This window comes from Hevea brasiliensis, chromosome 7, assembly GCF_030052815.1.
Source record: "Hevea brasiliensis isolate MT/VB/25A 57/8 chromosome 7, ASM3005281v1, whole genome shotgun sequence".
Classification (NCBI taxonomy): Eukaryota; Viridiplantae; Streptophyta; class Magnoliopsida; order Malpighiales; family Euphorbiaceae; genus Hevea; species Hevea brasiliensis.
In genome coordinates this window covers 96,246,289-96,318,377 of record NC_079499.1, presented here as the reverse complement: position 1 = coordinate 96,318,377, position 72,089 = coordinate 96,246,289, and the positions used below count along the sequence as shown (strand labels likewise).

Here is a 72,089-nt window from a genome sequence, read left to right as displayed (position 1 = left end):
ATGTATGGTTCAGTTGATGTGGTGTCACTAAGATTGGTGCCTGATGTGGTGGTGCCGCCTAAGTTCAAGGTCTCGGACTTCGACAAATACACTGGAAATTCAGACCCTCTCATTCACTTGGCCACTTATATCACTAAAATGTCTGCCCTGACAGAAGACGATAGACGAGAGTCTCTCCGGGGCAGCCTTGAGGTGGTGTATTCAGTTAGACAGGAGCAAATTATGCTCCTAGAAAGATTTGGCTGATGCTTTCCTGAAACAATACAAGTTCAACTGCGACGTTGCCCCCACAAGGAGAGACCTCCAAAACCTGGTGCAGAGAGACAGGGAAAGTTTCAAAGAATATGCCCAGAGGTGGAGAGAGAAAGCGGCAGAAGTATATCCTCCGGTTACTGATAATGAGCTTTGCTCCCTGTTCATCGAGACATGGAAGACTCCATACTTCAATTTGATGATTGGAAACACTTCCAATAGCTTCTCGGACATCATCCAAGCTAGTGAGAGGATAGAAGCCAACTTAATGATGGGACGACTGTAGGAGTTGACTGAGAATCCTGTAAAGAAAACTGCCAGTTTTGGCAAGAAGAAAGAGGGTGATGTGCATTCCATCACCTGACAGAACACCCAATCTTCATTACCTCCAAATAACTACCGGCCATATCCTCCCCCTCATGGTCAAACCATTGCAAACATTCCACCCCCTTTCCCAAATTATCCTCACCCACGCCCACGGTATCCACCCTCGACAACTTACCAGCCCAAACCACCTCCTCAACCTATTCAACCCAGACCACCTCAAAATAACCTGAGACCACAAAGAAATCCTGATCCACCTCTTCCCCTGCCACTTAGCGAAATATACCGATACCTCGTCGGTATAAATCAAATAGTGCCAATTCCCCTTAACCCAATTCAGCCGCCATACCCCAGGTGGTATGATGCCAGTGCCCGGTGCGAGTATCATGGAGGGGCACAGGGGCACTCTACTGATAATTATGGAGCACTCAGGGGAAGGGTACACGCTCTAATTAGAAACGGGTGGTTGAAAATCGAAGGGAATGGCTCCCTCCCCAATGTCACCTCAAACCCATTGCCCAATCATGGTACGGGCAATAGTGCGAATATGATAGATTCGGAAGAATAAGGGTCAACCTTGGAGGTAGATCAACTGATTCCTCACTTTGAGGAAATTTTTACAACAGTAGTAAGGGAAGGATACCTCTACCCTCAAACACCAGAACCTGAAGACAATACGGGATGCACCTACCACGGAAGAGCAGTTAACCATGAGCTGCAAAATTGTGAGGAATTCAAACAAGAGGTTCAGAACTTGCTGTCCCTCAAAGTCTTAAGATGCCAAGCAAGGTCAAAAATGGAGGGCAGAGTAAATACAGTCCAGAATGCCTCCACCTCTAACCACAGAATGACCTTCTCTATCCCAACATCATCACCACCAGTAACAATCATCCAAACCCCGTCCCAGCTCCCAGTTACAAACACTTGTGCTGTACCCTGGAACTATGATTTCCAAGTCTTCACCCAAGGAGCATCGAGCAGTACACTGGCTCCTAGCCTTGCCTCACCTTCAGTACCTCCTAAACCGTGCTTCGCTCCTCACGAGCACTTCAAGATGACTTACGCTGGACTTTCTAGTAATGCTACTCCCTAATCAAACCCCCAGCCCGTCGCTACCACAAAATCCTCCCCGCTTGAGCAAGAAGTTGAATTTATAACCCGAAGTGGGAAATGTTACGGGGGTGAAGAGAATGAAAAGAAGAGAGGGAAAGTAAAAATGGGAGAGCCCCAAGAGAATACAGAAGAGGAGGTTGAGAAAGTGGAGAGAGGAGAACTTGTTGGATCAAACGAAGAGGAGGAGCTGTTGCTTCAAATAATGAAGCAAAGTGAGTACGACGTTGTTGAACAGTTAAGAAAAACACCTGCTCGAATTTCACTATTGTCGCTGATTTTTGAGCTCAGAGGCGCACCGTCAAGCCTTGCAGAAAATTCTGGATCAGGCCTTCATAAACCCCGACATCACACCGGGGCAATTTGAGAAAATAGTGGGATAAATTCAGGCATCCAGCTTTGTCACTTTTTCAGAAGAAGAGATAGACCTGGCAGGCTTAAAGCACACTAAGGCTCTGCATGTGACAGTAAAGTGTAAAGGTTGCATAGTTGCCAAGGTCCTCATTGACAATGGATCTGCACTCAACGTCTTGCCTAATGCCACTTTGGCTAGGCTACCAGTTGACCGGTCAAACATACGTCAAAGTGCTATGGTGGTAAGAGCTTTTGATGGCACAAGGAGGGAGGTACTGGGAGACATTGACTTGCCACTCCAAATCGGCGCATGCACCTTCAACGTCACGTTCCAAGTGATGAACATTGAACCTGCATACACTATATTGCTAGGGAGGCCTTGGATCCATTAAGCAAATGCTGTTCCTTCGACTTTACACCATAAGATCAAATACATTATGGATGGCAAAATCATCACTGTGAAAGGGGAGGAAGCCATGCTGGTCACCAAGCCGCAATCACTTCCTTATGTGGAAGCAGTTGAGGAATAATTGGAAAGCTCTTTTCAAGCTCTAGAGTTGCAAGAAACTATCCTGAGGGATGAAGGGGCTATGGCTATGGTAGCAAAGGTGATGCTGAAGAATGGGTATGAGATGGGCAAAGGGTTAAGCGCTACATTACAGGGGATTGTCGAACCTATACCAGCTATCCAAAAGGTTGGTCATTGTGGTTTGGGTTATGAGGAAGACGCCCTCATGGATGGACGATTATGGATGAGAAGTATGCTTTGGGATCAGAGATTGATAAGAAGATCGGGAAAATGAAGGTAGTCCCGAAAATCGCAGAGGTCTTCACCAAGCTGGTTATTGAAAATCAGGCGAAAACTGAAGAATCATCCTATGAACCATCCATTAATGTCATCCATCTCGATTCCTTGTATGAAGCTCTAGTCTCGCCAATAGCTGAAGGGCAAGAACTGGACAACTGGAGGGCAGAGGACATTCCTGTACTCAATTTCGAGTAAAGTACTTTTGGTTATCAACACTTGATCATTTTGTCCATGGTGACAAGTGTAATACTGTAAATGGACCCTTTTCTTATGATGCAAATATTAATAGATTAATAGCGCATTTTTACATCCAATTCTCTTTTCCTTGTTTTGCCATTTTCGTAATATATTCCACTTTCATTTCTTCAGGACCATTCATTAATTAACACCTAATAATCCAATAGACTCAGAAATTCCTCTGGTTAATTTTGAAATCCCCATAACTGCCATTACTTCAAGTGATTCTGAGGAGGAACTCATAGAAGAAAGGGATGAAAGAGATGAACCTTCCCTGGTACATTACAGGGACGAAACGCACATCGTGAATTTTGGCATAGAAGAAATAAACAGAGAACTTAAAGTTGTGGAGAGTGCAGAATTAGAAGATATGGTCAGTCAGCTCAAAGAATTCCTGGACGTATTTTCATGGAGCTATGACGATATGACCGGCTTAGACCCCCAGATTGTGACACACAAGATTTCCCTAATTCCCGGAACGATCCTGCAAAGCGTGCGAGAAGAATGAACCCTGACACGCTGCTCAAAGTCAGGGATGAAGTCAAAAAGCAGTATGATGCTGGGTTTCTAGAAGTAGTCAAATATCCTCAATGGATAGCTAACATTGTCCCGATAATGAAAAAAGACGGAAGAGTCAGGGTGTGCGTTGATTACAGGGATCTTAATAAAGCAAGCCTGAAGGATGATTTCCCTCTCCCGCACATAGACGTGCTAGTAGACAATGCCGCAGGATTGGGCAGATGTTCATGTATCGATGGAGCGTCCGGGTACAATCAAATCCTCATGGATGAACAGGATAAGGAGAAAACCGCTTTTGTCACTTAGTGGGGGGTATTCTGTTATCGGGTCATGCCATTTGGCTTAAAGAATGTAGGCGCTACCTACCAATGTGCTATGGTCACATTATTCCACGATATGATGCACAAAGAAGTGGAGGTGTACGTGGATGATATGATCATCAAATCCAGGGAAGGAGAAAGCCATGTGCAGTGCTAAGAAAAGTATTCGAGAGACTCAGGAAGTATCAGCTAAAATTGAACCCTGCCAAATGTGTGTTCGGAGCTAAATCTGGGAAGTTATTGGGATTCATAGTGAGTGAGAAGGGAATAGAAGTAGATCCAGATAAAGTTCGAGCTATTCAAGAGATGCCATCCCCAAAGACAGAAAGGGAGGTGCGCAGTTTTCTGGGAAAGCTGAACTACATTTCAAGATTTATTTCCAAGCTCACTGCTAAGGCTGAGCCTATCTTTAGATTACTCCGAAAGAACAACACCGCTCAATGGAATTCAGTTTGCTAATAGGCTTTCGAGAGAATTAAGCAGTACCTGTCAAAGCCACCAGTATTGGTTCCTCCGGTGGCAGGAAGACCGTTGATTCTATACATGGCTGTCCAACAGAATTCAATGGAATGTGTTTTGGGGCAGCATGATGACACTGGTCGAAAGGAAAGAGCCATCTACTATTTGAGTAAGAAGTTCAATGATTGTGAGTCAAGGTACTCTTTCCTAGAGAAAACTTATTGTGCATTAGCCTGGGCGCCAAATCGACTTAAACACTACATGTTGAATCATAAGACATGGCTCATCTCTAGGATGGATCCTATTAAGTATGTGTTCGAAAGCCCATTTGTGCCGGAAAGGATAGCCAAGTGGCAAGTCATACTCTCTCAATATGACATTGTCTATATGAACTGGAAAGCTGTGAAAGGCAGCGTAATCGCTGATCTCCTAGCAGAAAACCCAATCCAAGATTATGAAGCCTTGGATTTTGAGTTCCCTGATGAGCATGTTAATGAAGTCAACAGTGAAGAAAAAGAGCCAGCTGATGTGTGGGAAATGTATTTTAACAGAGCTGTTAATTTGTCTGGTAATGGAATCGGAGCAGTACTGGTATCACCCGATGGGAAACACTTCCCAATAGCTATCAAGTTAAGGTTTGAATGTACCAATAATGTCACAGAATACGAAGCTTGTGTGATGGGTTTACAGGCCACCATCGAAATGAAAGTCAGGAAGTTAGAGGTATATGGAGATTTAGCCTTGATCATTTATCAAGTCAAGGGAGAATGGCAAACCAAGGATCCGAAGTTAATCCCATATCAGAAGTACCTACTGGAATTGATCAAGAAATTCGAAGAAATTTCTTTCACTCACCTCAGTCGGGATAAAAATCAATTCGCGGATGCCTTAGCCACCCTGGCTGTTATGGCTCAAATAGAAGAAGGGCAGACGACTCAGGAATTGCAGATCAAAGCAAAGAGTGAGCCGGCGTACTGCTTCATGATCAAGGAGGAAACAGATGGTAAACCTTGGTATCATGACATCCAGGTCTACATCAAAACCAGAAAATTCCCTCCAGGGGCAAGTACAAATGAAAAAAGAATGATCCGAAGATTAGCTTTGGGGTACTTCCCCAGTGGAGAAATTCTATACAAAAGGAACTCCAATGGCGAATTGTTGAGATGCGTGGATGCAAAAGAGGCAAAGAGGATCCTTTTCGAAACTCCTGAGGGGAACTGTGCTACCCATGCTAATGGACATATGATGGCTAAGCAAATCTTGCGACGAGGATACTTCTGGACTACTATGGAGAAGGATTGCATCGAATACTTTCGAAAGTGTCACAAATGTCAAATCTACGCAGATCTGATAAATGTTTCGCCTCACCAATTGTTCAACCTCGTCTCACCATGGCCTTTCACAATGTGGGGAATCGACGTGATTGGTCCCATCAACCCCAAGGCATCCAATGGGCATAGATTTATCTTGGTAGCTATTGACTAATTTTCTAAATGGGTCGAAGCGACATCATATGCCCACATCACACAGAACACATTTCTCAAGTTCCTCCGAAATAATATTATCTGCCGACACGGCCTACCTAGTGAGATCGTCACTGACAATGCCAAGAATTTGAATGGTCCGAAAATCCAAAGATTATGTGAGCAATACAAGATACAACATCTCAATTCCTCACCATACCGTCCCCAGATGAATGGAGCAGTGGAAGCTACAAACAAAAATCTCGAGAGAATAATTCGGAAAATGACAGTCACCTATAGAGGTTGGCATGATATGCTTCCCTACGCCCTTCACGCATACCGGACTTCCGTAAGGACGTCAACTGGGGCAACCCCATACTCATTAGTTTACGGGATGGAAGCTATATTACCTATTGAAGTGGAAATTCCTTCCTTAAGAATTCTGAAGGAATCAGGGATTGATGAGTCGGAGTGGATCCAGTCAAGGTTCGACCAATTAAATTTGCTAGACGAGAAAAGGCTAGCGGCACCATGTCATGAGCAGTTATACCAGAGAAGAATGGCTCGGGAATTTAAAAAAGGTGTTCGCTCAAGTGAATTTCAACCCAGGGATCTAGTCCTGAAAAAGGTACTTCCGAATCAATGCCCGGGGTAAATGGACACCAACATATGAAGGACCCTATGTGGTCAAAAGGGCATTTTTTGGTGGGGCCCTAATCTTGTCCCGTGTGGATGGTGAAGAATTCCCAAGACCCGTGAATGCCGACACTGTCCGGAGATATTATGCCTAGAAAAAAAAAAAAAAAAAACAAAAAGGGGTAGGGGTGAAAACCCGAAAGGGCGCCCCTAGCAAAATGCGTGAAGAGGCGAAAACCCGAAAGGGTGCTTTCTGTAAAATGAGTGAAGGGTGAAAACTCGAAGGGGCACCCTGAAAGAGCGAGTAAAAAAAAAAATCTAAGGGTAAAAACCCGAAAGGGCGCCCTTAGAACCAGAAAATGGAGAAATAAGGAAATTTGAAATAATGGCAGTTAAGAGACTTCAAAGTTAACTACAAGAAATTTGTGAGATCTGTCATTGTATCCTATTTTTCTTTGAAACTGTGCCTTTTATTCCTTAGCCATAATAAAGCCATAATAAAGTCATCCTTTCACTTTGATCTACTTTCCTCGCACGTTTGCATTTATCTTTCTGCTCATACTCTAATGCTATTTTCCGTGTGCTATTAATTTGTTAAAATTTTATTATAAGATTAGGATTTGGATGTTGATAACCTAGCGTACTTTGCTAAGAAACTTGCAGGGAATGGGTGAAAGAGCAAAAAAAATAAAATAAAATAAAATAAAAAACTAGGGGTGAAAACCCGGAAGGGCGCTTCTAGCTGGATGGACGGAAGGGAAAGTGAAAACCCGCAAGGGCACTTTCCGCAAAACAAGAAGAAAGTCGAGAACAGAAAAAGGGCATCTGGGGAAGTTTTAGGTCAAGTCTTGTAACTCGTCCTCCATTAATCGTTGACCTTCGGGATCCTGTTAAGTACACTTTGTCGCGGAAGAACTTCTTGTGTCAGGTTAGACTTGCTTTGTAAGAATTTTAATTTTCTAGCATTTAAATTTCTATTATCAACCTCTGGTTCCTTGATCTAAGTTGATTTTAATCTTCCAGCATTTAAATTTCTGTTATCAACCTCTGGTTTCTTGATCTAAGTTGATTTTAATCTTCCAGCATTTAAATTTCTGTTATCAACCTCTGGTTCCTTAATGTAAGTTGATTTTAATTTTTCAACATTTAAATTTCTGTTATCAACCTCTGGGTCCTTGATCTAAGTTGATTTTAATTTTTCAGCATTTAAATTTCTGTTATCAACCTCTGGTTCCTTGATCTAAGTTGATTTTAATTTTTCAGCATTTAAATTTCTATTATCAACCTCTGGTTCCTTGATATAAGTTGATTTTAATTTTCCAGCATTTAAATTTTTGTTATCAACCTCTGGTTCCTTGATCTAAGTTGATTTTAATGTTTCAACATTTAAATTTCTGTTATCAACCTCTGGATCCTTGATCTAAGTTGATTTTAATTTTTCAGCATTTAAATTTCTGTCATCAACCTCTGGTTCCTTAATCTAAGTTGATTTTAATTTTTCAAAATTTAAATTTCTGTTATCAACCTCTGGTTCCTTGATCTAAGTTGATTTTAATTTTTCCAGCATTTAAATTTCTGTTATCAACTTCTGGTTCCTTGATCTAAGTTGATTTTAATTTTTCAAGCATTTAAATTTCTATTATCAACCTCTGGTTCCTTAATCTAAGTTGATTTTAATTTTCCAGCATTTAAATTTCTGTCATCTACCTCTGGTTCCTTGATCTAAGTTGATTTTAATTTTTCAACATTTAAATTTCTATTATCAACCTCTGGGTCCTTGATCTAAGTTGATTTTAATTTTTCAGCATTTAAATTTCTGTCATCAACTTCTAGTTCCTTGATCTAAGTTGATTTTAATTTTTTCAGCATTTAAATTTCTGTTATCAACCTCTGGTTCCTTGATCTAAGTTTATTTTAATTTTTCCAGCATTTAAATTTCTGTTATCAACCTCTGGTTCCTTGATCTAAGTTGATTTTAATTTTTCAACATTTAAATTTCTGTTATCAACCTTTGGATCCTTGATCTAAGTTGACTTTAATTTTTCCAGCATTTAAATTTCTGTTATCAACCTCTGGTTCCTTGATCTAAGTTGACTTTAATTTTTCCAGCATTTAAATTTCTGTTATCAACCTCTGGTTCCTTGATCTAAGTTGATTTTAATCTTCCAGCATTTAAATTTCTGTTATCAACCTCTGGTTCCTTGATCTAAGTTGATTTTAATTTTTCAGCATTTAAATTCCTGTTATTAACCTCTGGGTCGCCCACTTGAGTGGCTTTTAGTTTCTTAACTTTAAATTTGAGTTTCAAAATTTTAAATCGTCCAAAATATGGGTATGAATCTTTACATAATTCCTACACGGGAATTTTTCTTCCTTCAATAGAAATTATGTAAAGAGGGGCAGCTGTCGACACCATATTTTGGTCGATCCCTGAAATCAATAAACTTGGAAATCGATCCCCGTCACCAAGTCTCCATTTGTTTCCAATCTCTCTTCATAGGGATCTAAACCGACACCGAGTCTCCTTAACAGACGATCACATTCCCGATCTCTCTCCAAAAAAAACCAAACCAATACCAAGTTTTCGTATCACTCAAATCCTTACCGATCTCTTGAACCAATTATTAAGCCTCTTGGCCAATTAGTCACATTTCCGATCTCCCTTTTAAAATTTTATGGATAATCAAGTTAAGGCTTTAATCCAGTTTAATGATGCTTACGATCCAAAGTGTTCAAATCAGATTTCCAATTTTAATAATCTTAAGTCCCGTGCGGTGTTTGTTCAAAGCCGATCTTATCTCATAATGTTTTCCGACCTCTTATTCTTAGATTAATAATCACTTTTAAGTTTGATGTTCTAATTGGTTCAGACAGTCAGGCGCTTATACAAGTTAGATATTTTCCTATCTCATCCAGTCATTGAACAAAAGAAAGAACTTCATTTCATTTCAAAATAAAAAAAAAAAATACAAGTCATTTGGCTGTAGGATCACCCCCAGCCTATTCTACATCTCGTTCCCCCTCTTTATTACCCTCAACCTCCTCCTCGCTATCCTCTTCTTCTTGGGGAGCCAGGTCCACCATCAAGGAAAAGTCCTCCTCGGGATAACGCTTCTTGAGTTCGGCCAAAAGGTCCTTGTGGGCGTTCACATAAGCACCGGCCTCCCTCGTCACTGCCTCTTCTTCTTTTGCCTTAAGTTCTATAGTGAGGCATGCGACATCAGCAGCTCGGAGCGCCCGAGCTTCTTCAAGAGCATGGGCCTATTCGGCCAATTTATCCTCATAGAATTTCATCCGCCCCTCAATTTCAACTATATACTCCCGGGCAGATGAAAGTTGGGCTCGGGCGGAAGCCGCTTCCTGACCCACATTCTGGATCTCCTGCTTTAAATGATGAGCCTTTTCTCGGACGATATGTTGGTTCACCAAACTCTCCACACTCAGCCTCATAGTCTGGGTCAGGATATCATCGAGACTGATCGGGGTTAGCCTATCCCGATCCTCCCGAAGGCAGATGGAGACCCCCAAAACCTTAGCCAAACCAGGATTCTCCCGAACAGTTTGGTTCTTCTCCAGGGAGTAGATCAGTACTTGAGCACCGCGGGAGAGGGTCCTCGAGGTAGGTTGGGAAGGACCCCCTTCCGTAGTCAAAGAAACTGGTGGAGGTGGTGGCGGCTCTTCATGTCGAGGAGGAGACCAGATCACTTCTACTTCAGGGATCGGCGGTCCCGAGGGTCGGGACGAGCCTCCCTGCATCTCCTCTGGGTCGTGCCTTGGCGTCTGAGAGGCCTCAGCACGCTTCATCTCTCGCACTTTTCTGGAGACCTCTCTCTTCCACTTTCGGCTCTCCTTGGAAGCCTTGCCGCTCGCCATGCCTGCACAAAGGAAAAGTCAGTGAGTTTGTTAAGGCCTAAAGATCAAAGATATAGAAAGTACCGAGGCCGAGGTCAGAGAGCTGAAGCCCGCGTTCTTCACCGGTAATCAGCTGCATTGTCCAATGATGCAGTTCGGCCATCACCGCATCTAAACAGGAGAATTTCTGAGTGGCCGCCTGATCTTTCAACTCCATCACCATTATGCCCTCTTCCCTATTCAAGGTGATGCGCTTCGGAAGTAATGGGCCCTGATGTAGCCAGCTACGCGGGAAACCCTCAAAACCGCTCGGAACCTTGCTCCTCAGAATAAAAAAGCGATTCTTCCAATTCTTCAGGGAGGAGGGCAGGTCGGGAAAAGCCCACAATGTGGTTTCGCCTAAAAGAACCAGTATTCATCGTCCTTTCGACGAGTTAGCATGCGTAGCTCGGCGAACACCTTCGCTATAGGACTGAGTCCCTTAGCTCGGCAGAGACCTCTAAAGGCTACCAGGATCCGCCATGAGTTTGAGTGAACTTGAGCTATGCAGACTTGGTAGAATTTCAGAACTTCCTTGAAGAAGTCATCAAGAGGAAACCGCAGCCCGGTTTTTAATTGCTCTTCATATACCATGATCATATCATTTTCTTCGAAGAAGTGATAAACTCGGAGATCGCCATGGCATTTGATAAGTTCGTATGAATCGGGCCGAAGGTTATATTCTTGGGTAAACGTTTGCAGATCGGTTTCTTGAAGGATTGACGGTAGCTCATCCACGAGAAGGTTTTCTCTCCCTGAGGGATGCGTCCGTCTTGAGGGTCCCGCTTGACCACGGGCTGGAACGGAGGATGTAGGAGGATCAGATCGCCCACTTGGTCCGACCACCTCAACTTCATCAGACGACCATGAAATATGAACGGAAGGGGGGCTCGTCGCTCTCTGACCCTCAGCACCGCTCATTTTCAAAGAAAAGAGAGAAATTTAACTAAAGAAAACGTCAAAACCCTTACCGGAGTGTGATCGATGTCGGAACAACTTGAAAAAATGAGAGAATTTTGGAATCGCTCGTGAGGTGCTGAAAATGACACAAGGAAGCAACTGGCTGTCCCTTCCCCTATTTATACCCGTCTAAGCATTCAATGCTCACGGTATCCCAAGTGACGCATCGGTCAGTGAAATTCGCCAGCTTTTCTGACACGTCGCAAGAACATTCCAGAAACTCATTAAATAAATAAGGGGAGATTGGCTAGTTAAAGATCAGCGAATTAAAGTAGATGTTCAGAATTATAGATCAGTTAAGGGATATTCAGTTAGGAATCGGATCGGATATGCACATTAGAGATCGGAAAGTAATTAATGCAATAATAATAAAATGATAATTGTCAAAATAAGATTTCATTTCCAAAAGATCTGATTTTATCATTTGGGCAATCTCAAGAGATCGGATTACATTAAAGGTCAGATCACATCATTTGGGCGATCTCGAGAGATCGAATTACATTAAAGGTTAGATTACATCATTTGGGCGATCTCTAGAGATCAGCGGTATATCCTACCTAGTAAAGACCTATGTCAAAGCTAGTCTCGTGGCTAAATCAAAAGATGTGTTTGATCAGGAAACCAGCCATCGACATCAGATAAATGTACAGCTCAGATGGGGTGACTATGACTCTCATGAAGATAAGGGAGGTCATCGTCAATGTCGTCGCTGGGAATCGAGTCGCGGTCGGGACACCCGATGTGGTGAGGAGCCAAATGAACTTTGAAGGGCAGTCACCAATGATAAGAGGGAAATTAGCGGTCTTCTCGCTCGAAATCGATTCGCCGATTAGATCAGTTGCTCGACTCAAGATCAACGCGAACGAAATTCTCAATCTGGATCGGTAAATTAGTCCAGTTCTCCCATTGTCATCAAAGGTGGTTCGTAAATCTTCAGTTGGAAAGCAGAGAAAATAGCCGAAAAAAGATCAAAAGCAGTCGCTGTGGTCATAATGTTATCGAAAAATTAGAACAACAGGAGAGAGGGATGGAAATAGGAAGAAATGGAATGTGGGAGAAATTTTTGATTGAAGGCATATATATAGGAAGGGTTTGAGCATTTATTATCGCGTAAATCAAGCGGTGCCTCGTGTCAAGTAATAAATGCTTTGACTGGATCAGCCCGGATGGAGGAGAAGGAGCTAAAATGGGAGAGATCGGGAGAGGGGCCCGACATGAGAGATCGGAAAAAGGCCATAATGGAAAGATCAGAAGGGATGAGAGATCGAAAAGCAATAAGAGGATGAGACAACTTTCAATAACTGCCGTCATAATCAGAGCCGAGATAGTTAAAGCATTGCAGACGAGATCAAATCTCCACTGCACGCCTCATCTGCAGAATCGCCCGTATTACTGACAGGTGCCAGGACATGTCATAACAGTCCTGTACATCTCGATCTCCACCGTTGATCTTACTTGTAAGGACGAGTTCGGAGCCCTTGGATCAAAGAGAAGGCGACAAGACTGGCGCCTTTTATTCCCAGCCCTCGGATCTCCCTTGACAAGAAAGTTTTAGAACCGTTGGATTAGAAAGGAGAAAGGACAAATATTCTGAAAAGGATCTCAGCCGTTCATCTTGATTCTCCTTAATTCCCAAGCATCAGATCATGTCCTTTAAAATCTTAACCTTCCATCTCCCTCAAAGAAAATCCTGACCCTTCATTGGGAGCACCCGTTCCCTATAAATAACTACATGAAAACTGTTGAAGGGGACGAAAAAAAAAGGGGTGGTGATTATAGTGGAAAAGCTCTGAAAATTGATTCAGTTTTGCTACTCTGCTATTTTTTTTTTAAGCTACAAACAACTTCAGAAACCAGTTTTCTAAAGTATTTTTTCTTTGAAAGAGTGTTGGACACTGGAACTCTTGATTTTCAGTTTGTTCATTGCTCTGTGATACCCTTTCTTAGTTCCAGCTCTGTTTTCATCACTTTTATATCCACTTTTATTTTCCGAGCTCAATCTCATTAATTGTCATTCCGGTTCAATTACATTCTAACTTGGTATTCTTCATTTCAAGGCAAGCCTTAGTCCCCAGACTATTAGCACGCAACTCTGCAACATTCGTGACTCCATAGTTAGTTCAATAGGTTCAACTTCCTACAAGTGAGTGTCTAAACCGTTGCCCTATACAGTGTTTGTCTTTATTTTCTTTTTTTTTATATTCGTAATTTTCGTTAAAGTTTGTCTTATGTTAGAAGGTCCCACGTAGGTGGTTATTCTCTTGAGTTTATCTTTTGATACATCAGTTCATGTTATTTATTTGTTCTTGGTCTTTTATTATCTCTTAATGTAGGTGTTCTAGTTACGGGTAGCGTATAGGTAGTTTGATAAAATGTTGGTAACTGTATCTTAACACAAGAGTTTCTTTAAATAAAAGTTCGGATAATAAATCAGAGGAAATTATAAAGACGAGCCACTAGACTAGCTCAAGAAGGTGACTGGGTAAGGTGGGGAGTCGGAGTAAAATCGAATTTCAGACTAGCAAATGAAATAGAGCAAATATGGCTTGCCGAAAGGTACTGGTAAGGCGACCACATAGGAGATCGGTAAAAATTAAGTCTGGTTTCCCCTATCTAGTCACAAGGTACCGATTAGTTAAAAGACACTTAATCCGGGTTCCCAGTGTCTTCGGATGCCAGAACCCTTAACCTAAGGTCCTTGCGCGATACGAACATAATTAAAGTTTAAGAGGTCGGGGGAGAGTTCTTACCTGATCCTCATCCAAACCAAATAGGAGATCGGAGGAGAGTTCTTATCCGAGATCCTTTATCAAAACTCTAAAATTGCATATTAAAAGAGATCGGAGCAGAGTTCTTATCCGATTCTCAACCAAAATTTTAATAAATATTAAAGAGATCGGAGGAGAGTTCTTATCCGATTCTCAATTAAAAGTTTTAATAAATATTAAAGAGATCGGAGGAGAGTTCTTATCCGATTCTCAATTAAAAGTTTTAATAAATATCTAAAAAAGATCGGAGGAGAGTTCTTATCCGATCTTTAATCAAAATTTTTAATAATCATTTAAAGAGATCGGAGGAGAGTTCTTATCCGATTCTCTATTAAAAGTTTTAATAAATATTTAAAAAAAGATAGGAAGAGAGTTCTTATCCTATCTTCAATCAAAACTTTTAATAATCATTTAAAGAGATCGGAGGAGAGTTCTTATCCGATTCTCAACCAAAATTTTAATAAATATGTGGAGATCGGAGGAGAGTTCTTATCCGAGATCCATCATTCAAACTTTAAATAGAGTATCCCCAGAGATCGGAAAAGCTTTTACCCGGATATTCTCAAATTCAAACTAAGACAGCACAATACGCAAAGTAACCCCTAAATAAAACTAATACGCAACACCAACTCCCTAAGGGCCATCTCATTTATTTATGTATCTGGGTAACCCGAATTAGTGAAAAATCAAATATTTCCTTTTATCAAAGGGATTAACATCTTCATCCTAACCCCCCCTAACTATCGATTTTAATAAAGAGCGTAAGGTTAAATCTGCTCACCCTCATTGAGGGACGAGGTGGGGTGCCTAACACTTTCCCACCCATTTACGGACCCCGAACTTAGAATCTCTGTTTTTGAAATGGTTTCATTTTAATTTATTTTCACAAATGGTTTTCTTTAATTTCCCTCAAAATTAAAGTGGCGACTCCTCACTCTTTTCCACTTCGGTGAGTGTTCGTCCAGGCGACCGCAAAATACCTTGCGACAGTTAACCTAGAATTGAACTTAAATCAAAAGAAAACTATCATTGGGGGACTGAATGGGATTTTCGGCCAGCCTATGAGGGTATTGAAATTTCATGATTTTGATGGAATTGAAGTATTAGTTAAGTTGAATTGAGTGTATAGAGGTTGATTATAAACTTTAATTGCATTAGATTGCATAATTGTGTACTTAGGGTTTTTAACCTCTTGAAATTGGGAGAAAAATTGTAGAAAATTGTCAATTGATGCAAATGACCTTAATTGAAGTGAGAAATGGTCAATTGGGACCATTTGTGGTGTGTTTGAATTGGTAGAATGAAATTGCAATTCGGATTGGTTAGGGACACTATTTTGGCAGCTTGACCTAGGTCTTTTTCAGGGACTAAAATTGAAAATTTAGCAACCCAATTGGTGTGAAGCCAATTGGGAATGAAAATAGACATACAATGACACATTTTTCATTCGGGAACTATGCCCAGAAAATGACATTAACATAGTGAACAATTAGGTCAAACCCGGGTGTAGTGCACTGCCACTGTAACAAAATGACCAAATGAATAGTGTTTGTTCATTTGGCCATAACTTGGGCTATACAGGTCCAAATGACCTGATTTTTGTGGCATTAGAAAGGTATGACATAGCACTATAACTTTCATGAAGAACACCAACTCAAATTCTACCCATAACTAAGTCATTTTGCCACCCAAATTTAGAGATCCAAAACTGCCAGAACCAATTAGGTGCCTAGAAAATCTGGGTTAAACTAATTCGGCCAGCCATATTCAAATAGCCATATCTTGGGCTACAAAACTCCGAATGGATTGATTCAAAAAGGGGAATAAAGCTAAGACAATAAGAAACAACTTTTATGAATAACACGTAGCCAAATTCCTACAACAACATGACTAATGGAATAGTGCAAAATAGGACATCAAAACTAAAAATTTAAAATTGTGCCTAGGAGACCTAAATATTGAAGGCACAACCAAAATCAACAAATTAAACAACCAAAATTAACAAATTAAACAACCAAAATGTGGTATGTGGGTGAAATTGAAATTTCCATACCTATTAAGCATAAGAAAGTCAACAATTTGACTTGAATAGTATTATGAATAGTAACCTCAAAATGCAAAATTCAAAGAACGTTAAATTAAGCATATTAGAGTTAGACATAAATAATTGTGAATTTATTATACATTATGATACTGAAACACTGTAAAATTATGTGTTTTAGTTGAAAAGAGTACCGAAAAAGAATCCGAGACATCGAGTCAAGGCCTAAAGGCGACTCGCACAAGGTTTGTGAACAACATAAAAATTTTTCTATAAATTCTCTTTGATAATTTGTTTTGATAAATAAATTGTGATTTATTTTTACTATAAATTTGTGACTGAAATGAATAATATGCGTTTGACCTAAATTATTAGAAATTTAATTGTATGTATTTGAATTGTCAATAAATGTTTGGGAAATTGTTAAGATAGTTTTGAAACCACAGTGTCATGACCACATATCTGAATGCCTCACTAGCTTGTCTAGTGGGAGGAATTAATTTTGAATTTTGAATTCCCTCTCTAGCTAAAGTGTTGAGGTGTGTGCCAGTAGAGGAAGAAATTGAATGGGTACCCATAGTTTGAGCTAGCTAGCCTTGAGATTCCTCATAAGCCTCCGGCTATTGAGATGAACATTGTACTGATGGCATGATATAACTGTGTATTTTTATGAAATCTATTTTGGGACTTACGAAATGAGACAGTTTTGACTAAAATTATAAATTATGTTTTGTATTTGTTTTCAGTTTCAATACCATATTGGAATAAATGTGATTTGATTTATGCATAAGATTTTTTTTTCGTATGTTGTGCACCACTGAGTCATAGTACTCAGCGATGACTATTTATTGCTGTCGCAGATAGAGAGACTAGTAGAGTAGCAGAGTGAGTTATTGAGGATTTCAGAGCTACTTCTGGACCTTTTATCGGGTATAATTTTATACCCTGATTGTACATGTTTATTTTGATGTAATTGATTGTATGTACATTTGTAAATCGGTCATAACAGTTGTACAGATTTTGTAATAATGTTATTTTAGATTTTCTGATGTAATTTAGATTGATGAATGTAAATTAATGTTTCTTAAATGGAATGTGAATGAAAACTATTTAGTATTATTTATGAAATATTTGAGTTGAAAATTGATTTAAATTGTGGAGATTGGGGAAAATTATATTGACTTGTTTAATGGTGGTTGTGATTGGATGAAATGTTATATTGGAAGTGTTTTCTACAGGTAAAATTTTCGGTTTTCTCAAATACAGCCGGCACTCTGCCAAAATTTTTTCAAAATTTGCAGAAAAATAAAAATGAACAAAAATTTTAATTAGTTTTTAAACTTCAATTAAATGTTTTTAATGCCTGCTAGAAATGCTCACCACTTTCAAAAAGTAAGAAAATTGTTTTAAAATCCCTTGTAGTGTATTTAATGGGTTATCGATAGACGGAGTCGATAATTCATTAGGTATACTACGGGATCATGTTATGCCTTACAGAGGGGTAAGGTGTGACATGTTTTAGTGGTATCAGAGCAAATTTTTAAAGTATGTTTTGACTTGTGAATTGTCCATTTCTTTGATAAGTACAACTACTCAATGTCCTTATTTGTTACATACAGTGCATTACATTATAAATATGAACTAGCGGAGGGAATTCTCCTTGTGTTATTTGTTCAGGAGGTATAATACCCTCGAATTGAAATGGAAGAAGGAGACTGCTCAGTTGAGCAATCTGTAGAGGTTGAGGCACAAGAGGAAGCTCCAGCTCTTCAAAATGTCAATGGTTCAGTGGCACCAACCCCATAAATGCTGCAGTTTCCTGCACAATTTTCCCAACAAATGGCTGCGATGTTCCAATAGATGGCTGAAAGTATGCCTGCTCAAGCTCCACTTCAGACACCGGTGGTGTAACCTCAAGCTCCAGCCAGATAGTATGATAAACTACTGAAGTACGGGGCTACAGAGTTTAAGGGCACAGTGGAGTTCTGCTACTAGAGGTTCACAACTAGTTAGTAGAGGTAGAGGCTGAGGTCGAGGCAGCACTTTAGGCAGTCAGGGTACAGTAAACTAGTCAGAATAAGGTAGTGGCCCAGCTAGAGTCTACACTATGAGAAAGCAGGAAGAAGCTAAAACTTCTAACATTGTAGCCGGTACTTTCTCTATCTCTAATCAAAATGTATTTGTATTGTTTGATCTGGGTTCTACCCATTCGTATGTTAGTGCTAGCATCATCAGTTCCCTTACGGTTTCGTGTGCCAAAATGGATTTTGAGGTGCTAGTAACAAGTCCGTTAGGATAAGAGGTCAGGGTCAACCAAATATATGGATATTGTCCTTTGGTGATCCAAGGACATGTTTTTCTGTCCGATTTGATCGAAATGCCCTTCAGAGATTATGATATCATCTTGGGCATGGATTGGTTAGCCAGGCATCATGCAATGATTGACTGTAGACTGAAGACAGTCACTTTTGGTCTTCCTATGTACGGTGATGTGGTAATACACGGGGAGAGGCAGTTATTGCCATCAAACATCATTTCGGCTGCACTAGCTAGGAAGATGATCAGAAAAGGGTGTGAAGCATACTTGGCACATGTGATAGACACCTAAGTGGGGAGTTCAGCATTGAGGGACATCCCTACAGTATGCGACTTTCCAGACTTATTCCCTGATGAGTTGCCAGGATTACCTCCGGAAAGAGAGGTGCAGTTTGAGATTGATGTCATGCCTGGTGTGGACCCAATCTCCATAACACCATACAGAATGATACTAGCAGAATTGAAAGAATTGAAAGTGCAGTTGCAAGAGCTACTTGATAGCTTTATTTGCCCTAGTGTGTCACCTTAGGGAGCGCCATTGCTATTTGTTAAGAAGAAAGATGACACTCTCCATTTATGTATTGACTATTGGTAGTTGAATAAGGTGACAATAAAGAACAGATATCCATTGCCCCGCATTGATGACTTGTTTTATCAGTTGAGGGGTGCAGCTGTGTTCTCCAAGATTGACCTGAGATCAGGTTATTATCAGCTGAAGGTGCAAGAGTAGAGTATCCCTAAAACTGCCTTTAGAACTCGATATGACCATTTTGAGTTCTTGGTCATGCCATTCGGGTTAACCAATGCTCCAGCTGCTTTTATGGATCTGATGAACACTATCTTCAGACCATACCTCGATCAATTTATGGTGGTATTCATTAATGACATTTTGGTGTATTTGAGGAGTGTAGAGGAGCATGATAGACATCTGCGGATTGTACTATAGACTTTGAGGGAGAAACAGCTATACGCCAAATTGTCGAAGTGTGAATTTTGGCTGAATGAAATATCTTTCTTAGGGCACATAGTATCGGCAGAAGGCATCAAGGTAGATCCAAGTAAGATAGAAGCTGTCCTTAATTGGAAGCCACCCAGGAATGTCACAGAAATTCGCAATTTTCTGGGTTTAGCTAGATACTAACGCCATTTTGTGAAAGGGTTATCCATGTTGGCATCTCCATTGACTAAGCTACTTTGAAAAGATGTGAAATTTCAGTGGACGGATAAATGCTAGCAGAGTTTTGATGAGTTAAAAAAATATTTGACTGAAGCTCCAGTCCTTACTTTACCTACACTGGATAAAGAATACATAGTTTACAGTGATACTTCTCACAATGGGTTAGGCTATGTATTGATACAAGAGCAGAATGTTATTGCATATGCATCAAGTTAGCTGAAACTGCATGAGAGGAACTATCCGACACACAACTTGGAACTAGCAGCTATTGTGTTTGCTCTTAAGATCTAGAGACACTACTTATATGGGGAAAAGTGCTACATCTACACAGATAATAAGAGTTTGAAGTATTTGAGTACTCAGAAGGAGTTGAATTTGAGACAGAGGAGATGGTTAGAATTAATTAAAGAATATGATTGTCTGATAGACTATCAGCCAGGAAAAGCTAATATGGTGGCTGACGCCTTAAGTCGCAAGACTATGGCAAGTCTAAAAGTTTCTCCTTTGTCCATGGCACATGAGTTGAGAGCATTGCATGCCAGCTTAGAGATTAATGATGAGGGGCAGACAGCAGTTGCATGGCATGGACAGCCAGTGTTGATTGATCAGATCAGAATGGCTGCTCAGAATGATCAAAAATATCAGAAGCTATTAGGAGAAGTCCGGCAAGGCAAGAAACCTGAATTTTCAGTGCAAAAAGATGGCCTACTGCTACACCAGGGCAGAATGTGCATTCCTAATGACGTTGACTTGTGACAGATCATTATGAAGGAAGCACATGAGTCTTTGCTATGCATCCTGGTGACACTAAAATGTACAGAGGGTTAAAGGACCATTACTGGTGGATAGGTATGAAAAGGGATATAGCTGATTTTGTCTCTAAATGCCTAACATGTCAGCAAGTGAAGGCAGAACATCAAGTATCAGCTGGTTTGTTACATCCATTACTAGTGCCTGAATGGAAATGAGAACGAATAGCTATGGATTTTATGATGGGACTTCTAAGGACACAGAAGAGTCATGATGTAGTATGGGTTATAGTGGACAGATTGACCAAGTCTGCTCACTTTCTACTAGTTCGGATGGATTATAGTCTAGAGAGATTGGCCAACTTGTACATAGATGAGATTGTGAGATTGCATGGTGTGCCACTATCGATTGTATCAGACAGAGACCCTAGGTTCACTTCTAGATTCTGGGGTAGTCTTTAAAGAGCCCTAGGAACTAGATTGAACTTTAGCACGGCATTCCACCCACAGACAGATGGCCAGTCTGAGAGGGTAATTCAGATCTTAGAGGACATGCTGCGGGCTTGTGTGATTGAGTTTAAGGGCAGTTGGGACACACACTTGCCTCTGATTGAGTTTGCTTATAACAACAGCTACCAATCAAGCATTGGGATGCCTCCATATGAAGCTTTGTATGGCAGAAAGTGCAGAACTCCTTTGTGTTGGGATGAAGTAGGTGAAAAAAAGTTGATTGAGCCAGAAATTATTCAGCAAACAGAGGAGAAAATCAAATTGATTAAAGATTGAATCAAGGCTGCATCAGACCGTCATAAGTCCTATATTGATATGAAGAGAAGGAATATTGAGTATATAGTGGGTGAGAAAGTATTCCTCAAAGTTTTCCCCTAGAAGAAAATTATGAGATTTGGTAGAAAGGGAAAACTAAGTTCTCGTTTTATTGGACCATATGAGGTTCTGGAGAGAGTGGGTCCTTTGGCATACCGTTTGGCACTACCTCCAAAGTTGGAGAAGATACATAACGTCTTCCATGTGTCTATGTTGAGGAGGTACAGATCTGACCCATCTCATGTGTTACTAGTGGAAGAAATTTAAGTAAAACCAGACCTTACATATGAAGAAGAACCCATAGAGATTCTGGGATATGAGGTGAAGCAGCTACGGAACAAGCAGATACTGTTGGTTAAAGTGCTATAAAACCATCATTAGGGCCAAGAAGCTACTTGGGAACGAGAGAAGGACATGAGGAGACAGCACCCACAGCTGTTCAGAGACTAATACCAGATAAAATTTTGAGACAAAATTTATTTTTAGGGAGGGAGAATTGTAACACCCCTATTTGCATAGCCTGGTATATTTCACTGTTTCGGTGACCGGTGTCGGTCCGGACAATTAAGGGAATTAGAACCATATCTAAGACAACTAGATAAGCCCTGAATGCAAATAATTAGTGATTGCTAGATAGTTAAGTATAAATAAGAAAAACAGAACATAAAAAGTTAAATGAGCCGGGAGTCACAGCGATGGGTAACCTTCTATGGAAGTGATTGCGAGGTCAGTCTTAACCTGAATTTTGAACAGGAAAATGTGATGCCGCAGTCCTTAGGACTATTGCAAATCTAGTGGAAAAGAGAACACCATAGAAAAGAACTGATAAGTGGGTCAAATAATTAGGTCAGGGATCTAGATGAAATATCAAATAACTTGCAAACCGAATTAGACCAGCGAAGGGCAATTTGGTCAATTCATCCCTAGAGGTGACTCCTGACCTAACTGTCCAATAAAATCAGAGAAATGAAAATTTCGGAATCAATAATTAAATTTAAAAACTATGAAAAAAATTAAAGAAAAAGAAAAAGGGAAAAGAAATGGATTATTACATCATTAGGTGACATCATGAATGATGTCAAAATTAAAATTATTTTATCCAAATTTTTGACTAAGTCAATTATGGCATAAATGGAGATAAAAACAAATTTAAAAAGATAAATTTTTTTCCTTCTTCTTCTCCAAATTTCCGTAGCTCTCTCTCTCCCATTTGTTCTCTCACCAAAAACCTCCATTAAAGCATGAAATCAAGCTCTTAAACCCCTAAATTACCCATAAATTCCCCAAATTTCTTTGATTAAAGTTTGTTATCTTCACTTGAGAAGAAGATTGAAAAAGGAAAGAAAGGAAGAAAAAGGAAGAAATTGAAGAAGTAGAGATCAAACAAAGGTTAGTACTTAAACTTGACATCTTTTGTTAAATTTTCATGTTCTTTGTTAAGTTAACCTAGAATTGAACTTAAATCAAAAGAGAACTATCATTGTGGGACTGAATGGGATTTTCGACTAGCCTATAAGGGTATTGAAATTTTGTGATTTTGATGGAATTGAAGTATTAGTTAAGTTGAATTGAGTGTATAGAGGTTGATTATAAACTTTAATTGCATTAGATTGCATAATTGTGTAACTAGGGTTCTTAACCTCTTGAAATTGGGAGAAAAATTATAGGAAATGGTCAATTAATGCAAATGACCTTAATTGAGGTGAAAATGGTCAATTGGAACCATTTGTGGTGTGTTTGAATTGGTAGAATGAAATTGTAATTCTTTCAGGGACTAAAACTGAAAATTTACCAACCCAATTGGTGTGAGGCCAATTGGGAATGAAAATAGACACACAATGGCACGTTTTTCATTCAGGAACCATGCCCAGAAAATGACATTAACATAGTGAACAATTAGGTCAAACTCGGGTGTAGTGCATTGCCACTGTACCAAAATGACTAAATAAACAGTGTTTATTCATTTGGCCATCACTTGGGCCATACAGGTCCAAATGACCTAATTTTTTATGGCATTAGAAATGTATGACATAGCACTACAACTTTTATGAAGAACACCAACTTAAATTCTGCCCATAACTAAGTCATTTTGCCACCCAAAATTAGAGATCCAAAACTGCCAGAACCAATTAGGTGCCCAGAAAATTTGTGTTAAACCAATCCAGCTAGTCATATTCAAATGGTCATATCTTAGGCTACAAAACTCCGAATGGAGTGATTCAAAAAGGGGAATAAAGCTAAGACAATAAGGAACAACTTCTATGAAGAACACTTAGCCAAATTCTCACAGCAACATGACCAATGGAATAGTGTAATACAGGACAACAAAATTAAAATTTTGAAATTGTGTCTAGGAGACCTACAAATTGAAGGGACAACCAAAATCAACAAATTAAACAACCAAAATGTGGTATGTGGGTGAAATTGAAATTCCCATACCTATTAAACACAAGAAAGTCAACAATTTGACTTGAATAGTGTCGTGAATAGTAACCTCGAAACGCAAAATTCAAAGAATGTTAAATTAAGCATATTAGAGTTAGACATAAGTAATTGTGAATTTATTATTGAATTTATTATACGTTATGATACTAAAACACTATAAAATTGTGTGTTTCAGTTGAAAAGAATACCAGAAAAGAACCCGAGACATTGAGTCAAGGCTTAGAGGCAATTCGCACAAGGTTTGTGCACAACATAAAAATTTTTCTGTAAATTCTCTTTGATAATTTGTTTTGATGAATAAATTATGATTTATTTTTTCTGCAAATTTGTGACTGAAATGAATAATATGCGTTTGACCTAAATTATTGGAAATTTAATTGTATGTATTTGAATTGTAAATAAATGTTTGGCAAATTGTTAAGATAGTTTTGAAACCACAGTGTTATGACCACATATCTGAATGCCTCACTAGCTTGTCTAGTGGGGGAAATTAGTTTTGAATTTTAAATTCTCTCTCTAACTGAAGTATTGAGGTGTGTGCCGGTTGAGGAAGAAATTGAATGGGTACCCATAGTTTGAGCTAGCTAGCCTTGAGATTCCTCATAAGCCTCTGGCTATTGAGATGAACATTGTATTGATAGCATGATATAACTGTGTGTTTATATGAAATCTGTTTTGGGACTTCCGAAATGAAACTGTTTTGAATAAAATTATAAATTATGTTTTGTATTTGTTTTCAGTTTCAGTACCATATTGGAATAAAGGTGATTTGATTTATGCATAAGATTTTATTTTCATATGTTGTGCAACACTGAGTCATAGTACTCAGCGATGATTGTTTATTGCTGTCGTAGATAGAGAGACTAGTAGAGCAGTAGAGTGAGCTATTGAAAATTTTAGAGCTACTTCTGAACCTTTTGTTGAGTATAATTTTATACCCTGATTGTAATTTTGATGTAATTGACTGTATGTATATTTGTAAATCGGTTATGAGCAGTTGTACAGATTTTGTAATAATGTTATTTTGGATTTTCTGATGTAATTTAGATTGATGAATGTAAATTAATGTTTCTTGAATGGAATGTGAATAAAAACTATTTAGTATTATTTCTGAAATATTTGAGTTAGAAATTGATTTAAATTGTGGAGATTAGAGAAAATTATATTGACTTGAGTTTTAATTGTGGTTTGTGATTGGATGAAATGTTATATTGAAAGTGTTTTCTACAGGTAAAATTTTCGGTTTTCTCAAATACAGCCGGCACTCTGCCGAATTTTTTTCAAAATTTACGGAAAAATAAAAATGAAAAAAAATTTTAACTAGTTTTTAAACTTCAATTAAATGTTTTTAATACCTGCTATAAATGCTCACCACTTTCAAAAAGTAAGAAAATTGTTTTAAAATCCATTGTAATGTATTTAATGGGTTATCGGTAGATAGAGTCAGTAATTCATTAGATATACTACGGGATCATGTTATACCTTATAGAGGGATAAGGTATGGCATATAATATTAGATTTATATATTTTATTTTTATCAATTTGTTTAATTCTTTTGTTAGTCAATGCCAATCTAACTACTATTTAATTCTTTCATTTTAATAAAACTAGTTAGTTAATCCCTATATTTTAAAAAATACATGAGTTAGTCTTGTAATTCAGTTTCATTAACTATTTAGTCTTATAATTATTTTTATACTTAAACTATCATAATCTTCTCACTTATTTCTCTTATTCTCCCTTATTTTTCTTTTTACTATGTTTTTTCTTATTTGCACTCACACTCTTCTTCTTTATTTATTTATTTATTTTATAAAAATGATCTAAACTGTTTACGCAAAAAAATTAATTCGTTTTCTTAAATTTCTAAGTAATCATAGAAAATTACTTCCTAATAAAGAAAACATAAAAACAATATCTAAAAAGTTAATGAAAATACTTGAATAATTTTTAAAAAATATATAAATTCAGGTCTAGTTTTTATATAGTAAAATTTCCATTTTATCCAAAAATAGTTTTTATTTATATTGTGTTTTTTAAAATAAGAATCAATTAATTAATTTCATTAAAATAAAGAACTAAAAAGTAATATTTTTCAAAATACATAGATTAACTAATTAATTTCTTTAAAATAAATGATCAAAACAATAATTTGACTAATATTACTACTGAAAATTTTGACAAAAGAAAGCAAAATATATGAATTAAATAATATATTTTTTTAAATATAAAAATTAAATAATATATATTTTTAAAAACATAATGAATAAATAATTAATTTTATTAAAACATAAAAAATAAAAAGTAATTTTCTCATTTTTATTCGATTCTCTCTATACAAATTTTATACCTATTTGGCATTATATTTAAAGGGTTAAAATTACTTTTCTAAATAAAAATACTATTTTAGATATTATTAAAAAAATAATTTAAAAAAACTAATTTATTATTTTAATATTTTTATAATTAAAATTTATTAAATTTAATTTTAAATTATTTTTTAATATTTTATAATTAATATATTTAAAAAAAATAATTTTTTAACAATAATTTTAACATAAATACTATGTATCTCCACCTTCCCCTTTCCTTTCTCCCAACATCATAAAAAAATAAATAAATAAATAAAACTTACATTCAACAAACGCCAAACCAAATGCCCACAATCATTCAACAGTTACAAATAAATTAACGATTAAACCCAATTACAAACAAGATTAGCCTTAATGAAAATTAAAAAAAAAAAAACTACATTGCAAAAATAATAAGACTAATCAACAGACTCACCAAAAGACACATTACAACTCAATTCAATTAGACCAACGTTTATCCTTCCCTATATGGATTCTATATGGATTCGCTTTGGATTCGCTTTTTCTTACGTGAAATATTGTTTCTAGGCTAAATAAACCTGACTTTGTATCACAGTTTCACCGATTTTAAAGCAGGAGCCATCGTTAAATCCAAGAAGAGATGGGTTACATTCTCCATGTACACAGAAATTTTGGAATTTTTGCATGCATAAGATGGAGATACTTGGCCCTTATGAATCTTGCAAGTGATGAAGATGGATTTTGGGTCAAGTAGTGTCTTGGGTACACTGAGTTTAGCTTCTTGAACTTATTGAACTATTTTGACGGTGATGGTGTGATCCATGGGGGGTGGAGATTCGTTTGGGAGATTGGTGGGTGAGGAACAAAATGAGGACAGGCAACAGCAACAGAACAAATCGAGGAAATGAGGAACAAAATGAGGAATAGGGAGAAACAGAACCGAGGGAAGGCCAAGACGAAGGGAGGGGAAGGCAAGAAGAAGAAGATGGTGATGGAGAAGAAGGGAAGGGAATGAAGAAGTCGATGGGCAGTCAAAACAGGGAAGAAGATACATTCTTTGGGCTTAAGGTTATGGGTTGAAAGCAAGGGATGCTCTGTTATAGAGTTATTGGGCTGCGTATAAAATAGGCGTTCATAAAAAGAACAGGCTTGAGCCCATTTAATTGGTTGGTTTGATTTTTACTCAATTTTTAATTAAAATAATTAAAAATTAAAAATTTAATTTATAAACACTTAATATAAATTTATAAATTTTTAAAATTTTAAATAATTATATATTTAATTAAAATAAAATAAATTTAAAAAATAAATTAAAAATAATTAAAAATAAAAAATTATCAAATTAAAACTATTTTATTATTATATATATAAACTCTTAAATAATATTATAGAGAATTTAAATTTTTATCTTAATTATTTATATTTTATAAAAATTATAAAATATTAAAAATTAATTTATTTCTATAAATTTAATATTTTATACTAAAAATATTTAATACAAAATTTATAAATTAATAAAATAATAAATATTTATATTTATATATTTATAAAATAATTATAAGTATAAAATTGTGTTATAATGATAAAATTTTCATAATAAATTTTATATTTATAATTTTTTATTTTTATTAATATATTATTTTTTTATTACTTAATTTAAAAATAGTGTATATATAATATATACGTCATAAAAAATAAAAAATATTATATTATTATAATAATATTTTATATAAAAAATTATATATAAACATATTAAACTTCGAATACATATAATAAATAAAAAAAACATACAATATACATCAGATAAAAAAAAGTAAATAATTAATATATTTAATAAAAATTAAGAATATAATAAAATTATTTTATAAAAATAAAATTTATGGGTATGAAAATAAAAAATTAATCTCAATTTATTTTTTTTTAACTTAATTTCAAAATTTATAAACCGGTGAAACTCCTTATAAGATAAGAATTCTCTTAGATCAAACCAATGGCCCACTAACGCGTGGTGGTAGGTCCTTTACACGTCAGGCCCATCGCACCCAAAAGCCCATTTGGCAGGACCCACAAAAAAAAATCATTAATTCTTATTTTTCGTGCTACACACTTTTTGCCAAAAAAGAAAATCTCCGCGTTCGCGTACAGACCGCGTTGCGATGCTGACTCCTGACACTGACCCAAATCCCGCGTACCGATTAATATAATTTAAAATTAAAATCACTTATTAAAATATTTTTATTAATTTGTAAAAAAATATGATTATAATAATAATAATAATGTATTATAAATATATAACATTAAAATTATAAAAAATCTAAATTATATTAATTAATAATTTGAAAATTTTGAAAAAAAAAATATAACATTAAAATTATATAATTAAAAAATTGTACAATCACAACCATCATTTTTTATAACAACCGGCTCTTATTGGTGAATAAAGAACAGTGCTCCATTAATACCATAAATAAAATTTCAGATGCATCAGAGCTTTGACTCTGCCAATGCAGTTCCACGAAACCAGGCTTGAAGAGTCCGTTCAAATCTCCCGGGAATGCTCGCGCTCTTGCCATTTCTCCTTCCTCAAAATGGGTATGTTGTTGCTCATCGCTCGAATCCAAGGAGAGACTAAAGCCAATACGTTGCAGACACTCCAAAGCGATTAAATATATCCTTTCTTTAGTCTTTTGTCTGGTCGGCTGCCTACCCTACCTCACCTTGCTTCTCTGGGAAGGGACCTTAGAAACTTCGTCTGGTTGAGGCTTCTTTTTTATCTTTAATATAACTAAGGAAATTTCTACCTTGTCGCCTGGGTCACTTGTTATTTATACGTCGGAGGAGTTCGTTGTTATTGTGATACGAGAAGAGGGAAATGGAAAGTTATTTGAGCGAGAATTTTGATGTGAAAGCGAAGCACTCTCCTGAGGAGGCTCTGCAGAAATGGAGGAAGTTGTGTGGAGTTGTGAAGAATCCGAAGAGAAGGTTTCGCCACACTGCTAATATCTCCAAGAGATACGAGGCTGCTGCTATGCGACAGACCAATCAGGTATATATGTCAAAATCAAATTCAACAAACTGTTATATCTTCTGGAAGATTAATTGACTACAGTATAGCCAATAATTTCTCTCCTGGAGCCATATTACGAGCTAAGGCTGGGTTATGTACAAAAAATGCCAGAAATCTAACTTGATTGTCAGAGGAATTCTGTTAATCTGCATAAATCAGGCTTTCTTTTTGGCCCAAAATTTGTTTTCGGGTCATTGGATGGAGGGCAGGAATTGGGTTTGGATATTTTAGGAGGCTGCTACCCAACCACTGGACTACTTGTGGCTGGCTTGTTAATTTGGGTAGACATTAAAATAGATACTTATTTGAAACATGAATAGGAATTCGGTTGTCAAATCTCTTCTGGGTTTGGAGAAGGCAACCAGGGTGCTACTTGCTTTCTTCAAAACCTGAGAGATTCTTGGCATATCAGGTATTACTACGTTCATATGAGCACTTGAAGCTATATATGGCTGCATTTCACCGAGGATCAATTTAGCCGGAAATAAAAAAAAAAAAAAAAAGAATACTAAACAATAATACTAATATATATTAACCGGCAACGGGGAAGAAATTTTTTTTTGAGGGCAATATTATATATAAAATTGATTTGGAAAATGATTAATTATACTTATTGTCAATATATTTTGAGGAGCTTATGTTGTATATTTAAAAAAATTGTCATAATTGAGTGTAATTATGCTAAAATATTTTTTTAGAAAGTTAATACTATAAAAATTTATTAAATATATAATAAAAAATAAATAATTTTAATATTTTATGTTCTCTAAATTATTTTGAAAGCGGCAATAATTAAATTAAAATAAAATAAAATGAAATATATATATATATATATATATATATATATATATATATATATATATATATATATATATAAAAGAAATTTAGAAGGGTTAGATAGGCGGGTTGATGGGTCGTGTTAGTGTTATGTAACACGGGACACATGACACGAGTACGATTAAGGTGGACACGAACACGATCCTTCTATTATATGGGTTATACAACACGACACGATTAATATTAAATTGTGTTAGTTTTATTCAATACGACACGATCCATTTAACACAAAATAATTTAACACTGTTTGACACAGCTTAACTCATTTAACACGCTATATTTAATATAAATATAAGTGGGTTTATGGATCATAGTGGGTCAAATGAACGGGTTAACCCGTGACACAACACGATTCCGTGTCATAAATGGGTCCACACGAATTCGATACGAACACGAATAAATCTAATCCAAACCCTATATTTTCGTGTCTTATTCATGTCGTGTATGTGGGTCGTGTCCAAAATTACCACCTTAGTTAGGGGTCAAGGCTCCCGTTATTTCTTTTATATATTGCCTTTTCTGTCATTTTCTGAGAACCTTGAACAAGGTTCAATTATGTCGTGTATGTGGGTAGTGTCCAAAATTGCCACCCTAGTTAGGGGTCAAGGTTCGTGTTATTTCTTTTATATATTGCCTTTTCTGTCATTTTCTGAGAACCTTGAACAAGGTTCAATTATTATTTATGTTAATAAGTTCATGCATATCCCTACATTCTGGGGCCGTCCCTTGACAAGCACATGTACCTGATTGATTTGGCTGCTATTTCCGCAAGTCTTGTCCTAATGTAAAATGCATAGAAAAGCTTAGATGTGTTTATAAACTTAAATGGCAATATTGTTTCTGACACAGCTAGACTGCTATTAGTGACAGGTGACATATCTTAAATTTCCAAATGGACTTGTCTAAGTTCTTATAGTAGAATGGACACTAAATGATACATTCTAGTTAGGATGGGCAATTCCATGTTATAACTTCGTTATCTTATCACGCATTGTTGTGTATGTATTTGTTACAAATGCTGAATGAGGTTTTCTTTCAACCTTTCTACTAAGATGCTTTCTTTTCTTCCGCATCCCACCACCCCCCGATTAATGGAAGCTGTTCTTGAGGAGATGTCAGAACTTTCTTGCTGCTAATTGGTCCTGTTATGCTAATCTGTTTCTGGGATTTACTTCCACATTCTTTTTTGTTGGTTTCTGATAGCTTAATTACATATCTCAGTACTAATTGTTATATTTATTTGACATTTCAACTTAATGTCATTGTTGACCAGCAAAACAAGTAAAAACTTGATGTATATAAGGAGGATCTTACTTTCCTTTTATGTTGAATTTGTAGGAGAAGTTAAGGATTGCAGTTCTGGTTTCGAAAGCTGCATTTCAATTTATCCAAGGTGAGCTACTTTACATTGTCGTAAACTTAAAGCTATTTACTTTGGAGCTTTTCCCTGATCACTATTAATGGAATGTTTGCAGGTGTGTCCCTAAGTGACTATACTGTACCTGCAGAAGTCAAGGCTGCGGGTTTTGAGATTTGTGCTGATGAGTTAGGATCCATTGTTGAAGGCCATGATGTGAAGAAACTAAAATTTCATGGCGGGGTGACTGGGATTGCAGAGAAGCTCTCCACTTCAACCACTAGTGGGCTTTCTACAGACAATGATCTACTGAATCGTAGACAAGAGATTTATGGAATCAATAAATTTGCTGAAAGTGAACTTCGGAGTTTCTGGATATTTGTTTGGGAAGCCCTTCACGACATGACTCTTATGATACTTGGGGTGTGTGCTGTTGTGTCTTTACTAGTTGGCATAGCGACAGAAGGATGGCCAAAAGGGGCTCATGATGGCCTCGGAATTGTTGCAAGCATCTTATTGGTTGTGTTTGTTACAGCAACGAGTGATTATCGTCAATCATTACAATTCAGGGATCTGGACAAGGAGAAAAAGAAGATCATCATTCAAGTCACAAGAAATGGATTTAGGCAGAAATTATCAATATATGATTTGCTTCCTGGTGATATTGTGCATCTTTCTATTGGAGACCAAGTCCCTGCAGATGGGCTTTTTATTTCAGGATTTTCTGTATTGATTGATGAATCAAGTTTAACCGGGGAAAGTGAGCCAGTAATGGTGAACTTAGAAAATCCTTATATGCTCTCTGGAACAAAGATCCAAGATGGATCATGCAAAATGTTGGTTACCACTGTTGGGATGAGAACCCAATGGGGTAAATTAATGGCAACTCTCAGTGAAGGAGGAGATGATGAAACCCCATTGCAGGTGAAATTGAATGGAGTGGCAACCATTATCGGCAAGATAGGCCTTGCCTTTGCTGTAGTGACTTTCGCTGTTCTGGTGCAAGGGCTATTTAGCCGCAAATGGCATGAAGGGTCCCATTGGAGTTGGAATGGAGATAATGCATTGGAGCTGCTAGAATACTTTGCCGTTGCAGTCACAATTGTTGTCGTTGCAGTTCCAGAGGGGCTGCCACTGGCTGTGACATTGAGCCTTGCCTTTGCCATGAAAAAGATGATGAATGATAAAGCACTTGTTCGACATCTGGCAGCTTGCGAGACCATGGGGTCAGCAACTACTATCTGCAGCGACAAAACTGGGACGCTGACTACTAATCATATGACTGTTGTGAAATCATGCATTTGCATGAATATCAAGGAACTCGGCCAATCTGAGAAGGCTTCAAGCTTGTTTTCTGAAATACCTGATTCTACTGTGAAACTTCTGCTACAATCAATATTCAATAACACTGGAGGTGAAGTTGTTACTAGTAAAGATGGCAAGCTCGAGATATTGGGAACGCCCACTGAGAGTGCTTTATTGGAGTTTGCCTTGTCTCTAGGTGGAAATTTTCAAGCAGAGCAACAGGCAGTCAAACTTATTAAAGTTGAGCCTTTCAACTCCACAAAAAAGCGAATGGGGGTTGTGTTGGAGCTTCCTGAAGGAGGCTTGCGAGCCCACACTAAAGGTGCTTCGGAAATTGTTTTGGCTGCCTGTAACAAGGTGATCAATTCAAAAGGTGAAGTTGTTGCTCTTGATGAAGCATCACTTAACCATCTTAAGGTTACAATTGATCAGTTTGCTAGTGAGGCTCTTAGAACTCTATGTCTTGCCTACATGGACCTGGAAAATGGATTTTCCCCTGATAATCCTATGCCAGTTTCTGGGTATACTTGTATAGCAATTGTGGGTATTAAGGATCCTGTTCGTCCTGGGGTCAAGGAGTCGGTTGCAGTTTGTCGTTCAGCTGGTATCACCGTACGAATGGTTACTGGAGACAATATAAATACTGCCAAGGCTATAGCTAGGGAATGTGGTATTCTTACTGATGATGGTATAGCCATTGAGGGGCCAGATTTTAGAGAAAAGAAACAGGATGAATTATTTGAACTAATTCCCAAAATTCAGGTATTATTTACTTTCTTGCTTTGTGGAATATTTCACAAACTAAATTTCTCAGTAATAAGTAGAGTTTTTTAAGCTGAAACTCAACATTTGATTTCATTTATAGGTAATGGCGCGATCTTCACCTCTAGACAAGCATACACTAGTTAAACATTTGCGAACTACATTTGGTGAAGTTGTTGCTGTGACTGGTGATGGAACAAATGATGCCCCAGCTCTTCACGAAGCAGACATTGGTCTAGCCATGGGCATTGCTGGAACTGAGGTGAGTTTATTCTCTCAAAGTGTAACATTCATCTTGCTGCATTTGATAAGTTGAGTGCTATTGCATTTTGATTTGATGACCTATAAATCATCAGCCGTTTGTTGTCTTTTTTTATTTCTCTACTTTCGAAATACATCAAGCAAGCATTTCACTGAACCTCTACTAGTACATGCCACTGATTGTTCAGCATTATGTATAGTATACCTTTCATATTCAAAGTGTATCCTAACTTACATAGTCGAGGATAAGTTCCTTGATTTCTGTCCCACCACTAGAACTTTCCTTCTGATACTGTGTTTAAGCATGAAGTCCCGATAAGAATATACCAAGAATGACTAATATGACATGATGAGATAGAATCAGAGCTTGATGCATATTTGAAATTTTGATGGTATTATCACATCAAACTAGGGGAAATTTGGCTGCCATGGTTTTAGTCATTAACAATAAGTTCCATAACCTAACAAAGGAGACAGGCCCTTTGGCTCTGTGTGCAACCCTTTTGCTTTATTTAATAGACAGTTCTCATCTATTGGCGTTCCATCCTGTATTCCTTAATGGAAGTAAAAGTAATTGCATAGTTTGACTAACTCCCTCCCAAATTTCAGGTGGCCAAAGAGAGTGCTGATGTCATAATTCTGGATGATAATTTTTCTACTATCGTGACAGTGGCCAAATGGGGACGTTCAGTTTACATGAATATTCAAAAGTTTGTGCAGTTCCAGCTGACAGTTAATGTTGTTGCATTAATTGTTAACTTCTCTTCAGCTTGTTTGACAGGTAAGGAAATCCCTATGCTTTCTGCATCTTTCACTAGTTGGGTTTTCTTCTTTTGTATGACAGAAACCAGCTTATATTATGTTAATGCTTGTTATAAAACTACTTTTTAGGGAGTGCTCCCCTCACTGCTGTTCAGCTTTTGTGGGTAAATATGATCATGGATACACTGGGAGCTCTTGCACTTGCAACAGAGCCTCCAAAAGATGAACTAATGAAGCGCTCACCAGTTGGAAGGAAAGGGAATTTCATCAGTAATGTCATGTGGAGAAATATCCTTGGCCAATCTGTGTACCAGTTTATGATAATATGGTATCTTCAGGCAAAAGGGAAAGATATGTTTAATCTCGAAGGCCCAAATTCTGATCTTGTCCTGAATACTCTTATATTCAATGCATTTGTCTTTTGTCAGGTAATTTGTTATTTTTTAAAGAAATTTCATGTTCTCTTTGTTAAAAATATGTTCCCAGTGTCATCATGATATGTTGTCTGTTATATTATAGACCACAATAGGAGAGAAGATATATATATATATATATATATATATATATATATATAGGGATAGAACTGTCTCAGAAGGAATAGTTTAATTTTTGTGGTCATAGATAAGCTTTACCATCTACTAGGAACTTAGGTGGAATTTGCATAAGCAACTTTGATAAAAGAAAAAAAAAATTGTAAATTTGAGTCCCTCATTCTTTTTTTCCACCTCCTTCATACAGAGATATTATGTCCCTTTTCAATTTATTTTTTATGCATTTTTAGCTTGTATGTGCTACAAGAGAAAAGGAAATCAAATTCTCAAGCACAGAAAGAGCTAAGAGCATTACTTCCTTTTCTTTTATTATTAAATTTTCGTGTATTTTTTATATGGACTTAGATATGGGTAAGTGCAATCACACTACTTTCCAGATTGCCTTATAGATTATTCACATGGTTTTATGAATCGGTACATGTAAGATCCAAAAAGGTTCAAGGTAAAAATGCTGTCAGTTTCAAAAGTTGCCACAAAACATTTTCAGTAATATTCTTGACGGTTGGCTAATCCTTGTTCACACTATTGTTAAATATTTCTGCCCTAAATCCTGTTCACTGGTTAGTTTGGCATCTCCTTTTAACTTGATTAATTAGAATAAGCAGAGGCTTTGGATTTTGCTGATAGTGATAGTTCCACAAACATATCTGCAGTCTTCAGTTTGTTTCTACTTTCAGCCAGGATTTAAATTTATTTTCTTTCGCCTGAGATCTGTTGCTCACTGGTGTCGTTGATCTTAATTTCCATGAAAAATAAATATTAAGCTTGTGATCATTCCATTTCTAGCCTCTTGGGAAACTCATTAACTAGGCATTTTATTTCATTCTGCAGGCGTTCAATGAGATAAGCTCACGAGAGATGGAGCAAATCAATGTTTTCAAAGGCATACTGGACAACTACGTTTTTGTTGCTGTCCTTGGTTCTACAATCATTTTCCAAATCATAATTGTGGAATTCCTGGGTACATTTGCAAATACAACTCCTCTAACTTTGTCACAATGGCTCGTCACTGTATTCATCGGATTTCTGGGCATGCCAATTGCAGCTGTTTTAAAGATGATCCCAGTATAATGTTGTTAGGAGATGCTTTCTTTTTTTTTGCTAGGAGATCCCATTTTTCGTCTTTATTTTCATCTATTCTTGGCAATCCAAAAGATGCGGTAATTTTTCATGCATCTGTAGATGATTTGCGTAAGGCTGCTGATATTCCAAGGTCATATGTAAAGGAACTTGTTCATTGAATGATTTATTTTCTTGTAGTTAAAAATCTTTACTTTTGTAATTTTTTTGAGTTAGCTTTGAATGATGCTCTTTCTTACATGAACCTATTGATCTCACAAATCACTTGCTTGCTTGTTTGGACTGCGACTGTGTGCATGCAAGTGTTGGTCGGTATGCGTTTATAGAGAATTCATCATATACTTCTTGTATAAATGAAAATGGTGCACTTGTATGAGATCCACTTGAAAATGGAGAGAAATAGGACTAAGGGCCTGTTTGGATTAACTGTTGAATATAACTGATAGCTGTTAGCTGTTATTGTTAGCTGATAGCTGTTATTGTTAGCTGATAACTGATGATAGCTGTTTTATATTAAGTGTTTGGTAAAATTATATTTAGCCGTTGCTGTTAATATGTGAAATGACTAATAAAAGTATATATCATATAATTTATTTTATTATTTAAATAAATATAAAATTATAAATTTATTACATTATATTATTTATTTTATTATTAAATTAAATATATAATTATTAAATTAATATATTATATTATTTAAATAAATATATAATTATTAATCTTTTATATTATATCATTTATTTTATTATTGAAATAAGAAAATAATTATTTTTTTAAGATAATTAAATTATTTTAAAAATATAGATAAAATAATTATTATTGTTAATAGAAAAATTTATAATTAATTTTAAGTTTTTGGATATAAATAAATATTTTATATTTTATGTTATTAATAAAAAATATTTTAACAAAGTTAAAATACATTAATTAAAATATTAAAATTATAAATAAAAAAATAAAAATATTAATATTATTAATTTTCAAATTAAATAAAAAAGGATAATATGATCAAAATAAAAAATAAAACCAGATCAGCTATCAGCTGATGAGAAATAATTCTAAAAATAAAGGCGTCTATTGCGTGATGGGTATCATATCGATTCCATCAATTATCATTTCTATTTTTAAGGCATCAAACATCACAATTTACTTGTTTGGATGTCTATCAGCTATCAGCTGAACAGGTAAACCAAACACTTAGTATACTAAAAAATAGAGCATCGGCTAAATTTATTGTTCATCAGGTTTAATGGAGCACAATGTAGAGATCGTAGTCTTCTAGAACCATCCCCTCCCTAAACTCTTTTTTTGGCCTTGTTTTGTTCTTTTAATTCAAATTAGCATGAAAATTTTAACTATTTTTAGAATAAATTTGATATTTGCATGAAATATTTGAAAATTATATCAACATATTTTATAATAATATTTAAATTTAAAACCACATTTTTTTTAAATCTAATTCACTCAAAATAATTATTAAAAATTTGATATAAAATTATTCTATTAGGTGAGCGTTTATAACATTTATTTGTAAGATATTATAAAAAATAGTGAAAACTTAAGGAAAAAAAATAATTTTAAGGATGTGAATTAAAATTTTAAAAAATTGCCTGGCCCTAATCTGATTAGAGATTGGAATCCACCCAATTATAATTGGTCAATGACTTTTTTTGGGATTAAGTGTAGGCATAATTGGCTACATAATAGAAGCTAATCCTCTCTATTTCCAGGGTGAATAACTTTAGAATGGTAGATAAAGAAATTTAAATTCAAAATCTCTTTATTTTTTTATGCATTTTGAGATATAAAATATTAATTAAATTATCATCTGATTAGCAAACAGTCAATAATTTTTTACGTTGAATAAAATTAAAATCTTAAGATCATCTCGATTTAGAGATATTTTAAACTTTAAACTTCACCTGACCCATTAATTCAATTCAATTTAAAAAAAAAAAAAGTGATGCTTTTAAATGCACAAACAATGACGTACCCAATTTTTTGCCATTGTTCAAACGGTAGTTTTTAACCTTTTGAAATTTTTAAATGCTAAATAAAATTACATTTAAATAACTTTTTTACCCTTTACAACAATAATAAACAAGTATAAATATTTTGAGAAAATTGCTAATGCTACTCGCCCAAGAAGACCACTTAGGCGAGCGACTGGCTCAAGTATGGGTCGGACGCCCGAATGACCCTAGTGGTCATGACATATTTTACTCGCCTGAAAATGGCTCTAAAATACTTGCCTAACAGAATTAGAATTCTAATCCAGGAGGGATTTCTAGTCCAAAGTCTAAGGACTCTAACAATAGACATATGATGGCATGAAATATCCAAAGATCAAGTCATATTCTATCTCATATTTTTAACTTGAGTACGAGCCTAATGAAATACAGACAATCTTATCATTCCCTCATTTATTTTATATTTACATGTAGTTATCATCATTGACGTGCATTAGAGATGTTGCCCAAATCAATTACTCGGTGTTTTTCTTTTGCAGATCCATAACCAATAAAATTCCACAAACAGTACCATTTGCAAAATTATGTTTATTTATAAATACGTTTTTTTTCAAATTTTAAACACTTTGTACTATCCATACTCTCTCAACTCTCTACATTTTGTCAACACTCAAATTATTATTTCTCCTCATTTATTTTTTTATTTGTCCTAAAATAATTCTATTTTCAGAGGATCGAAGAGAAAAGCGAAGTCTCTTTTCCATTTTCAGAGGGAAATTTTTGAAAATTTTTCTGAAAAATGTTTTTTGAAAATGGAAGGAAGAGAGAGGGGGTAAAGCCATTGTTGATTGGGTCTGTGATGGGTTCTAGACTGAAACTGAATCTTAGGCTTGGTGTCCATTCTCCAAAACCCATATAGGCCCATGGGTTGAAACCAAGTTAGTTGATTTGGGCCTGGACATGGATCAGTTATATCAATGGAGTTTCTTCATACAAAACCCATGTATTGTTTTAAGTGATTTTTCAATGGCACCAATTTGAAGATTTTTCTCAGTGATATATACTAGGTCCATATTAAAATTTTTTTCCCATATATATTAAATTCAAGCATCCATCCTATTAAAAATAAAATAAAATATAAAAATATTAAAAATGCTCACCTGGGAATGTATGCATTGCTACAATTGAGTGTGAGAATTATTTGTGGGGATATAATTAGATGGTTGTCACTCAAATATTACATGTGCCAAGATCCATTGGAGAATGGAATACATGTTTTGACCCTCTGTGTAGCTAATAATATCAACAACCTTGATAATATTTTCTTGCTTTTGAAGGGACAATGAGTTTGGGGCATTCATGGGTTTTAAAGGAACATAAAGGCACCAGCAAACCAGAGCAACAAATGTATGAAAAAGCTCTACAAGACCCATAAACAATAAAATAATATTAAAAAAAAAAAATTAAAACCATCAATATGAACTACTTAAAGATAGACTCATTTCTAATGTGAAATGGTCAAAGTTCCCTTCCATGCTTTCAAGGTGGCAATTGTCCTCATGCCATCTCTTCAAACAAGAGAAATGATTGTTTTACCCAACACAATACCACAACTCTACCCAGTAGTACTCACCCTTTGATGTGGATGTTGATGTGGTCCATTCACTGATTTGAGCATCACACAGTTTAAAATGGAATACAATATGAAACCCACATTTTCAGCTTACACATCAATGCTCACCCATCTTGATTCTTGACAAGTTCAAGTCTGAGCTCAATCCAAATTTTTGCAGATTGGACCATATACCCTTCTATCCTAATCAAATTAAGCACTCATGCCTGGATTAATGTTTCTACTTTTCCTTCTTTCATGCAAGCAAGCATGGCCTTTTTCAATTCTTTCAATGATGATCCATCCCAAATTATTGCAGTTCAAGATATGTCTAGTTTTGGTCTTTTCTTGGTGAAGATAATTAACCTCTTTATGTGATTAAAATATAACATATAATTTGTTTTATCATTATATCTAAACAAAGCAAATGCTATCACTAAAGAAAATGCAAAATCCTTAGAACAATAACTTGATTAGTGCCATAATGATCTTAACCCACAATCCCAAATGGGTAAATTAAGACCTTACTGCTGCTTAATTACTTACTAATAATTTTCTTTAAGGAATTCTTGGTAAGAGAACATAGAAACAGAACATGTGGGAAGTATTAACATCATGATTTTGATGGGAAAACTTGGGCTCTAAAGTGGACCAGGGAACAAAGGGACACACACAACTTCTTCAACAGAGCCATACACCCACAAGCAATTTTACTGTCTCCTATAACAAGGCACCAATTGCAAGAAATACTGAAGACTAGAATACATACATTTGTTGTACAAATGCCAGACTGGACATTCTAGGACCCAAATGGAGGCATTTGGTGGGGTGGAGCCTCTGGCACCAATTTTTGCTATGAATCTCATGCCCTCCTATCCCCCCATCCACCCTAAAACAAAGAGGCCTCAGCCTTCATCATGATATTTTGGGTCCTACAACTACCAACAAAAGCAGAAAATATCAGCATTCACATGTATTGGTGAACTGAAAACTATGGCCTTTGGGTGCATTAGGCAGAAACTAGCACCCTGAAAATCTTTAATTCCTGAAAATGTTATGGTTTTTCTTCAGGAGGAACTTGAAATATATGAACTTTTTTATTGGCATCATCTGATCAGAGCAACTTAATATCACTCCCCTAATAAAACTCCTGAAAGAAAGTTGTGGTGGTAGCATGATCCCCAAACACAGTGCTATGTAACAGTGAAAAGGTGACTTCCCACTGAGAAAAGAAGAAACCCCAACATTCCAAACAAATCTAATAACATTCACCTTTATATACTTTTTCAATGGCCCAAATACAACATGATGTATCAAATCAAACAAAAACAATTCTTCATTCCTCATGGCTTTCAGCCTTTTGAAAGACATAAGAAGCATCCCAAGCCCCCGTTTCAAAAGCTAGGGTTGCAATGGATGTATACATAAACACATCTTTCTTTGTCACAGAATTTTGAAAATTAAAAATAAAACAAAAGAAAAAAAAAGGAGAATAAAAAAATACAACATCTTAAAAAAAAAAAAAGAGAGAGTTGGCAAGCAACAGTGGGATATCCATCAAAGCAAACAATACAAAGAATGCTATAGACAAACAGTCTTCAGTGGCCTTCTGGCATTCTTTTGGCCTTTCTTCCACCTTAGTGGCTTTTGGACTTGAGTCAGCTCCTTTACTTCTTACTGTTGGTTAAAGCTATCCCTTTATTATTTATTTACTTTCCCTTTTCTCTATCCTGTTCTTGGGTTGTCACTTGGCTGAAACTTTTTTTTGTTGGGTATTGGAAAATGGAACCCCAATCAACAACTCCAAAAATCATTCCATTAAATGCCATATAACAGCACTCATTAGACCTATAATCCATCCTAAATAGAAATGATTAGTTTTCATAGAGAAGAAACCAAAAAAAAAAAAAAAAATAGTCCTATATTCCAACCAATGAACCCAATTCAATTCCCCTTAAGTAGTATCAAATTCACTGATTATGACGACAGATTTTCTTTACCGGACAATTTTGATCACAGTCGCTGTATGTGAGTCTTCTTTTAGTGCCAGCTCCAGAGGAAGTGAAGCAAGAATTCTCAACAACAGCAATTGAACTAGAATGGATTGATGATGTACTAGGAGAAAGAAATTGCTTTGGTGTCTTAAGTTTTCCCATTTCTATTTCCTGCATTACAATATAACAGGAAAATATATTCTCCTGTTGCAGTGAAATAGGAGATGAAAATTAATTAATAACCAACGTCATTATCTCCTGTTCTTTAATTCAAAAGGATGAGAACTTTTTTTTTTAATTCTATAATCTAAAATAAAATTATATATTTTAAAGTAAAGAATTCTCACACTTTCCAGAGAACCCCATGATGAAATTACTTTCATCTTGAGCTCCAATTCTTGTTTTGTTAATTGATTATCAGATGCAGCTAATACTGCAGCCGCTGCGACAATGGATGGTTGATAATCCAACAAATTAATCTCTGCAAAAATAAAATTAAATTTAGCAAACCCAGAATCATAACTTCACAAATCAAGAATCTAAGTTGGCCTTTGAAATTTATACCTACCTTTTATCAGTGCCAGAATAAGTTCCACAGCTCTAGAGATTGTTTCCTTTGGTCTGGATTCACCACAGATTTTACTGATGAAGTAATGTAGATAAGAAAAAGGAGTGGTTGAACCCATTTTCCACTCCAAGGTATTCAATACCAGCAACTCCATTCTTTGAATCACTTTATTTTCAAAGCAATAATCTTCCACCGGAAACTCTGATAAGGGAGGAACTCTGCACTCCTCCATCTTTGCTGCCAATGACAAACAAGCCAGAGACAGTAATCGAATAGCCCACAATTTCCCATCCTTCAAACAACACCAATAACATCCGTTAATCACAAATGGCTAATTAGCCAAAATAAAATCAAGAAAGCGTTGTGACTGCTGCTTACATCAATGGATCTTTTTGAAAGAAACCGGTCAAAGTAAATCACTGAAAGATAAGCTGTGTGAAACCGAAATCCAAAGATTGCTCGTGTCTAAATCAGAATACAAGAAAAGCAGAAAAACACATGAATGAAAAAAACAGAGAAGGGAAAGAACCCAAAAACATGAAAAAGGGAAAACAATTACAGACATTGAAAATCCATTCAACGGCATCCAATCGTGCACATTTTAACCAGTTAAAACTGGTGGTTAAACAATCCCCAGAAGACATTATATAAGTTCTAGATCCTGAACTCCTCTCCCTTTCAACCATTTTCTCAATGTATTCAATCTCTTCACTCTCTAAAACAAAACAAGACTCAAAGTTGGAGTCGTAACAACAAGTATAGTCATCTTCACTTAGATTGAAACAAGAAGCATCATCTTCTTGACACAAAAGAGTAGACAGAGAAGTATCAAAGTCGGCCATGGTTCTACAAAAGCCCAAAGAAGAACATGGGTATTTGTAGGATTTGAAAGAAACTGCTAAAATGATATTGAAAAAATCTAGAGAGTGAGTGAGAGGCTGGAATTGGCGAGTGAGGAGGGAGAAAACGAGGGAAAGAGTGGAGGGTAGCGGTTTTAGTACCGCCAAAATTAGCGGATAAGATATAGAGAGGCGTCAATTAGCGGTTATGTAATGTAAGCTTTCTAAGCCAATATTCGCTTGGAAGTAAAATTTTATATTATTAGTAATTATTTTTAAATAAATTATCAATTTCAATTTAATAATAATAAAATACATTAAAAATATGATAAACACCACAAAAATCCATCCCTCCCCATGATCCTAGTAATTAAGGACATAGATTTTTTTTTCCCCTTTTTCTTACTCTAAATACTTTATTACAAGGGTGGCTACTAAAAGTTGTTTTTAAAAGAGTAAATTTAATAATTTTAAATTAAATATTTATTATGAAATTTTTATAAAATCAATATATTTACTACTATTTTAATTATTTTAATTAATTATTAAACTTATTTTTGTATAAAAAATAGCTTATAATAAAAGTTAATTATCATATATATTGTAAGCAGTAAAAAAATAGTACTTATTTAAATATAAAAAATTAATTATTTTTAATTTTAAAAAGATGAGACATATGTCTCTTTGTATATGCACCTAATAATTTCTATAATAAATATAACATTATTATATATAATTAAATTTTTGGGTATCCCTGGATTTTTGGCCAAGTGTACAATAATGTGTATTGTCACACCCTTAATTTTGGGTATTTATATGGTGGCCTTAATTTTTGGTTTCCTTCTACTTCATTATTTGGTACAATTTTTTCAGAACATTTTTTTTTTAATTTATAGTCAATGGTGCTCAAAATGGATTAATTTATGCATATTTTAATTAAATTTACTACTTTTAAATAATTTAGCAATGGATGGAAATTTTTTTCCTGTAATTATTAATTTTAAAATAAAGTAATTGTTGATGATTACTAATTTTTTGGATTAAGATTTTTTTTTATATTTGGAAAAACATAATCTATCATATTTATATAATCACTATCATAATCTATCTTAGTCATTTTTTTTTAATTTCAAAAAAAAAATTAAATCTTTGTTATTTCTATTTTTTTCTTATATTTCACAGGTATCTCCATTTTTAATGGATTAGGACTAATCAGTTTATGCTGAATCAGCCCATTAAGAAGTAAAATACTCAATAAATCTTAGTTATTTATTTTAAATTTAAGAGTAAATATATAATAAATTATATTTATACAAACATAAAAGAATCTAAATTCTTGTTTCTCAAATAATTAAAGTATTAAAACTTTATTTAATTTTTTTCTCTCCTTTCTTTTAAAGGAAAAAAGAAAATTAGAAAGGTTGTCTTCTCCTATTTTGTGGGGAATTATAACTTTTTTTCCTTAATAAAGTGAGTTTTTTTTTTTTATATTTGCTAGACACTTGTTATATGCATAAAGATTTTTTTTTTTAAATCAAAGAATTTAATAATAATAATAATAATAATAATAATAATAATAATAATAATAATAATAATAATAAGGGAGATAGTGTACCAAAAAGGGTCCATGCCTCCATGGCCCAAAAAGCTAATTGATGGTTAAACTAAGTTTCTTTTACTACCTCATTATATGTTGATGAAGAATAGTAAATGAAAGAGAAGAAAAATAAATTAATTAATAAAAAAGAAGGTTATCATCCTTAATATCTAAACTAATCATTAAATGCATAATTAATAATTAAATTAGAGAAAAATATTGGAAATCTAAATTTTATAATTAATCACACCCTTAAAATGGAATTTAACAAATTCATTGTCCTTTTATTTGTATTTAGGTCAATTAAATACATTGTAAGGGCATAATGAATGATAAACAAACTAGAATGATGGTTGAAACATTGGCCTGTTATAATGTTGGTAGGAATACTTAGAAGCATTCAGGCTCTATGGGGGCACCTAGGATTTTGTGAATGAATGCTTCTTTATGACCCATTGAGACTCCACTTTCAGGTTTCCTTAACTTATTAGACAATTTTTAACAAGTGAATTTCTTTAAAGAACTGGGGAACTTCTGGCCATTCAATATTAGTTTAAGGGGTTATAGCAGAGAAAGTAATAGCTAATAGGACACAAGATCCAAAATCTGGACTGTGAATGGCATCTTAATGGTCAGATAAGAATATTTCTGATCTGAAAGAAAATAAATAGTGAATTGCTGCTTCAGTTTTTTGGATTATATTATATATACACAGAATATGTTCTTCGTTCTCACTTCTCAGAGTCCTTTCATGTACTTTTCTTTTCCTTTCATTTTCCTGTCCTTTTTATTTTCCTTTTCTGTGTTATCCTCTATCATTATTCCTGTATAGATATTTTATCATTCATGTTGACAGTAAAAAAATATCTTATCTACTAACTCAAACTTGGAGAGTTCTGATCCCATTGCTCAGTACTTGAAGATTTCTCATAAAGGATTTCATATTTGATACAATTCAGCCTAAGATTCGAACTGATGGATCAGAGCTACCAGATTTGGATCCGAACAATATGGATTTAATCATAAGATCATATGATCATTTCCATTTTCCCTTGTTAAGTCAATCTAATAATTAGAGAGCTTCACTACCATTAACAAGGGAAAATGGATATGCATACATAAAACAGTAAATATCCATAGAAGAGAAACAAAGGGTGTGGTCTGTGTGTTAGACACTGAATTGAATATGGGTTATTGATCAGCCATTAAATTACACATAACAAAATCTTAAATCTGATGAACTATAAACGTAGCAGAGAGGAGCAGATGGACCCTGAAATATCATCTATGAAAAACCAAAAGGACCCACACAAAAACAATGTAGGGATTAAAATTAAAGATTAGGGCTAATAGAGGGGCCAAACATTTAGAAGCCAAAGAAAGTAAATTGATGATGGTGGTGATATCACACGTGACTATAATTGCAGGCAGGAGCGTCTTCACGTGTGAAACTCTGGACCACCACTCTTCCTCAGCCAGTCTGTTATATATTTATTTGCTTAATTATTATATAGAGAAGAAAATAAAAAGGGACGCTCCTCCTCTATCCAAAGTCGCATTATAAAATATTATGTGATGTGATTTTTTATCTTATTATTATTATAGAAAAATTTATAATTATATCCTTAAAATCTTTAAATTTTAAAAAATTAATTATTTAATTACTAAATTTTATATTATTTTTTCAAAAATAAATTATTTAATATCTTTAATTTTAATAGATAAATCTTATAATTTTAATATTTATAATAATTTTATCTATTAATAAAATAATTAAATTATTTTATATATTAAAATTATGTGAATTAAAGTGTGATATAATAATAAATTTATAGATATTTAAGAATTAAAGTGAATATAATATAAAAATTAGAAATTAAATAATTAATTTTTTAAAATTTAAAAATTAAAATATAATATAAAATAAAATTCAAGGGTTAAATTGTAAATTTATCTTTACAATATAAAATTGCAAGCCGTGCCTGTTATTGCAATTGCTTAGGTGTTGGTGAAATAGGAGTTTGGAACCTTTGACTCTGAAATCTGCTAAAACCAAGATGGTCAATTGCTTTGACCGTAGCTCTGAGTGTGTACTGTGTTTGATCCTTTATTTTATAATCTTATATTGCGTACAAAAGAGCTTGTAAAGGCAGGATTGGTTGGGCAAAATCATGCTTCCAAATCTATCTAATCTTATTGGCCTTTTATGTTCCAAGAGAAGAGGACATTTTATTTCCCTCTTTCTTGTAAAAATTACTCCTTTTTATGTCTTTTCTAAGTCATGGAATTCCCAACGAATTAATTCCCCAAAAAAAAAAAAAAAGCTTTATATGAAGTTAATTGTGATTTATGGCAACAAAATAATAAAAATAATAAAAATTAGAAAGGGGGGGGGGGGGGGGGGGGGAGAGTTGTTAATTATATTAAATTACCTACTTTAAGTATTAATATTCATATCAATTTGCAGGAAAAAAAAAAAGAAAAAAAGAAAGCAATGATTGAAAATTTCTTGGTGGGCTTGATTGCAATCTTGCATATGAAAGAGTTTTAGAAAATGCTGAAAATCTTGACACCCCTTTGCCATGGCTCAATATATTATAATCCAAGGAATCAAATTTACAATTTATTTATTTTCAAATCACAGACGTAGAATTAAACATCATCCTGCATAAATTAGAATCCTTTTGACTTTTATAATTAATATACTATAATTCTTAGAATCAAATCTCATATTAATTTACAAAATTCCTCCTTAAATTAAAATAAAATAATATTATTCAATTGTTTTTTCGATATGTAATCAGTGTGTAAGCGAGTGAAGTGCTGGGCCACGAAAGCCCATTGTCAAGTTAAGGTTTTGATATAATGGATTCAAACAGGCCCGCTCTATGTTCTGGCCCATAAAATTAGAGAATGCACCATTGTTACGGTGTATATGTATCATCTTTAATGATCATGTGAAATTCATTCTCTATTATAAGGAAGGCTCATTTTTTTTATGAGAGATGAAATATTATTTTTTAATACTCCAGTTATATCTAATAATTAACCTAATTTCTGATCAAATTCATGATGTCAACTTTTGAGTTAGGCTACAACCAAACCAAAGATTTTCTAAATTCTAATTTTTATTTTGATTTGAATTAATTTTAATTAAATTGCATTATTAATTTTTAAAAAGTTATAAAAAAATTTTGATTTGAAATTAAATTGATTAATTTAAACCGATTTAAGTATGATTTCATGCAATTTTAATTTTAAATTAAACTTATTCTGATTCGATTTTGATTTTAATTATTTATATGCTCATTTATTTAGGAAGCTACTCTCAAAATTGACTAATATTTTTATGACCTGATGCAGTACTTTGGGCTCTCTTGAAAGGTATCAAGTTTGCTAGGTCCATGGGAATCCGCTGCCTTCAAGTGGAATGTGATAGCTCTTTGGCGGTCAAGATGGACTCTGAGGATCCCTTGTCTCAAGGAGGATTACGTCCACTGGTGATGTTTGTTAGGCATTTCTTTGCAATGGATTGGGACTGTAAAATCTCTCATGGGTATCGCAGGGCTAATCACTGTGCTGACATACATATGGGATTTCATGTGCTTCAGCAACTCTGTCTGGTCTGATCTCATGGTTGCTGCATAATGTTAGTGGGGTTTCATATCCCAGAGATTGCTTGTAGTTTCTCCAGAGCTTTGCTCCCTCTGTACTAAAAAAAACAATTAATAATATGCAAGATACTAAATTCGCATTACCTTACAAATACAATACAGACATAAACAAACAATTTTTGCCAGACTTTTCCTCAGCTGGATAGCTGGATTCCTGCTTACACTTGCTTACATACACATGCTCTATATGTAAGGCTATATCATTATTATTATTACTATAATGAATAAATAAATAAATAAATCAAAAGAAAGCGCGGGAAAGGAATAGATTAGGACATGAACGACGGTTATGTGTAGATGAGTCAGCTTAAGACGATGCCCATGAGGCCATCAACTAGCGAAGTTCCGATTGGATGACTGACAGGTAAGATGCGTTCCATATTCATAACAATTAGTTTAATTTAGCAGAAATCTGCTCAGGTTTCCTTCCCTATCTGCAGATCCACTCACACACGCGCACAAAAAGAGAGATCTCTGTCACCTCAGCTCAATCCTCACGTAACAATCCTACAATTATTTTAGTTTTTATTTAAAATTTTTTATGTGAGTGTGCGAGGAGAGATCCATTTTGAAAGAACGGACGGAAACAGAATTATCAATTTCTTGTAATTTCCAATGGATAAAGAACCCTCAAGCAAGTGACCTTTCCAGCTCTTCTCTGGTTTCTCTCTGAACACAGGCATGCATCTTGATCTCAAATTTCAATTTCAATTTTCAAACCTAATTGACAACGCAAGTGGTTCAACACACACTAATGACACAATTATGAAATGGAATTGAATATTATCTTCATATTTGTTATTTTGAATCAAAATCATGGTTTTTTCCATTTGGCTTTTGTCTGCAGAGGAGGTGCTTGGAATCTGATGGGAAAAATAGATGAGATATGTGACAAGAAAGGGCCTCCTATGCCACCCCCATTACCTGGTCCAGCGACTACCAGCTACCATCAAATGATGTTAACGTTGGCAATACATTATGAGGACATAGCTGTGTCTCTACCAGAACAAAGGATATGTGGGAACGCTTGTTTGATGAAGGGTATAGAGCAGATGTTATAATTCACACAGACAAGGGTCGCTCCATCTATTCCCATGCCAGAATTCTTGTAAGACACTTGCATCTGATAATTAATTAATAACCTACATGAAATCAAACGAAATTCATTAATTATTCTTCGACTGAACATTTTCTTCCTTCAGGGCATGGCTTCTCCAGTCATGAAAGGCATGTTAAAAGCAAGCAAAAGGCAGCAGTCGACAACGATCAATCTCAATTCAGAGCGTTCCTCACGATGCTATTCGAGTTTTTATTCGATTCTTATACTCCTCCTGGTACTAGTCCTTTTGAAATCTTGAACAAGATTTCCTTGTCAACCAGATTGGCATGCTTCCTTTTCTTATGTATTTATGTTGTCTGTGCAGCAACGAGAAAGAAGAAATGGAGGAATTTGTGTTGCATTTGTTGGTGCTCTCACATGTGTTTGTAGTTCCAGATTTGAAGAAAATCTGCGTGCATAAGTTAGAGCAAGGCTTTCTTACCACCGAAAGCGTAGTTGACATCTTTCAGCTTGCATTATTGTGTGATGCTCCTAGGCTTAGCCTCATTTGTCACCGAATGATCTTGACGAACTTCCAGGAAATTTCCACTACCCAAGGGTGGCAAGCAATGAAGCAGAGCCACCCTGTGCTCGAAAAGGAACTTCTTGAATCCATGGTTGATGTAGACATTATAAGATTTTCTTATTTCTTGGTGCACACCATTTGAATCAACTTATATTTGAACTTGTTAATTAGAACTCCCTGTGATGATGTATTTGCAGCGGCAAAAAGAGAGAATTAGGAAATTAAGGGAGAGGAAAAATCTATTTGCAATTATATGAGGCGATGGAGGCTCTTGTTCATATATGCAGAGATGGTTGCAGGACATTTGGACCACAGGATAAAGATATCAGAGAGACTTATGCGCCTTGTCCTTATTCAGCATGCAAGGTACTAGAATTGCTAATCCGCCATTTTGCAGGCTGCAAGTTGAGAATACCTGGAGGTTGCATTCATTGCAAGAGACTGTGGCAGCTATTAGAGCTACACTCTCTTCTCTGCGCTGATTCTAACGTGTGCAGAGTTCCTCTGTGCAAGTATGCCTATAGTTACTTTCAATAGTTGATCCTGAGTGCTTTGCATTTGAGAATTCCAACTAAAAAGCTTAAGCAAAATTTGTTATTTTCACGAATTTCAAGGACAGGATCAGAAGACAAAGCAAGAAGGATGAGGTTAAGTGGAGAATACTAGAGAAAAAGATACTTAGAACAAAGAGAATTGAGAATCGCCATTCTTTTCATCGGCAATTTCCTCATCTTCTTGATAAAAAAACAATGTAAATTGGTTTTAGAAAGTGTGGACAATGATAACCAGAAAATTGTTGCTTCTTTCTGACTGATGTAAAATGATGAATCAAACAAATCCACTTCCTTGTATTCTGTCTATCCAAACTATGAAATACAAGCGTTGTATATTGCCAGGGAAATCAAAATATAGTGATTTTTTTTATTATTGCATGATTTCCTTGGATAATGATTTTATTTATTTTAAAATGATAGCCTTTATGCAAAACATGACTTGAACCAATAACTAAAAGTATATCACTCGATTTACACATGAGTCCTTACTTTTTCAATTCTCTACTAAAAAATGATAGGCTTCTAAGGAGAGAACTCAGATTCTCTCTTTGGAGAAAGTATTATTGAGAGAAACAATCACGAATCTAAAAAGAAATAGTCTCTTATATATCATAAAATCAACACAAAGAAATACCATGATGTATATAAAAAAAAATGATAGCCTTCTTGAATAGCTCTTAGGTATAAATGGTTTGATCTTGTGATAGATACCCAAACTCCCACATCTGGCCACAAGAGCTACCACTTTTCTGGATATAATCAGAATCTTATATGCAAATTTTAAACCAATTAAGGGCATGTTTGGTTTAACAACTCTTGTAATCAGAACAACTCTTGTAATCAGAACAGCAGAATAGCCAAAGGTTGACAGCTTAAAATTTCACCATTCAATGTTTATGGATATATTTTCGAACCACTAATATAATTTTGCATTCTCAAACATCCATAAATAATTTGTTTTTATTTACTTATTTTTCCTAGTATATTAGAGAGCTTTGCACTGAATCTTTCCACCGACACTCGCTTTTTAAGAGAAGTTATTGGCAGATCCATATGAGCCTGAAGACCACATTTTTAAAGTAGCAAGCCCAGTTAAGGGCAGGCCGTTGCCATGGCAATAGATGATAAGTAAGCGTTAGCCAGTCATCAGAAGGAGGCATTCTGCTGTCAAAGTGAAACACCAACCATTCTAAGCTATTAGCTCTCTTCACATGGGCGATAACAGAAAATTTTAGGTATTACCTCTCTTACCTGACTACCTGATAGTGGCGTACTGACTAGTAGCCCTAGAAAATCAGGGCAAAGCAGTTGCTGATACTGGCATTTTAACAGTCATTTGGTGCACATTGGCATTTGATTGGTTGCATTCTCAAATATTCAAGGACAAAGCTTGAAAATTTCTTATGTCTTTGTGCTCTTTATTGGTTTTCCTAATACGCAATTGACTCAAAACTCCTAGCAAGTGGTAACTGTCTGTAACAACAGAAGAAGATCACTAGCAACAAGAAAAAATGAGTTATTACTAATTAGTAAATAACAAATAAATGCAGACCACATTGCTGTGACATATTTAAAAAGTATTAGAATATGATCTAAATGAAGAAACCTACCACACAAATATTTCATTTTTTTTTTTTCTTTCTGCTCAGAAAAAAATTTCAATTCTCCATTTTTTGGTCAAAAAATAACATTGTCTGGTTTAGGAGAAACACCAATGGACTCTTCCTTGATTGGGAAAGCCCTCCCAACAAATTTTCTTTTGTTATTATCATACAGTAATATTTGGTGTGTGGATGGCTTTTATCTCTAAACAATTTCATAGAAATTATGTTCCTGCTTCCCTTACAAAATAATAATTGCCTCTGTAGACCAGGATTTTCTAGATAATACAGAATCATTTCTGAGTTGCCTTTTCTCCTCCATCATCCTGCTTCTTTTGACATGCTTGCTAATGGAAAAAAGAAAAAACAGATTTTTCATGTTGCTGCTTCAATACAAAATGAATCTTATAACCATTTTAAGTATCAGCTATTTTGGTTATCCTCCTAAAGGTTCTTGTGTTTCATATAAACATGGTTTCAAGGAGAAGAGCTTTCCTCATCTGAACTTCTATCTTGTCTCACATTATATCTGTTGAGAACTGGCAGTGAAGCACTCGCAGATATTCGAAAGGATCTGGCAGAGCCCATCATTGTTTTATCCTGCATCTGTCCCACTTCCTTGCACACTTGATCCAATATGGTTAGGAAATCTCTTACAATCATGAAAATCCTGAAAGGGTGAGCTTCCTCCTTCGCTGCATCCCCATGAAAGTACTCTGTGACCTCCTTCACATGGGATAGAGACTTTCTTTCATCAACCTTGATTCTAATGATTTCCTCTTCAGCCTCTCTTAGAAACAGCTTCATTGAGTTGAAAAATTTACCGTGCATATCTGGCTTCTCATATTGCAAAACCAATCTGACTTTCTCAAGCCCCAGTTCAAGCTTCGAAACATAACTGCTTAGAACATCAGAGTCCATCCCTGCTGCCTTCTTGACATTGCTGAGATCTCTGCTCAGTCCAGACACAACCTGCAATCCTTGCTTCCTGAAATCATCCTCCCTAAACTTAGAGTGTGTACTTTCCTGATGATTCTTATTTGTAGAATCAGTTCCTGCACCTTCAGATCTAATGATTTCCTGGACCACAAAGTGAAGCAATGTTGTCTTCCCATCAGTTCCCTTTATATCTACAAGTTTTAGGAGTGTATCAAGTTTAAATGCTTTAGCATCACCACGGTTGGTGCCAACATTCATCCGGTTCCCTGTTCTGAGAACAGCTTCAAGGAGTTTTAGAAAAAGCCGGCTATTTTTCAGTTCCTCACTTGCTGCCTACAGATACATAGATATGAGCATAAGTTTCAAGGAGATAATAATAACAATAACCTCTAATTCATCAGCAGTAAACTTTTAGCCCACTTACCTCTAGGGTTTGAAAAGATTTCCTCAAATATTTAACTTCTGTGTCAAAATTGGCTCTATATAGCATGGCTTCAACTCTTTTGAAAGCAAATGGAATATCAAGTACTGCCTTGAGAAATCGTTCTGCAGACCCTAATTTGGAGCCGTCACCACTGTATTCTCGAAGTTTTATTTCTTCCTCTTTGGTTGGAGCCATCTTTACCAAAGTTTCCAAAAGCTCAGCACCCAAGCCTTCTGGGTTGCCTGTTGCAACCACATACACACACGGCATGTGATGTTAGAAAACTGGAAATTTAGGAACCAACAGGAAAATTATTTATGTAACATTAGACGTTTGTCATTTATCGTAAATAGCACTGCAGAGATCATGTGCTGGTATCAATGAGCAGTTACAGTTGTTGAATAAGTTTCCCAGGCTCAAGTTATAGGCACAACCTTTTTTGTAGGTTTCTTGTGTCCACAACTACATAGGCAAGAACTAGAAGAAAAGGCTTGATAGAAAAATGCTAAAAGAACTGGCCACTGGCACGATTGGACCATCTATGCTACATGGCTAATTAGTCTTTGGGTTTTTTAGTTCTATTGACAGAAGGTTAGCTAAGATTTTAGTGAAAAAAACAAGATCAGCGTCCTGGATTCAGATATATGTGGCTGAAATGAAACAACAGAGGGAGAGGCGTTCTCAATTTGGTATATCTCCTGTGGTTTGAGTGACCCCCCAGCCCCATGCCCCCATAACACAAAGTACCCTCAAGCCACAACAAATCCAGAAAAAGAGGAAAAATCCAACAGATAATTCTTATCATGTGAAGAGACAACAATTCCCATAAATACAATTAAACTAGAATTATGGATGTAAGAAAGATTATTATTGCATTTGTCTCTTCATAAATTCATTCTTAACCATTTGGCTTGTGTTTAACCACTCAAAAGCACTCCTGCTCAATGTTTTGTTGTCTATTAGTATATGTGGCTGACATATGTTTAATATAAGATCTACTACACATGTATTTATGCTGGAGAGAATTTTACAAGATTAGTGTTAGCAACCGTAGGGAAAGGATTTCTAAAGCAAACTATTATTTTTATATTGCCCACTATCTTTTTTCTCTCAACTTTCTCTATATGAGTAAATTGAGGAAAATAGATGATTGCAACCATCTAAGAAGAAATCATGATCAGGTTTATTATAGGGACAGAAGAATTCTCAATCTAGGAATATGAGAACTACAATGACCTAGAAGATAATTTTGTACTGTCCAACTAAAGCCATGCATCAAAAAAATGTATTATTTAATCCAACTTCTTATTTTGTGAAATTGATGACATATCTTCAACATAAAGAAATGGATTCAAATGGTTGAAAGTTTGAAATAAAGCATTCTGATCTGATCGGAAATCCTTTAAAGACAATAATTGAGAGTCGCCAGGAATTGTAAGTTTGTAATACTAAATACTATATATAGGAAAAATGGCTAGATATTTTCAATCCATTTATCTTAAAACATAAGGAAGTTAACTTGTAAATTCAACACAAGAAAGAGTTTTGGAGAATGGTATTATACTATAATAAATGTTTGTATATTTTTTTTAAGGCTGTATATCCATCTCATTACTTTTTCAATATTTTTTTGAAGACTTGACATATTTCTGGACTCTCATTCAGATTTCTTTTCTAGAACTATCTTAATTCTCATGCGCTCTCTCTCTCTCTTTCTCTTTGGTAGCAATTATCTTCAAGGAAGAGTAACACAATGATGCATGTGGTATAATTCTGCTTAGAACTTTATTCCATTGTCTTCAATTGTTAATGATGATAACTTCCTATTTAAGCCCTTCAACTATAATTCCTGGCTTAAAGTTAAAACCTCATTCTTCCTTTTCACATTCTGGACATTAGAGATAGACACATTTCTTTTAACACAATTTATCACATTATACCACTAGAAATCTGATTGCAGTTCAGAATTTTGACACATATCAATAACAAAACTATGAATATATATTTTGCCTCTAGACACCAATGAGCAGACAAGACAAGCTGCTGAGATGGGTACATACAACAGGATCAAACATAAGATTTAGCCCCAGCTATAGTGACACACCCTATTGCCATGTAAAGAAATATGAACATAAAATTTTGGCTTGAAAAGTTTCATGAATTAGCAAATTAGTTTATTAATCTTCTTACTATGCTATGAAATCTTCAATATTTTGAAATGGAAAAAAGAGTACATCATTTGGAAAGAAAGAAGCATTCTGCAAAGCCTAATTGCTGATATAAGACAGGAAATAAAACATTACTTACCATCTGAAAGAGCTTCAGAGACTTCATCTCGAGTCACATTCAGTGCTCTTAACAGGATAGCTATGTTCTGTGACTTCTTTGGATCCAACACTCTGTTCTCTTGCTCAACAGGAGGGAGAACTGACCTTCTTGTGGGTTCTTTTGGAATCGAATTCTTTGAATTGCAGCCGAAAAGACTCTCCATCATGTCCTCATTTAATCTGCCAAGAAAATGACAAATGATAAATGACAAATTTTATTGAATAAAAGACAATAAATTGATAAATTTCTATAATGGTTTATTCTATATTTAGTAATGTCAGAATGCTAATATTTTCACGTACTGAAACGAGCTGGATTTGAGCTGGTCCCACACTGTGGCTCGGTCTGAGGTTGCCCTCACCTTGTCCCAGTGCAGGGGCTTTAACTTGGGCTTTGCTCCATCCTGCTCTTCTGCATCAGTTTTCTCTGAGGAACTAATCCCTCTATCTACATGCTCAATTATTATCGGCGTTTCAGTCTTGGAACTGGATCTGGGGCTTGGTGTACAGGACGGTTGCTTCGATGACACGGTGGCAGGCGTCGAAGAAACACTTGCTTTAGCTGTTTCCGAGGATCCTATTTTCGTTGGAGTTGACATTGCCAGCGGCTGTGGAGGAGGCGGCGGCGGTGGTGGTGGAGGAGGTGGAGGCGGAGGCGGAAGCGGAGGTGAAATTTTACTTGATTGTTGGTTGTTTATTGATCGTAGGAGGACCAAATTTGGTGGTGGTGGAGGCGCGGAGAATTTTGGCCTTTTCGGAAAATACGAACTCGGTTCAATATTGTCAGCTTTATCTTGCTGTAATAGTGCTGGAGGTGGTGGAGGAGGAGGCGGAGGCACTGGTGATGGTAATGGTTGCTTTATTGAAGGTATGATCACGTGCTTCATTTCCGACGAGGAAACCGAAGAGAATCTCGGCTTGGGAGAGGTCCTTTTAGAATAAGGAACAGAAGTACCATTAGCAGGCTTAGGCCAATTGCTATTACTAACCGGGCGCGAACCTGAAACTGGCACCGGCGTGTGATAGCCGTCATCATTACTGATGGTGGAGCCCTGGGGTGTGTAAAACGCAGTCCCGTGGCTCTCCTCGTCCGACGATGAAACCGAAGGAGATGGAGAATTCTCGTTGTCATTGTCATGTTGAGAAGGAGGCCTCGGCAATGGGGGCAGAGGCTGCAAATCAGGGCTAGGCCTATACCGATCAGATCTCTTGATAGAATTTAGCTTACGATAAGGGGAAACATTGGCCTCGTTTGTTGTTCCATTTACTTCACCCGATGTCCTGCCTGGCTGTACAGTGCCCATGTAAAGAACGCTCGAGTTAGGCACTGCCGATTCGTCTGGGAATCTTTGAGAATTGTCTCCGACGAGTTTCTGAGTGTCGCTTGAGTGCTTAACCCGGTGGCGGTATAAAAAGAATGCAAGACCCGATAGCATTCCCAGAGTGACAATCCCAACTGAGATTGCAATTGCCACTTTCTTAGCCGGTTTCGCAGGTTGTGTTGCCGTTGGGATTGGAATGGTGCCATTGGCTGTTGATGCTGGTGGTGGTTGACTTCGATCCGGGGTCGGCCCAGTTGGGACCTCGGGGAAGAAGGGCTGGTCTGGGGTGGGAAAGACCTGGCTATTAGGCGGTGGGGGTGGTGCTGATGAGTCTGTCAGCGGTGGTGGGGCTGAGCTGACAGGGTATAAAGGCTGGTGGAGGATTCTTCTCTGAGTTTTGGGACCAGCAGTAGAGTGTTGAATTGCAGCTGTAGCTTTGGGCAGAGATGATAATGATGTGTTGAATAATAATAGAATAAAAAAGAAGCTGAAATGATGATGAGTTTGAGCTTTCATGGTGAATAATTTTTCTGAGTTCCTCTTATTTTCCTCTTCTCCTCTTTTTCTTTCCCGAAATTCATCTCTTTCTTTGCTCTTGTTTTTTTGCTGAAAAAATTTTCTTTCGCTCAGATGTGAGAGAGAGAGAGAGAGAGAGAGAGAATGTGAGTGCGTGTAGGAAGGGAAGCTTCTTTTGGCTGCAAGATCTAGATGCTCCAAATGATGACGTCATCAATCGCCGCATTTTCCCTTTTTCTTTTTTTCACTTTATTTTTTTTAATTAATTAAGTAACCTATTTTTACAGTGATGATGAATGCCACGTGGCAGTCAGAATCCACTTTGGTCAAAGTGAAAAGACGATGATGGATATCTTAAGGGCCACGTTTACGGGGTTTTTTCGTCCTTTTGGTGTTTTCTTTTTTGGGATCGAAGACGAGGAGTAAGGCACATTCCATTAATTCTCCTTTTCCCTCATTGGAGCCGTTAAGTCCTGCCTCCACCGCCTGCTTTGCTCCCTCTATCCTCTACATTCACGACCACACCGTCCTACATTCACCACCATACATGGACATACACGTGTCGCATCGTTAACTATGCACGGTCATTGAATTTGTTTTATTTTTTTTTTTAAATAAAAAAAATACATATTTTTGTGTCAAATTTATAAACTTTGTAAATAGAAAATACGAAATATAAATCTAAAATTATATAGACGATACGTTATGTAGGTTAAAAATTCTTGAAATATTTAATATTTTTATTTTATATCTATTCTTTTATTCAAAGTTACTTTCTATTTTTTAACTTTTTTCACCTATCTTTTTTAATTTAATATATTTTGCAACGAATTAAAAAATAAATTTGTTTTCATGAAACGAATAGAATAAATAATTATTTTAATAATATTATATTATTGTTATAAATAATCATAATCATTATAGTTATGATTGTTTTGGATATTAATCATAAATCCACCCAACTTCTTGAATCCAAAAGCTCCAAACTAACAAAAATCGGGTGTTCTAATTATGGATAAAATTTGTTCTAATTTATTACGTTTACTTGTTTAAGCAAAAGAATCTATTAAATATTATGAGTGTCTTTAATATAATTTTATATAAAAATTAATTTTATAATTATTAAATTAAATATTTACATCAACGTTAACGTGTAAAATTATTAAATTTAATTATTATTTAAATTATCATTATATAACTCTGAGTTTATAACAACCACATTCAAATACTAAAATTATCATATTAAAATTTTTTTATTATTTATTTCTTTGAGTAGATGACATCAACTGTCCTCCGATTTAAGTGATTTTTTTATTTCAATCACTAAATTTTATTTTGTTAAAATAAAATTATTGACTTTAATTTTGTTTTAGAAAAAGCCATCTGACCTATAGATTTAATGGTTAAAAATAATAAAATTACGCTATTATCTCTTTTTATTCTTTTTCTCTTTCTTATTTTTATGATTAAATTAATTAATAATTATTATTAATAAAATCATTTTATTTCAATTAAATTTATCAATTATTAATTATATATATTATTTATTATTAATTAAAATTATATTTGAACTAACATGCAAAAATAATAATATAATTATAATAAATTTTAAATTTTAAATAATATTTTATTAATATGTGATATTTTTATAAATAATAATTTATAAATTTATTTTAATTAAATATTAATTTAGTATTAATTAAAAAATAATATAAAAATCTACTATTGTAAATAAAAGAACTTTTTTAAGATAAAATTAAGATTGAGAGATTTTATTTTAATATATTAAAATTTAGTAATTAAAATAAAATAACTACTTAAATGGATGGATTTGGCTACCCATAACAGTTTATATTCAATTTATTAAGTTTCTTTTTAATTAAAAGAAAATTAAGAAGGCGAGGCCATAAATGTAAATTCAAGAAAAAGTTTCACATGCATGGAGGAAGTTACTATTTAAACTTGAAAAGTTTAAAAATCAAAAGAATTTGATTTAATTGAATTTTTTAATTAATTTTCATATTTAAAAATTTTGAAATTATTAAAATTTAATTTTTCAATTAAAAAAATATTTTAAAATAAATAAATTTATTTCAAAAGTAACATTTTGCAATAATTCAAATTATTTAATAAAAATTTTCTTAAATACTCAAATCACTCTTATTTAAATTATATTTATTTCTTTATAAGTAGAGGCAGAATATAAAAAAATTTACATTTACTAAATTTAATAATTATTTTAAATAATAAAAATGTTATGGTTTGTTTGAGTTAACATGAGCACATGCTTTGTAGTGGCTTTTTCTCTTTATGGTGGGGTACCGCACTTGTGATTGGACCTCCAGTACGTAAAGACAACATTATCCTTTTTACTCCACTAAATTAAAACCATCACTTTCTATTATTTTTTAATTATATAATTGAATCATCAGTTAATAAAAAATTAGGTAGATAACTTATTTAGTCAAATCATCTTTTTAACTAATTTTCTTTAAAATCTCATTTATTAATTATATAATTTTCAAGTTGATCAGCTTACTGATTCTCTAACTGTTATATTGATTTTGTTTTTAATTTTTACGTGGACTATGTGTAAATAAAAATAAATAAAAATATTTGAAAAAAATTGGTAACATTATAATATAAAATTTATGAAAATTGATGGATTTTTTTTTTTGAGTTACATGTCTTTTTTAGCACTTTTTACGAGTCTATTTGACATTTTGATTGAAATTATCGTTAAATTTTTATAAATATATTAATTAAAAAGTATTATAAAAATAATTTTAAAATAAATTTAATAAATTTGAACATATTGCCAACGCATTGCCTAATAAATAAATCAAGATTCAATTTTGCAAGTTTAAACTAACAAACTTTATATTAGATTATACCAATAATAGTTCACTAGACAAATATTACTATAATAATTATAAATTATTATTAATAATTTAGGTTAAAGTTTTAAATTAAATATACAAATATCAGCATAATAAAAAGGCTTAACTTATTTTAATCTAGTGGTTAAAACATACCACTTATCTAACATAGGTTTAAGTTTTCATTTTCTCAATCCCATATTAAAAAGAAATAAATAAATGTGAATGTATATCCTAAATTTGGAAGCAATTAAAAAGAAAAGGGGGTAATAGTAAAAATAAATAAATTTTATTATTTTTATAATTATGCCTTTTTTTAATAATTGAATAATAAATTATTGACAATGGTGCAATTAATTTTATCGTTAATCACACCATTACAAAAATTAAAAGAACTACCTCAATTACATTAAATTACTAAGATTTAATTTTACAAATTTGAGAGAATTAAGGTTATGTTTGGTAGAGCATAATATAATATAATGTAATCAATTATGTAATGTACTCAAAGTTATAATATAATGTAAAATAATTATTGTTACATTCCTCTATTTGATTACAAAATAAAAATATAAGTAGTGTAATGTAATAATAATTTTTATTTTAACGTTTAATTTATTTATAGTATTAATGTAACACCCCTAAATTTTAAATAAATTAATTTATATGTAAATATTAGTATTTTATTGTATTAAATATTTGAGAATTTTTTTTGAAATTTTTTGATTTTTACAGGTTTGATTTTTCAAAAATATGAAACTTTGATATTTTTAAAAATTAATTTAAAGACCACGTGACAAAACTAAAAATATATTTAGACTCTATAAATTTTTCTGAGTTTTTTAAAATTTTTTCGAAATTTTTAGATCTCGTTTTTTGTCCTAAGGTTGAGCAAAAATTTAATTTGGAGTATCCTGAATCGGACTAGCCAAATCAAACCGAATCAAGTCGGACTAATCAAATCGGACCGGCCCTCTTCTTTTTCTCCTCTTCTTTCCCGCGCGTCCGACTCCCTCTCTTTCCTCTCCATTTTCTCTCTCCTCTCTCCTCTCTCCTCTCTCCTCCCCTTGCCGCCCCACCACTGCCCCTCCCTCCCCAGCTCTCCTGTGCGCCTCCAGGGACCCTCCCCGCCGACCGGCCAACGCTCCAAGCCACCGAAAAATAGCCCCAAAAACTCTCCTGCGCGCGCGCTACTCTTCGTCTTCCAGAGTAGATTCCGGCCAATCCGGCCACCAATTGGACCGGGTCTTATCCCAAAACCCATTTACACCTCGAGAGATTTTCATAGACACCAAGAACATAAAAATTCATCAAGTGGTTTGCCCAATTTTTGTTCGAAAAATTTTAGCCCATTTCAACTTTTGGGTTAGATTTCTCGCAAACCGTGAACCCCACAAAAAATCTCAGAGTACCGGGGTGCTCCCCTCGATGAGAGCTTCGCAACAATACCCATTTCAAAAAATTTTGACACAATTTTTCGATGGGTCCCATGAAATTTCACAGTATTTTTCCGAGCGTTAAATGAGCTTAATAAATTTCGTAAAAATTATGTACTAAACCCTGTATTGCGAGCTTCGCGTAGGTATGCTCATTTTCTGGAAATTCAATAGTTGCTCGGGTCTGCAATTTTGGGCCCAACAGGCAGGCTGCCGGGAAAGTTTCAGAATCGGATCGAGGTTATAGGCTATCCCACCATTTTTCGACGTTTCGGACGCGTCCCAAGGGTCAGAATTAGCACAGGTAAGTCCGAACCCTCATTTTTCTTAATTGTCTTGTGCCTGATTTTGATTAAAAATCTATAAATATTCATGGTATGTTAGAAAATTATAATTCCTTTTGCATAAGCTTAATACTATTGCTAAGGACCGCGGGGCAAAATTTTAGAATTTTTAAAGCTCATTTTGGTAGTTTTTGCAAAAGGATTAGTTATAGGGACTACATAGTAATTTTTCAAATTGTAGTGGTTGACTATTTAGATGGGCCCAGGAGAGGCCATGTGATGTAATTGAGTTGTGGTTGTGTGACTTGCGAATATAGAAGTATATTTTAAACCCTTTTGCAGGTTGGGTAGGTCCTAGATATATGGGAGATTCTGCGGGATTTTCTGCACGACTTAGAGTGTCTTTTGTCCTTTCTAAAGTTGTATTGAATTAAATATATTAAATAATTTTAATGAAATTGCCAGGTGAGCTGGAACAGCCTTCCTCCTCTGTCCAGCCGCCGCAGTGACCTCAGTTCAAGTCTGTGAGTAAAATATTGATTTTAATTATAATTTCAATATTATTATATGTTCAGGCATGCCCATGCATTACTTATAAATATATATATATCTATGTATTTAAACACTAGGCACATTTTATATTGCATTCTTAATTGATGATATGCTATGGATCTTGTTTTATGATAATTTAGAGCAATATGCGTGTATTGAAGTACGTGTGGTGTGTGGTATTGGTTATGCACAGGACGGGTAGATGCGGTTGGAGCTTGACTCACTGAAACCCGACCCTTTTATGGATAAATCGGGGTAGGCACGGCTGGAGATGATCTAGTTGGCCTCCGCATTTGGTTTTTCAAGCAAAAGTCCAGCTTGAGAGACACTCGCTGGCAAAGGTTGGATTAAGAAAGCTGTATAGGGGATCAACTCTCATATATATACTGTTTGAACATTATTGGGTGTGTGAGTGCTCCAAATTACCTTTTTGCTATTATGATGTGATTTACATGAAAAATTTGATGGTGTTGCATTCCACTCTTCAGGATGCATTAGTTTTAGATAGCTATATAAATTATGGTTAAAATCAGTATTTTACTCTCTGAGTCGAATGCTCATTCCTGTTCACCTTATTTTTTTAGGATACAAGAGATTTTTTGTTAAGTTCTAACCTGCCTTTCTCCTTCGCAAGCAATCTTTAATATCTGTTATGCTTGTATAATTTTACTAAATTCTATACTCCGCATGTGTTAGGAGTATTTTAATCAATTTGGGACTGTAATATAATATTATATTGAATTTGTAAGAATATTAAATGCATGTATGTATGCGGATGACTGGATTGGATGAGGGAGCTGAGCTCCCATTTGATTTTATGCCATTATGAGTATGTGGAGGATGAACTGAGCCCCCCAAATTATTATATATATTGTGTTTACAGGTCGGACGAGTCAAAAACTCCTCGTTGTATGGTTCATATTATGGTCGGACTCTGTCCGATTAAATTCTTGAAATTGGGCTTAAATAGGCCTTAAGATTGAGTTAAGGATTAGTCTACTACAGGCCTTGGAGGCTTTAGGCTGGCCTAGGTCCTAGTGTCAGTCCAACTCATAGGTTGGGTCGTGATAATTAATAATAAGTGATAATAGTTGCAGTAATTAGTAGTTGAGTGACAGTGGTAGTTATGTGATTGTAGTGATGGCAACAACGATATTTAAATGGTAGTGCTGGTGGCAAGATGAATTAGTGGTGTCACGACCCAACCTATGGGTCGGACCGGCACTAGGACCTGGGCCAGCCTAAAGCCCCCGAGGCCCGTAGTAAGCCTAACTGTTCATTTACCCAATTCTAAGGCCCATTTGGGCCCAATTTCAAGAAAACAAACGGACAGAGTCCGGCCATAAAAATGGACTTTCCAACGGGGAGTTTTTGACTCACCCGACCTGTAAACACAATATATAGTCATTTGGGGAGCTCAGCTCACCCTCCACATACTCATCAACATAAAAATAAATGGGAGCTCAGCTCCCTCATCCAATCCATCAAACATGCATAGCATATTAAGTTTACAGGTCCCAAAATAATAATTTAGTTTACAGACCCAAATCAAATAAACATTTCTAACACATGCGGAAATTCTAAGATTTAACAAGTTTATACAAACAGTAATAATTGACCTGCGAGGGAGAAAGCAGGTTAACCTCAAAAAATATCCTCCTGTGGCCTGTAAAAATTTTTGAACAGGAGTGAGCGTTCAACTCAGAGAGTAAAATATCAATTTTAACCATAATCTCTATAACTATCTAAAACTAATGCAACCTGTGGAATGAAGTGCAACATCAGCAATAAATTCACATCATAGCATCAAAAAGGTAATTTGGAGCACTCACACACCCTGTAGTATCAATCATAACATATGGGAGCTGATCCCCTATACATCTCTCTTAAATCCAACCTGGTGCCAGCGAATTACTCAAGCTCGGACTTCCACTTAATAACCAAATCGAGGGTCCCAGCGAATTACTCAAGCCCTGACTACCCCTCGAAGGATCGGGTCTCAGCGAATTACTCAAGCCGTGACTACCCCGTCCTATCCATAGTCCACACCACATCACACGCACGCCAACACACGCACACTGCTCTAAATTACCACAACAACATCCATGGCATATCAACAGTTATGAATGCAACATAAATCGTGCCTAGAGTTTAACTACATAAATATATGCATATAGGTGATGCATGGGCATGCTTGTACATATAATAATATCGAAATTACAATTAAAATTAATATTCTACTCACCGATTTGACGATGGTCACTGAGGCGGTGGAGGAAGAAGGTCATTCGGCTCACCTGACAATTTTATTACAATCATTTAATAAATTTGACTCAATACAAACAAAGAAAAAGACCAATACGTCCTAAGTCGTGCCGAAAATCCGACAGAGTCTCCCCTATACCTAGGACCTACCCAACCTGCAAAATGGCTCAAAACACACTTCTATATTCACAATCCATATATCCACAGCTCAATCATATCACACAGCCCCTCCTGGGCCCATCAAATCAGTCATCCATCACAATACGCAAAATTTCAATTTAGTCCTTATTATTGATCATTTTTGCAAAAACTGCCCAAACAAGCTCTAAAAATTATAAAACTTTGCCCCGCGGTCCTTAGCAATATTACTAAGCTATTGCAAAAAGAATCGTAATTTTCTAAGCTACTACGAATATTTTATGGATTTTTAATCCTATTTAAGCACTAGAAAATTACAAAAAAGTAAGGTTCGGGTTTACCTTTGCCGATTCCGACTTCGGGGACGCACTCGGGATGTCTGACAATGGGGGGTAGCCAAAACCTCGGTCCAATTCGGAGACTTTTCCAGAAGCAGTGCGTAGGAAATTCACAGATCCGGTCAACTGTCGAATTTCCGCGAATTGAGGATACCTACACGAAGCCCATAATACGGGGGTTAGTACATAAATTTTTCAGAATTTTCTAAGCTCATTTAATGCTCGGAAAAACACTGCGAAGTTCCGTGGGACCCACCGAAAAACGGTGTCGAAAAAATTTGAAATTTATGTCGTTGCGAAGCTCTCGACGAGTGGAGCGTGCTGGTAGCCTCGGTTTTCTCGTGGGATTCACGGTTTTCGAGAAATCTAGCCCAAAAGTCGAAATGGGCTAAAAACTTCCCGAGCAAAAATTGGACAAACCGCTCAATGGATTTCGGCGTTCTTGGTGTCTATGGAAAGCTCTCGCCGAGTAGATAATTTTAGACACAAGACCCGGTCCAATTGGTGGCCGGATCGGTCGGATTTTGGCCGGAGAAGCCGAAACACCGCGCGCGCAGGGGAGGGGCGTTCGCGCGCGTTTTCGGCCGTTTGGGGTGGCGGCCGGTCAGCTGGGAGGCGGCCGGCGAGGGAATGCGAGGGAGGCGGTGGCGGCGGGAGGAGGAGAGAGAAAGAGAGAAAAGGGAGGAGAGGAGCAGCGCGGAAGAAAAAGGGAAGAAGGAAAAGGCGGTCCGATTTGGTCCGATCCGGCCGGTTCGATCGAATACAAAATTTTGAATTTTTACTCGCCGGAAAACGAGGTCCAAAAATTTCGAAAAAATTTCAGAAAACTCAGAAAAATACATAGACTCCAAATATATTTTTAGTTTTGCCACGTGGTCTTTAAATTAATTTTTAAAAATCATCAAAGTTTGTATTTTCGGAAAATCGAATCCGATTTTTAAAATCCGAAAAATCTCAAAAAAATTTCAAAAATTTAATAAAATTAAAATACCAAAAATGCTCAACAAATTTAAAATTTAGGGGTATTACAAGTGGTGGTAGTGGTGGCTAGGTAGTGGTAGAGGTGACATTAGCTAAGTGATGATAGCGGTAATCAAGTGGTAATAGTGTGGTGGTGGTGGTGGTCATGGTGACAGTGTAAGAGTAATGGCGATAGTAGCAATAATAGTTGGGTAGTGGTGAAGTAATGATAATATTAACAACAAATAAAAAAAATTAAAATAAGTTATTATAATTATATCTATTACGTTGCTTAAGGTATAATTGATTATATTATGTAATTATTATTCTATTATGTTAAATTTTTTATATTACCAAACAACGTAATCAGATATGTAATATAATTATGATTATATTATAATTTTAATTACGCTGTACTAAACATAATCTAATATCATTGAGATAATAATTTTATTAATTTCTCATTGTGTGACTAATGATAGAGCACAATTGTATTGTTATAGAAAAATTTTAGGTGTAATTATTAAAAAATTAAAATACAATTATAAAAATAATAAAATTTAAAATTTTTTTGAGCTATTTTCCTCAAAAGAAAAAATGGGTTTTAGCAAAGCATGGATGAAATTTAAAACAAATTGAATTAAATGAGAAAATAGGAGAGGGGGGAAAATATAATTTGGTGTGTAGTCAAGTCGCATTAACCGACAATTTTGAAGAATATGGACGTTAGGTTATATTTTATTGATAGAAAAGGAAATGACCCATAAGTTACTTGTCTTTTTAAAGGGATGGAAGATGGAGGCAAATAAGAGATTGGGATTGCCATGTAAATGTAATGATTGGAAGGTGCGTAATGGATCATAATTATTGTAGTTGTTGTCATTATTAGAACATAATCACAAGAAACATTGTTTAAACAAATTATTGGATTTCTTGTCAATTTAGGTCCTACACCCCACTTTTTTTTCTTTTTTTTCAATTTTTATACTAAAAATTCAACATAATTATTAACGACAGAAGTTGAATTGAGTGGAAAGGACTCGATTCTTTTTAAGTAAGATATCGAGTTTGAATCTTATGAAAAAAAAAAAACATTGGGAAGGCTCTCTCTTATATAAACCTAACAGTAACTCAACTTTGAAAGTAGTTAGAACCAGTATGTCACTAAATAAGACTCTTTGAAAACAAAAAAAAAAACTCAACATAATAATAATAATAATAATAATAATAATAATAATAATAATAAATAAAACATATGATTTTTTATAAATTTAATAATTTGGAATAAGATCATTATTGGTGTGCATCCGAGTGAAAATATTTTGTTGATGGAATGAGAAACTGTAGTATTTGAGCTTTAGAGGTTCACACTTTTTAACAACTTTCATAATAAAAATATAAATCTTCAAATTAAAAATTAAACTTCAACTTTTCATTTTTTAGATAATTATATTTTTAATAATAATGATTTTAAATATATAAAATTATTTAAGATTTCAATTTTATAGATTCTATAAAAAAATTTTAATATTATATTAAGAAATCTTATTTTTTTTATAATATTATGTAGTAAATTTTTTTTTTAAAACTCACTTTGTGTTGATTTAAAAAAAATAATAAAAAATGAGAAAAAGTGAGAAAAGAGATAAATAATCGTTTTAGTTGAATAATCAAGAAACTGTGGAAGCCTTCATCTTTTATGTAGACTGAGGATAAATTTAACCGTTTTAAAGTGAAGGTGAGAAAATCTTTATTGTCTATTAAAATTTAAAGTCTTATTCACTCAACTCTATGAGGCTCATGTCTTCTCTATGTTCGATCTCAAAGTTAAATTTTGATAATTAAATATTAATTTTTTGATAGGTCCAAAATCATTTAAAATAATAAAAATTTTGGTAAGGTATTTAATTTTATATAAATTACACTCTGTTAATTTAAAAAAAATTAAAAAATTAGGTGAATCCAATGTCAGAAAAATGACAGGGATTGGTCATAGTCATTGGATGAGACAAATTTTTTTGTTCCTGGCGAGCCAAATGCCAATTGGAAGAAGCAGATTGATGTGAAACATCCTGGTAAAAGTTCATTGACTCTAATGTTACTTTGAGTGTGCTGCAGCTCATCCAACGTGGAGTATGTGTTGTAAAATTATCATAATTTTAATAATAATTTATTTCTATTATTGAATTTTTAACTGAACATATAAGAAAGTACCATACGCTTAGTGTTGAAGGTTTTCAAATAGAGCTTGATTTGTCGTAGTAATATGATAATTAAATATTATTTTTTATTTACATGTGGATATTAATTGATTCAAGTAATACCTGCTCTTAGTATTTTTGGACTCATCTTAGAAGTTAGTGATAACACCACCATAAATGGATTAAATTAAGGATAATGAAACCGTTTAACATTAAATCTTGAACTTAAAAAAAAATGACTATTATATCCGAATAGTTTGTTTTTTAACTAAAAAAAGATCATATATAAGAAAATGCACACAAAATTATATATTCGAATTATTGCCTTTTTAATGAGCGATGGTGTCACTTGAGTTCAAATGACATAATAACGAATTGATATTGTAGATAAGTCCAAAACAATATTATGTATCTTAAATATCTAGTATTAATAAACTGTTATGTCATCTGAATTCAAGGTGACACAATTACTCTTCTAAAAGGTCATGATTCGAATATTTGAGCCTATTATATATAATATAAAAATTCTAAAAAGTATTATTATACTATCTATAAGGAGATTTTAACTATTAAAATTGATATCAAAAAATTTAAATTTCATCTCGTAAATTACTATTTTTTGATCATAATGAATAATTCATTCTTTTCTAAGATTTTTAATGCTTTTAATGATGAGATTTCTTTTTCTCTCGATAAGTGCAATTCTTATCTCTGTACTTAATTGAGACATGAGACTTTTGATATGTTCGTTGAAGAGACCTTTTTTTACATAAAAGTAATTTATCTAAGTTATATTTTCTTAATTAAGTATAATAGAATTTGTTAATTTATCTAGTAAATTCTTACCCTTTAAATTATATTATGTTCATTATTATTATTATTATTTATGATTAAAAAACTAATTATCTCCTGCAAAATTAATTTATATATTAAATATATTTTTACAATACATTTTAATTTTACAAAAAGTAAAATATTTTCAACTAAATAAAACCTAACGAGTGGAGTGGACGTTACGAAATCCTTTTCTCCCTCAGCTCATCAAGGCACCTCTGCCTCACAAGACACAAGCCATTTCTCTCTCTTAGCTTTTCCATCATATGCCCTGCTCCGTTTCCTACGAAGTGAGCTTAAGGAAGCCAAGGCAAGCTATACTGTGAAAGGCAATTTCCACCTTTTCAAAATCCATTTTCTTTATTTTTTTTTTAAAAAAAAAAGAGAAAATTTTCAATTTGACTATTTTAACGGTACCATTCAATTAAAAAAATGTAGAAGTAAAAGCAATTAGATCTTAAAATTAACAAATAAATTTAATTTATTTTAAATTCAAATTGTGCAATATATGCAATTTAAAAATTATTAAAATGATATTTTAATATTTTAGTCTCTCTTTTTACTCTCTATTTGTTTATTCTTTATTTTTTTACGCCCTCTATCTATCTGCTTTTTCTTTTAAAAAACAATAACAATAGTAAAAAAATTGAAAATTAAAATAAAATCACTATAATTATTTTTTCTTTCAACTTCACCTCAAAATTTAAAATCAAAATCAATAAATGTAACTAAAATTCAATAATTTCAATAATAATATTAATTTTCTGAAATTATTTTATTTTAGATATTTAAAAAAATAAAAAATATGATTATTTTTGAAAAAATTTAAAAACTAATAACAATCTATTCAAAAGTATAATGTAATTTATTATTTAAATTTTTGCCCTTCAAATGCTTATTGTGCATTTCTTACTATTAAAATGAGAAGGCAAAATTGAGACTTATTTCAATTTTAAATATTTATATATCTGCCAAATTAAATTTTATTCTTTAAATGATTATTAATTATTTTTTTCAAAATATTATTTTATCATAATATACTCAACTCTACAAAACCTTTATCCCAAGAATTTAGGGTCGGCTATATGGATTCTCTTTCTCCATTCTAAACGATTTTGGGTTAAATCGTCGAAAATGTGTAATGCTTTTAGGTAATGTTGTACTACTCTCCTCTAAGTCAGTTTAGGTCTACCCCTTCTTTTCTTTCTATCATCTAACCTAATGTGCTCTACTTGTTTAACTGGAGCCTCCGTATGTTTACGCTTCACTTGACCAAACCACTTCAATCTCCCTTCTCTCAACTTATCCTCAATTGGCACCACTTTTACCTTTTCTTTAATACTCTCATTATGGATTTTATCTAGTCTAGTATGACTACTCATCCACCTTAACATTCTCATCTCCGCAACTCTTATCTTAGACACATACGACTCCTTCAGTGCTCAACACTCACTACCATATAATATAGTCGGTCGTATGACTGTATGGTAAAATTTTTCTTTTAACTTATTGGAAATTTTTGTGATCACATAAAACTCCCATGGTACTTCTCCACTTCAATCAATCAGCTTTAATCCTATGACTAATATCCTCATCACATCCCCCATCTACTTGAAGGATTGAACCGAGATATTTAAAGTGATTACTTTGGAGCAGTACCACTCCATCCAAACTAACTCCTTCTCTATCACTAGTTCGGCCTTCACTGAACTTGCAATGCATGTATTCTATCTTCATTCTACTGAACTTAAAACCCTTTGACTCTAGAGTACTTCTCTAAAGCTCTAGCTTTCTATTAACTCCTTCTCGCGTCCCATCTATCAGAACTATATCATCTGCAAATATCATGCACCAAGGGATACTCTCTCGTATATGTTTTGTCAATTCATCTAAAACTAATGTAAAAACATAAGGCTTTACAGCTAAACTTTGGTGTAATCCAATTGAGATAGGAAATCTCTTGTGTCCCCTCCCACTATGCGCACAATAGTAGTTGCTCCTTCATACATATCTTTCAATACTTGTATGTACCTAATAGATACCTTCTTTTGTTCTAACACTCTCCATCAGACATCTCTTGGAACACTATCATAAGCCAAATCGATAAAAACCATGTGTAGATCTTTCTTCACATTTCTATATTTCTCCATCAAACTTTTAATGAGAAAGATCACTTCCATAGTTGATATTTTATCATAATATAATGATATAATATATTATAGTATAAATGTAATTAAAAATATATCATATATGATTTTAAAAAATATATCTATAATAGCAAATATAATAATAAATATGCTCAAATAATTAATACTCAATACTTTAGCACCTAAACAATTAAACCACAATTGGAATTGGGATATATAAGAGTTGTCATTACTTTTTAGTAGTGAATTTTTCAAGGAACTACTCATATAACTAAACCCAAAAATGTTTAAAGAGAAAATTATTAATACCCATAATAGAAAATGAATTAGAGTTTATAAAAAAATTCAAATTATTAATTTAACCTTGCCATAGCAGGCATGCAAATTTAAAGCACACACAAATCGCACACACAAATCGCATAATCACACAATATAAAAAAAGAGAATAACACAGAATTTGACTGTAAGGTTTACGTTTATGAGCAAGACAAGAGAAAAAGTTCTACTACGATGAAAAAATAAGA

At 34.6% G+C, this 72,089-nt stretch overlaps 3 protein-coding genes and 1 pseudogene across 3 annotated transcripts; 2 read left to right on the top strand and 2 right to left on the bottom strand.

Annotated features, from left to right (window-relative positions):
* Positions 1 to 28,410: 28,410 nt before the first annotated feature.
* LOC110662785 (calcium-transporting ATPase 2, plasma membrane-type) lies at positions 28,411 to 36,171 on the top strand. Its single transcript, XM_021821885.2, has 7 exons — positions 28,411 to 29,033; positions 31,230 to 31,284; positions 31,367 to 33,315; positions 33,419 to 33,577; positions 34,186 to 34,357; positions 34,468 to 34,766; positions 35,721 to 36,171. Exons 1-7 carry the CDS (start codon positions 28,860 to 28,862, stop codon positions 35,958 to 35,960), a joined length of 3,048 nt encoding a protein of 1,015 aa, XP_021677577.2. The 5' UTR covers positions 28,411 to 28,859; the 3' UTR covers positions 35,961 to 36,171.
* A 4,626-nt stretch (positions 36,172 to 40,797) lies between these two features.
* Positions 40,798 to 43,137, bottom strand: LOC110662784 (cyclin-D5-1). The gene is made up of 5 exons (XM_021821884.2): positions 42,677 to 43,137; positions 42,492 to 42,578; positions 42,114 to 42,405; positions 41,893 to 42,026; positions 40,798 to 41,749 (listed from the first exon to the last, which is right to left on the bottom strand). The coding sequence occupies exons 1-5, from the start codon at positions 42,953 to 42,955 to the stop codon at positions 41,522 to 41,524; spliced, it is 1,020 nt and encodes a 339-aa protein (XP_021677576.2). The 5' UTR covers positions 42,956 to 43,137; the 3' UTR covers positions 40,798 to 41,521.
* A 5,321-nt stretch (positions 43,138 to 48,458) lies between these two features.
* Positions 48,459 to 50,738, top strand: LOC110662775 (BTB/POZ and TAZ domain-containing protein 4-like; annotated as a pseudogene).
* A 1,390-nt stretch (positions 50,739 to 52,128) lies between these two features.
* LOC110662783 (formin-like protein 6) lies at positions 52,129 to 57,694 on the bottom strand. The gene is made up of 4 exons (XM_021821883.2): positions 55,997 to 57,694; positions 55,674 to 55,873; positions 53,367 to 53,608; positions 52,129 to 53,275 (listed from the first exon to the last, which is right to left on the bottom strand). The coding sequence occupies exons 1-4, from the start codon at positions 57,529 to 57,531 to the stop codon at positions 52,481 to 52,483; spliced, it is 2,772 nt and encodes a 923-aa protein (XP_021677575.2). The 5' UTR covers positions 57,532 to 57,694; the 3' UTR covers positions 52,129 to 52,480.
* Between the last annotated feature and the right edge of the window lie 14,395 nt (positions 57,695 to 72,089).

Bases quoted from the DNA above. Each gene is read 5' to 3' on its own strand.
- LOC110662783 (XM_021821883.2), bottom strand. From the start codon at position 57,531: ATGAAAGCTCAAACTCATCATCATTTCAGCTTCTTTTTTATTCTATTA. The intron at 55,874-55,996 runs GTACGTGAAAAT...TTTTCTTGGCAG, and splicing joins CTCAAATCCAGCTCGTTTCA to ATTAAATGAGGACATGATGG. The intron at 53,276-53,366 runs GTAAGTGGGCTA...ATGTATCTGTAG, and splicing joins AATCTTTTCAAACCCTAGAG to GCAGCAAGTGAGGAACTGAA.
- LOC110662785 (XM_021821885.2), top strand. From the start codon at position 28,860: ATGGAAAGTTATTTGAGCGAGAATTTTGATGTGAAAGCGAAGCACTCT. The intron at 31,285-31,366 runs GTGAGCTACTTT...GAATGTTTGCAG, and splicing joins TGCATTTCAATTTATCCAAG to GTGTGTCCCTAAGTGACTAT. The intron at 33,316-33,418 runs GTATTATTTACT...TTTCATTTATAG, and splicing joins AACTAATTCCCAAAATTCAG to GTAATGGCGCGATCTTCACC.
- LOC110662784 (XM_021821884.2), bottom strand. From the start codon at position 42,955: ATGGCCGACTTTGATACTTCTCTGTCTACTCTTTTGTGTCAAGAAGAT. The intron at 42,579-42,676 runs GTCTGTAATTGT...ATTCTGATTTAG, and splicing joins CCGTTGAATGGATTTTCAAT to ACACGAGCAATCTTTGGATT. The intron at 42,027-42,113 runs GTAGGTATAAAT...TTATTTTTGCAG, and splicing joins TATTCTGGCACTGATAAAAG to AGATTAATTTGTTGGATTAT.